The 65,925-nt window shown below is 37.0% G+C and overlaps 3 protein-coding genes across 3 annotated transcripts; 1 reads left to right on the top strand and 2 right to left on the bottom strand.

Annotated features, from left to right (window-relative positions):
- Positions 1-7,568: 7,568 nt before the first annotated feature.
- Positions 7,569-38,368, bottom strand: CAPS2 (calcyphosine 2). The gene is made up of 17 exons (XM_080633150.1): positions 37,952-38,368; positions 35,570-35,616; positions 34,234-34,279; positions 33,991-34,107; positions 30,763-30,936; positions 28,223-28,345; positions 24,596-24,663; positions 22,112-22,231; positions 20,922-20,996; positions 19,292-19,387; positions 19,085-19,178; positions 17,029-17,144; positions 13,619-13,692; positions 11,845-11,999; positions 11,477-11,596; positions 10,325-10,421; positions 7,569-8,997 (listed from the first exon to the last, which is right to left on the bottom strand). Exons 1-17 carry the CDS (start codon positions 38,027-38,029, stop codon positions 8,822-8,824), a joined length of 1,776 nt encoding a protein of 591 aa, XP_080489276.1. The 5' UTR covers positions 38,030-38,368; the 3' UTR covers positions 7,569-8,821.
- A 2,139-nt stretch (positions 38,369-40,507) lies between these two features.
- Positions 40,508-49,069, bottom strand: CCDC107 (coiled-coil domain containing 107). Its single transcript, XM_080629284.1, has 6 exons — positions 48,842-49,069; positions 45,808-46,013; positions 44,484-44,550; positions 43,034-43,124; positions 41,798-41,907; positions 40,508-41,179 (listed from the first exon to the last, which is right to left on the bottom strand). The coding sequence occupies exons 1-6, from the start codon at positions 49,008-49,010 to the stop codon at positions 40,914-40,916; spliced, it is 909 nt and encodes a 302-aa protein (XP_080485410.1). The 5' UTR covers positions 49,011-49,069; the 3' UTR covers positions 40,508-40,913.
- A 144-nt stretch (positions 49,070-49,213) lies between these two features.
- On the top strand, positions 49,214-60,098 carry LOC308217206 (glioma pathogenesis-related protein 1-like; the record flags this gene model as incomplete). Its single annotated transcript, XM_080610140.1, has 4 exons — positions 49,214-49,384; positions 51,220-51,465; positions 53,907-54,010; positions 60,092-60,098. The coding sequence occupies 4 exons, from the start codon at positions 49,214-49,216 to the stop codon at positions 60,096-60,098; spliced, it is 528 nt and encodes a 175-aa protein (XP_080466266.1).
- Between the last annotated feature and the right edge of the window lie 5,827 nt (positions 60,099-65,925).

Here is a 65,925-nt window from a genome sequence, read left to right as displayed (position 1 = left end):
TTAATAAGCAAGAGGCAACCTGAGATGTTTGTGGTTACATTAAATCTTAGCTGCTTGCATCATTACCATAATATTCCATCTCCCATCCTCATCTCTGTCTTGCACCTTTTCCAACTCAGACTTTACATTTTCTGAGGCAAGGATTATATCCCAGTGTAACAGCTTGCACAGGGCCCAGCTCAGCCCATGATTTAGTTTTTAGGCACTTCAAAGCTAGGAAGCACATTAATAAAACAGTAACTGACATATGTCCCAGCTCAAAAAGTTTCAGCATCAAAAGGAGAGGTAAGTGGAAGACAAAATGCAAAAAGAGATGCTCTGAGAGCAGAGCTACCATCTTAAGCCTACCTTTAAGTTTCCCCCCACTACTGTGACTGAAAGATTGCTACTCCTCCTCCAGAAAAGGAAGCTCTAGTTTAAAATCTAGCAGTATCATAAGTAATGTGAATATTACACTAATCTTGGGGGGGGGGGGGGGGGGGGGGGGAGGGGAAGGGGGAAAGACCACTACTCATCAGGTTTATTTACATTTTTTAATAAGTCCTTGGCTTAGGCTTTTAATATTCAGTTTGAAAATTGCTCAGGAGATTCCAGGCGTCAGCTCACATCTTACAGCCACCCAGCCCTTCCCCTAGGCAACACCCGTTCAAGAACAGGGATGGGCAAGAAGGCCTGTGGTCAATTGCCTCTCCTAAAGGAAAAGTGTTGCCATGTCCTGTTGTGGCAATAGGACATTCAGCTTCACAATACGGAATTGTCTTAAGGCACTTCCAGTACCACGAAGATATGTCACCAGCCTCCACCTATGTTTTATTAGATCACTAAATTGACGTCTACCATGCCAATTTTGTTTGATGCTCCTGAACATTTTCCATTAGAATACATATTGGGAATTGTCAATTAAAATGCCAGTTAACAACATAGCAAAGCTCAGTCTAAACTGAGCATTGCTATGTTGTTATTCTCGGTTGTTTTCTTAAGTGTTAGAACCATATTTTTCCACCTTTAAACTGCTCATAGATATGAGTAGATATAAACTGCTCATAGATATGCTCATATATGAGTTATGAATGGACAGTCTACATTAATTGCTGCCATCAAATACTCTCTACAGCCCAAGAGCACGTCAGTCTAACAACTTATCAAAAAGACTGTCTTTGAAGTAAAAGGGCAACGGAACAGTTTGAAGTCGATGATTATTTGGAACTAATATGACTACTGTTTTTACAAGTCCTTTCATTTTAGAGAGAGAAAAATGCAAGTAAGCCAAAATTAATACTAATAAGTAATCTTGATGTATTTCTGCCTAATGTCTAAAGCAACCTTGTGGACTGCTCTTTCAGGGTGAAAGGCAGTTCATAATTGTATGTATTATTCATGGTAGTTAATTCACTGGGGAGGAAGGGGAAGGCACTGCAGAAATTAATACAGTAGGAAGTTAACAAGGGGCTAAAGAAAAATCTCACCTGGTAACAGCACTCTTTCACTACCGTTACTGAACAAAACCTTTCAGTTCACCAGGTTAGAGACAGCCTTATTTAAGTAAAAGAAGGAAAAACAGAGCAGCAGGAAGTAGTTGGAGTCCTGTATCTTGAACATTGTTGAAGAAAAGTAATATTTGGCTTGGGAATCACCTTAAAGTAACTGTAGAATGCAGGTGGTCTACCTGCACTTCTGTACATCAGATGGCACCAGGGATTAGTACACATGTAAAAATTTCATAAAGATATTAATAATAAAAATATTTTCCCTATGACATCAAAAATAAGGAATGATAAAACCTAATAAATTCTTGCATACATTATATTACATTTATATTTATTAATTGTGTAAGAGACCATTTACAAAGACTGAAAAGAGCTGCTGTTAAACACCTTATATTTTGGCTCAGCTTCCATTTACTGTCCCCCCAACTCTTAAAAAGAAATATTAAAAAACATAGCATTGTTTGGGTTTTCTATGCTTTTTATTATATGATTCTTTCCTGATGCTGTGGATTTCACTGATATATATCTTACAAAGCACAACTGGGAAGGAGTAATAATACTTCTACTCTCAGGTAAGGCTGATGAAAGCATATTGGCAATCTGAAAAAAAGTGTAAGCACAGAGCTCCCATGAAACTGACACTCAAGGACACATTTTCCAGCAGGAACATCTCCCCATATCTCATAGCGTGGCAGAACTTCACCATTCCTCAAGTGAAAGAATGCAAGAAAAAACGGTTTTTGAGAAGAAAATTTGTGGATTGAAACTTATTGCAACCTCAGCAATACTTGGTAACATTCAGGTTGCTGCCAGCAAAGAAAAGCAGAAACACACAGACAAATAAAATCTGTAAGACAATTACCTCCCTGGCAAAACCTTAAACAGTGCATTGTGCCTAGTGTAGGGCACTGCATTCAGTCCAAGAAATGCACCAGCTGGAACTTAAGGGAGAATAGTGAGAATGGACTGAACATGTCAAGTTAATGTAATTTTCCTGAACAGTCATATTTAGCAGACTTCAGATCAAAGGAGATGTAGCAATAGTTTCCTTAGGCAGTTGCATAAGGAAAGGATATGATAGCAGAAACAGTAATCCGCTTAAACTGTAACAAGAAAGATTCAGGTTAATCTGTAGGGAACTACTTCTCAAATGAAATGCAGTGAAGCAGTAGAACAGATTATCTGGGAATATGGTGGAGTCTCCATCACAGATGAGAAGATAGCACACACATGATTTTTTACAGGTAATACAGGATAATGGACTGAAAACGTCACAAGATCTCTCCCAGACTGATTTCTTCTGATTGTATGTTAAGGAAGAGTATTTACATTGACCTGTACTACAGGGTAGGCTTTTCTTCATGGCTGGCGCTCCAGAAGAAAGAGTGAAAAACTATATCAGTGAACAAAAAGCATTGAAGAGTAGTGATGTCATCACAGGTACTGTTTGCTTTCAGCTGTTCCATCTCCTATGCTCTCCCCTAGGGAATTTTGTCACTGGGTGTTACTTCATATTTTGATTTATTTCCAAAAAAGCCTTCAGTGTTATGGCTGTTACTGAAGAAGCTCATTTCCAAGAATGATGCTCCCAAGAGAGTTTGGAGGCATATCAAGGTAAAAGTGCAGGGAGAACTTAGTAATCACATAGTCTGAAAGAATGGTAAGATATCAGTAAAGAAACGCAACAACATAAAAAGTTACTATTGGCACTGACAACCGATCCCCTTCTCACTGTCCTGGTTTAAACAAATAAACAAACTTTTCTGAGCGCTTATTTCCTTATGGTTACTTGGATCTATGCAACAATACTGTCTAGAACAGATATTTCTCAAAAGCATATAAAACCCATAAAACTCAGTACAACTTGATTTAAACGGTGTTACTATATCACGCATTTCCAAAATGCTGGTTTTAAAGAGTGGGGGGGGAAGTTAAATTGTAGCATTGGTTTCACCTCTGCTGCTGTTCCCTTTGGTCATGAAACACTGAGAAAGGAGAACTCAGGAGTGTCTAGTGGATTAAACAACTGTAGTATTCACAAATGAAACCTGTGGTTAATCACTAGCACTTGCAAGGCAAATACTACTGTCAAAAGAAATTACTTCAGGGGAATAATTTTACCAGCGTCAGTGCAGGAATTAATTCATGCCAAGACAAATCATAGGATCTCAGGATTAGTGATAGGAGTCATTAAGAGTTCACTTACTTGAGAGAGGTTGTAAGAAGAGGGAATATTGCTTTCAGATACATAACCAAAGCTGCTATTTTGCTTCCTCTGATTTTAACCTGTGCTCCCCTATAACAGCCTAGGGTTTTCCCCACATGGAGTGTAAAGCTGTGGGAAGCAGGTATCACCCATGGCATATTTCTCCCAGACCGAGTTTTGTGATGGTCTTGGCCAAAACTCTAAAAATAACATGAGTAGAAGTACCAACAACCACCCTGGAAATAGGACAGATAAAAAGAGGACACCTGGACACCAGGAGTTATTCTTGGAACAGAGCCCTTTTAAACCTGAATTAATCAGCTCCTGCCGAGTTTCAGTCCCAACTTACAATTAAATCAGAGATGCAGCATAACATAGAAATATGAGAAAAGGATGGGGATGGTACTAAGTGGCTGACATTTTGACAAGTTGCTATAAAGAGCAGCTTTTCCATGAGAGGGACAGTCCTTGTGTTCTAGCTTGGGACATCGGTAGGTAGCTAAATGACTGCAAGAAGCCTCCTTCCCATAAGCCTCTCCCAACAAAGGTTACAAAAAGGAGCCCACCACTGCAGCAGCTATCAGAGAGTCCTGCAGCACCAGGACCAAAGCAGGTACCTTCACTTCTCCCAGCTGTATAAGACCTCTCAAGTTTTGTCTACTTGGAAGGAGTCCACCAAAGAGGTTCTTCAAGATTACTCAAAAGGGCAGTTTGAAAGCAGTGACAGGTTTCTGCAAGAAGAACCCTCATTAGTTAGATAGCTAGACAGCATACCTTCGAAATACCATTTTTCCTACCTTTTCTACAGTCTCTCAGATTTCTATTTTCTCCTAAAACTGAGGGGGGAAATGACAGCAAAAGGTCAAAAACCACAAGCTAGAAAATACACAAGCCAGCAAAAGATCCTGAAATATTAAATGCCTTTTATGAGAATGCAGCAACAAAATCAATCCACAAAGAAACTGCCATTTATTTTATTTTAAAGCTGCTTCTCTGGGGATGCTGAACACACAAAATTCTGCCAGTAGCAACAAACACAGGAGTTTCCATGCACAAATCCAATTAATTCCATTTAAAATGTAACAATTGACTGAGGAGAAAAGAGGCCAGAAGACAGGTACCCACACACTATAAATTCCACGTAAACACAACAGATGATATAATAAACATAAGAAACAATAAACAGATTATTTTTATTTTTCCTGAAGGTGACTTGCTCACCTTAAAGCCTCTGCCTCCCCACAATCAAAAAGGAGTGCAACAAAAGTACAGAAGCTACAAAACGAAGTATTTCATAGGGTCATTATGTAGTCACCTTCTTACCACATTTCTTTCCTAAGAACCTTCTGGTTCAGTTAACATTTTGAAATGTTCTCTGTGGGAAAATTAGCCTAAATAAGTCTGGAAGGAAATTCTACTTGCCTCTTTCGTCACTCGAGATGCCTCATGATTACCAGAGTCCTTCCAACTCAGCTTCCCAAAGACCACATGGTTAACAAGCACATGGAAAAGCAAGCACAGAATTATCCCAGTCTCTAAGTTGCCAAGTATAAAGCAGAGGAAGGAGAGTAGAGGAAGGATAAATTATTAGAGTAATATCCAGAATGCAAAGCATGTGATTTTCTACCCTCCCTTTTTCTGCCACAGAAAAACTTGCTTTGTTTTACTATGGACTTAACAGACCAACATGTAAGAAATCAGTTCTAGGCTTTCTTTTTTCTTACCTAGTGATATCATGCTCAAAAAAATAGAAAAAAAGAAAAAAAAAAACAAACCACCAACAAACCAAACAACCAAACCCAAAAAAAACCTCCACAAGACCAAAAGACCCCAAACCCCAAAACTAAACAGCACCTCCATTACAAATACACAGTAGGAGACAGGTTTGAATCTTTTTGTTTCTCTGGCCTCAAAGACCCATAACATTTGATCATCTGGCAGAGACTCATGGAAACAGAGAATTTGTGGGTGTGAATCCTTAATACCTTCTCTCAGCAACAAATCTCTCCCAGATGAGGGTGCCATATTTCTATTAGCTGACAAAGTGAAGCTACTGAAGGTTTGTACATATGTCTGTGCTTTGCTTCTTACAAATGCTTTTAAATATTCTGGATAACACTACCAGTATATATTCATTTAATGAAGTAGTCATAGACCTGGAGAATAAGGAGTTACATCACTTCATTAATTTCCACTTGTCTTCTGGGAGCACATGCATCTAATAGTACAAAATATGTTGGCAGCATAATGCACTTCTGATATTATGAATTACAGTGGGTTGCTCAGACTTTTTAGCAGAAGTGTAAATCAGGGTGGCATGAAGACAATTAGCTTTATTAAGCGGTGAATTTCAGGAGAAAAGCCAGTCAGCTTCTCCAAAAACACCCCTTCTAACTAAGAACATATCCTAATTCAGAAAATAGAAGCAATTCTATGAAAGGTAACATATGCAGAAAAAGTTTTGTTTGAAACACATTTAAAAGGTAGAAAACCCCAGTAGGAACTCCCAGGCAGTTTTACAGCTACAAAGCATTGATCAAAGAAAAAGATTCAGGTTTACAAAGTTTCAAATGTTTACAGGTAAATAAGAACAAATCAGAATGCAATTCATCAGCATATTGAGACCACTATCAATGAAAAGAAGCCAGACACTGCAGACCCTGGTTGGAACACAGTTTCTGTGTTTTCCCACTAACTGCAAGCATGGTGGGCCAGCCTTGGGTGGAAGCTGGTTGGAATTCTTTGTCACCATCTTAAGTTTAGACAATGAGAATAGTGGCTAGATGGAAAGAGACGTGTGAACTTCATTAAAAATTCACAATAGACATCACATTAGATGATGTCTATTCAATAGATGATATCTAGATCACAACTGACATTCACAATAAACCTGATGGTTTGAGGCAGCCACTGATGCATAACTGACCTTGTAGTTAATAGAAATCACATAACTAGAAGGTTTTACATAATTACCAGAGTACCTACTTGTATTTTCAGGCAACATCTGACCTTTAGAATTTATCACAGATTACCCTGTTAAGAATCTGCCTTCAGATTAAGAATAAAATAGCATGGCTACTAAAGCTATGGAACTAATATTCTTGTAACAGTACATAATTTTAGTGATAAGAACAAAATAAAACCCACTTAATTTGGAGCAGATGTGACCTGTAGAGCCTCCGCTGATAAGCAGACCCACTAAGATAAATCCACTAGTCATCAAATTTTCCATTCCAAAAGATAGCATGGAATAATCTACGCAAAAGCACCACGATAAAATTAAGCACTGCAAAAAGAAATGTGTCCATACCTCATTTCACAATCACTTTCACATTTATTAAATTGAGATACAGCTTTATATGTTGGTACAACTTTCCTAAGTGAACAAGTCTAAACAGAGCAGGTGATTCTTCAAAAAACTAATAAAAATGGCACTTAGTATTTTTCAGTTATTTGGACAGACACATTAACAAGCAGCTCCCTGTAAACCCAGCTGAAATTACTCTTCTCAGAATCACCAATTCCAAGAACACTAATTAACAAAATCCTTTCAGCAAGAGAAATTCCAGCAGGAATGGGGAGCAAGAAAATCCTAATGAGTCACATCAGAATTCTTGCTTAAAATAAGCATTGACAAAGTTTGCCTTTCTCTGCAAACCAATACATACAGACTTTTGGAACCCCAAAAGAGCCCCCAAAATCTGTCATTTGAGGATTTAGAGCAGAAACTGCAATTCTACTTACAACTCAGGACAGAGTAAAAACAATCAAAACAACACACAAGCTATTAAAACAAGAGCTCTATCTAGAATAAACCAGTCACCCACAGAGGGACTACAGTCCCTCATTTCAGCATTCACTTCAGCACTGCCCTTAAATTCCTATGAAACACAAATACTGTCTCAGAGGAAGGTTCTGTTAACCACAGCCTATAAATTCAAAACCAGGCAGACAAGCACAGAGGATACTAATACATTTTAATTGCATAGGCTTAAGAAATGCAGTTCAATTTACAGTTAATTTTGGTGACAGTTATATTGAAACCAAAGATCTCTCTACATAATTAATAGTGCAGTTTTTATTTCTTAACATAAAGAATTTTACAGAATTAACGAGATGTATTATATTGAAAAAGCGCATCTGGCTGAATATTTGAAGTAGCAAGGAATATTTAATTCATTATTTTATTTTTCTTGTGACAGAGGTGGTGGTTTTGGTTTGGTTAGGTTTGGGGTTTTGTTTTTACACTTTTGAGTTTTATACTTTCAGAGTAGATAGGAAATGCTATATATCAGTTTGACAACAGATATCATTGCTAAGTTTTAGTTAAAATTAAAATCACAGCAACACAAAATAAAGAAACCAGATATTTAAATATAAATTGTTTGTTTTGAAAACTATTAGCAAAATATAGTAAAGGAATAAGTGCAGTACAAAATATATATGTGCTCACTGAAACCTTTGGGATTCAATGCTGAGCCTCAGCTGCCTGATAAAGATGAAAAAATAAGGTCAAGATGGTCTACAGGCCAAAGGGCCAAATGGTGTCAACATTTCTGCCCTTTGAGTACTGCAGACATCCTCGAAATTGGAAAAGGATGACCTGCTCTCTTTCAAGCTAAGTACTAGCATAAGAAACAAGAAATGAGACAAAGTATGCTATAAGAGTAAACATATTACTTTTATAAGAAGAAAACTGAAGAAAAACCACCATTTGTATTTATACAGTTAAATCTAAAGCTTTTCACAGTGCATCACTGTGAACTAATTTTTTTTCCTACATATACCCCTTCCTGAATTTTAGTATTCTAATTCCTCCTTATTTTAAAATAGGCCACTTCATTCTAGTATCAAGTAAATTATGCTTTTTGGTATGGGAAGGAGTCTTCATTATTTCCAATGAAAAGGAATCAACAGCATTTATAAATTTCAAAAGTGGTTAGCATGACTCAACGGACACTTTAAGAAACTTGCCATCTATTATTCTGAAAGCAGCTAAAATTTTCAGTGCCTGAAATCAGTTTAAGACACTAATTATGAAGAAATGCGCATCAAGACTAAATCCTCCCTTATTTAGCTCACTCCTTATTTAGAAAATGCCTCTTCTTCATTTTTGTCATCTTCCACTCTAAATTCCCCAAGGGTTCCTTAAGATATTAACAAAATCATCATCATCCACGATTCCAATGCTTAATCCTTCATAGTAATCTTCAAACTCAGAATAGGACACTTCATTGGGGTTGCTGCAGGACTCCCCTAATGTTTCTAGAAATGATGATTTAATTTCTTCTTCTGTAGCTTTGCCTGTGAAAGTATAGTTTTCCGTTAAATGCATTTTCGAGAACAGTGAATACATAGAATATAATATACTTCAGGCAAGAAACTTTCAAATTTTAGCTTGCAAACTTATTTTTTTTTTAACTAATACTCTGATTTCAGAATTAAGTCATTGGCTCACTTAATACCAGCTGCAGAAATCCTCTTACTTTGATAGCACATCATAGCATTAACTATCAGCAGAAACATGAGGCTAATTTCAACTAATTACGAGATCGTGAAGATTTTTTCTTCCAAATGACTGAAAAAACTGAATAATGCATTTGTTAACTAGAATTTTAATTCTGAAATAATTCAAAATTTCTCTTGTAATAAAGCATATGTTTTATATGCTTTCTGAAACATGCATACGTTTCACATGTAATACAAGTTCAAAGCACTAGGAAAAACTTAAGATGCAAGTTTATATTCAAAAAAGTTCTGAAATCTACATGTGTTCTAGTGGCTTAAAGATTATACTGAACATGATTTAATAGCATTGAGAAAAAGGAAAAAAGGGGAAAAAAAGTAGCTTTATAATATTGGGAAAAATTTCATGCAGAACATCCCTAGACCACTGTGTGTCTTCATTTGTTACCATTAAAATCACTGCCAATAGAAACCCCATCCATTCTTCTACAGATAAAACATAAAGGGTCAGGACACTAGTGAGACTTTTACAATGACAAGTTAGGTACACAGAGATGTTATTTTAGAAACTAACATACAAATTTTTAAATTCCTAGTTTTTCAGTTGCAGAGTTTAAACATTTTTGAAAATCCTGAAAAAATAATGACGAAATCAACATTTCCTCTGTAAAGGATGACAATCCTGTCCCAGAAATAAGTGAATTTATTCAGAAGAAACTGTAAGTGCTGAGTATATTCAGTGTCAGTTGGAAACCTTGCATATTTTGATGGAACACAGTAATATGAAAATGAAAGTATCCTCCTAAGTGAAAATTACTAGTATCATATGTGTCACTGATAACTTGCACATCCAAGCTGAGAAATAGCTGCTTAAATGTAATTCTACACATGTTGGGAAAGGAATTACTCTGCATATATGCAGTATTTTCAGCTTGATAAAAAGCAAGTGTTAAAATTGTATATATGTACTCCATTACTATTTATAGTTGTGTTCTAGACAGATACATTATAGGTCATTGGAGGAAAAAGGTTTTCCCTAACACCTCAAGTCTCAGCCAATATGAAAACAATTTGTATTTGCAACCAGTTTCTGGATCTGGTATCTCTGCTAACAAGATGACTTCAGTAGTCACAGATTGTAGTTGTTGTTGTTAATGTGAATTACCTGCCAACACTAGAGGATGCTTCTTTGCACAGTAACATTTTCTGATATCTACCATAGGCACACTCCCAGTTTTGTTGAAATCTAGTTTCATATAAGCCTATAAAGGAAGAAAAAAAAAAAGTGGAAAGATGTAAAGATCAAATATACTTACTACCTAGCACATATTTTTAGATCTTGTGCAATGGATTATGTCAACTTACCGATTTTATGTAAGAAACCAGATACCAGAAAATTACTCAAGAATATGTAGCTTCATGATTATTTTATTTCAAAGGCTTTCACATTAAATGCCCCCTCACCAACTCAAAAAAAACCTTTGTCTTCTCTCCAAAATTTCTAGCTCATCCATAAAATCAGAAGTTAAGCTTCTTCCCTTCTGTCTTCTCCAATTCCTAAGATTCTTGCATCCTTCTGACAGAGGCCTCAACACAGCCTTTTCAGCACTGCTAACAGCAGCTTCATTTCAGGTTACTCAAATACACATTGCTCAGTAGAGAAGGCTAGGAGAGCCAGATCCTTCACTATTAAAAGTATGAAAGTATATAGCATTTTTCTTGATTTTGATATCCAGTCATTACTCTATTGCCTGGTTTGTAATCAGTGTTTCATACTGCAAATGGCTCCACATTACACTATAGATGTATAACAAGGGGCATTTCAAATACAAGAAGTCTCAGAAATATAATGACTATATTTGTAGATCTCAAAGGAGGGAAGTATTATTGCCTCCTATTTCAGACACTGAGGGGAAAAAAAAAAATCTGCGTACAGATACAGTGATCTGCCAAAATAAGGAAACAGACTTCTGGAAGAGATATTTTCATGGTGCCAGATGCTTTATACACTGCACCAAAATGTAAGAATACCACACATACGCATAAACTCAAAATAATACAGGAATCAATTCTAGAGTTTAGAATTAACTAGTTCAATAATGAATGTAATAAAGCATGCAGTACCTTAATCTACATTTATTTTAATAAACTCATTGAGGCTTTAAATGGTCAATTACTAGACACGCATAATGCACAGTAATGCACAATGAATAATGCACAACAACAACAAAAAACCCAAACAACAAGAACATGAGTAACTAACTACAAAGTTAAACTGCAAAGTATCTACAATTAGAATAACTGCAACAAAACTTACTTTTCTTACAAATGCTTTTCTGTATTCATTCATTTCTCCAAATACAGCACGAGTAAATTCTCCATAGTCAACCTTACCACTCTTGCTGTCATCAAGAATAAGCCATAGGGATTCAAAGTCCTGCAATTTAAAAATATTTTGCCAAAGTTCTTCACTAAGTCCTAGAATAAAACAATTGCTATAATATAAAATTACAGTATTATCACAAGAAAAGAACTGAATGTAGAAATGCCATTATACCACAAGGGAGGAAGGGGGGCAAACTTGGGAAAAACAGCTATTAAACCATAGATTTAAGCAAAGAAAAGAAGTGATTCCATCAATTTAAGTAAGATAATACCAGAGATCACAGTTTCTGCTAGACTTACCCCTTCAGGAATTTCCAAATGGAAGAGTTTTAGAGCTTCTTTAAAGGCTGCCTGAGAGAGAAAACCATTTCTGTTCTTGTCTACTTGTCGGAAATACTTTCCTATGCCTGTTATAACCCGAACTCCTCTTTTACTTAGTGTCTCTCTGAGTATACCTGAAGATTTTGAGAAATAGAGGACACAATGTTTACCTGAAGTTAGCCACTTGCTATGGAGCTGATACAGAAGTAAAGAAAACCACAACTACTTATGATACTGCTGGCTAAAATGACATATCTATGCATCCAGGCTCCTTCATTTTGATGAAAGAATGTCAGTTCAAAATTAAGCTATCAGTTATTTAACATTTGAGTAGTAATCATATGAAGCAGCAGCAACATCTAACAAAACTTTTGAGATCACAGAAGGAATGGCTATCACCTTCTATATGCTCAGATTATAGAACTGCTCACTTCTGCTAGAACTCATTATATACCATGATTCAAAATACAATTTAGGAACACTACTTGGGTAATACAAACATGCCATTATGGGACACAGTTGCTCCTTCATTGTACAAATATGTTAAATACACATGGGAACAATAACAAACATAAGTAATTGTTCCAAAATTATAAGCAGAGAACTATTTCTATGACAGCCTTGTCAAAATCTTTAGATATCAGGTTTTCTTTAAGGATATCAAAGTTTCTCAGCATACTCTATTAACATAAGTCATATGCTATTATCATATTTATCTTCAAATTACTTGTATCTAGAATTATAAAGCAAAATAGGTGGGAGAGTGAAAGAAGGAAGATTTTTCCAGTGAGGTTCAAACTCAGATATATGTTAAAAGATGTCTTGAAGTATATACATGTAACTTTCTTCTAGACCATACCTGCAAACTTTTAATGTAGTCAGATAATTGAGAAATACATTTGTGTATTATGTGAGAGGAAAAAAAGCAGTAATTAAAAGATCAAACAATATCCCTGATTATAAGTCTAACAATTTTTCTAAAAGTAAGTGTCCAAGCAGATTTTAGTGATCAAAGAGTGTTTGCTTAAAACAGATTTAGCTAGTGACAGTAAATAGTGGAGATTCTACAAGCTGGAAGCTGTTCAGTTTCACAGGTTTTGTTGCCCACAGGTTACAAAGGTAATACGCAGCACTGCATGAGCATCTTTCCATAATTTTAAACACAAAGCTATGTCTTTGTCCTAAAGACTGTAGGTAGAATCCTGGTAACATTCATTTACATATTCCAAGGTATCCTACTCAATTATACGCACATATTTTAATAAGCATAATCAAACACTATTAAAAAAAATAAACAAAAAAAAACCCCAAAACAAACAAAAACCGCCAAACACCAAAGAACAATACTTACCAATGTGTAGAAATAATGGCCAAAAGAAATATCTGGCACAAAATTAACTGAAGAAATTAGAGTGTTTTTTAACTTAATGACACTTTAACACAGGATCAGAGTGATGTTTCAGCATTATTTCTTTTTTAGAGATTATTTCAATGCAGATATTAACATTTTATTGATTACATTCACAATTATTCTGTAGTGAATCCACTACTGTTAGCCAGAGAGAGGAGAAAGTATTCTTATGATTGATTTATGCTGGTATCTGATTCTAACAACATTCTGTTAAATATCTATATTTTCTCCAATTTCATTTATGCTAGTAAAACCTTTATAACATCAGTATTGTTCTTTGCATTGAGCTGTAAAGACAGAGATACAGAAATTAAGATTAAATGGGTTCTGGTAGACACAAACCTTGAATCTTCTTGAAAACTTTGCTGTCATCAACCACTTGCTGAAAACACTCTTGCTTGAATTCCATAGAAGCTCTAAAATAATAAAAATTAACATAGATTGGCAAAATTAAATGTAATATTACTGAATTCAAAACAATTGTAGCAAAAAACATACTGAATATTATACAGGTAGTTTAAGAATTAAATATAAGAATAGGATCAAATTCCTTGAGCTTCAGATGGCACACACAGAAGTCCTTTCTGAATAGCTGCAGATACGCAGATATTCCTTTCTGACAATATTGCATTCACAGCTCCCCTACTAATTCATTAATCATGGATAATTCCTTCTGTGTCTAAAATCTCCAGAAATTTACTTCAACATAGTCATAATCTTCAACTCAGACCACTGGAAGAGTTTGTTAAAGCAACTATATTTTCCTGTTGGTAACTAAATGACATCAAGTAGCTATAATCTCTCTTCGGAATATACATAGCAAGGGTGTTGACCAAAAGCTGGATTAGTGTATTTTAGGTGTGATCTAGGAATTATGGTTAAATTTTGTGTTTTGTCTGGCAAGTTCCCTACCGAAAAGGGCTTCCCAAAAGCCTCAATTAGAAATTATTGTAAAGGTTGATGAAAAAATATTGTGGAAGAACAAAAAGAAAAAAGTCTTACAATTATTTTATAGGAATAGGAAATCAAATGGAAATGAACTACTATTAGCTTTGAGCAGCGTGCTTATCAGTGCTTTGCCATGGACTACTACTCCTCCTGCTTTCTGAGACCAAAGACTTACCTCCCTGTTGTCTATTAAGACTCTTCATCTCCCCTTTGAGTACCTCCCATTATGAAGTCCCTAAAAGTTTGTCTGTATCAAGCCACCTAAACTGGAAAGTCAGCAACCACCTTCAGCAGACAGCTCTCTCTAAAACACATGTGAACCAGAAGATTCATGGCTTATGACAGCATAGCATAGGTGTTCCTGAAAGCCTAAAACTGATCTTCTGGACTGTACCTGGGCAGGATTCTCAGTGAGTACAGTAATGGAGATAACAGGACTTGAAAGTTATACACTAGAGAGTACAAAGTTCAATAACGGCCCCATTCAGAAGAAAAAGACAGGCTTCACAGTCTGAAATTTAGTCACTAATGGAAAGGACACAAACTATAAAAGAAAAAAAAGAAACAATCTGTTCCACCACAGGTAGCAGAAAAATCCAAAAAGACCAGTGAGCAGGTGGTCTTCCTGGAGCCTTCAGAGATTACGCTGGATCAATTTCAAATTTCACAGGTATAAGACTAGCAATAAATGAAAGAAAAAGCTGTTTACCAGAACAACAGACTTCTGAGATGTAAAATGTCTTACATAAACCATCCGAACTTAAATTATATTGTGTTTTACTTCGCGGAAACCTTGCATAGAGGGAACAATTAGCACTGAGCATCATACAACTAGGTATTTCTATAACCAATTAAATTTGAATTTCCTGCTTTATGTACTGCTAGCTGACTGTGGTTCCTTTTCAAAACTTTCAATGTAAAGGGACCTTAAAGTGAATATTGTCATAATTGAGAACAAATTTCATGTGTAAGAACACTTGCAGAAACAAAAGTAACAGTTAAGTTGTGCTAACTAAAATAGTCTATCTACAAAAGATACTGAATGTATTTAACTGAGATTCTGTTACTGTTGTTCCTAGTCAAGAAGGGATTGAAGCATTCGATATATGAGGAAAGGCTGGGAAAGCCAGAATTGTTTAGCCTGGAGAAGAGAAGGACTGAGGGATCTTATCAGTGTATATAAATACCTGACCGGACAGAGTAAACACAACTGAGAGGGGTTCTCCTCAGTGGAGCTCAGTGACAGGACCAGAGGTAATGGACACAAACTGAAACACAAGTGGTTCCCTCTGAACATCAGGAAATACTTCTGGGCTGCAAGGGTGATTGAACACTGGAATACATTTGCCCACACAGAGGTTACAGTGTCTCCATCCTTGGAGATAATTAAAAACAAAACTGAACGCAGCCCTGAGCAACCTGGCGTAGTAAACCCTGCTTTGAGCTGGGAGGTTGGATTTGATGCCCTCTTGGGGTCCGTTTGTATGATTCCATGATTTTATGAAAATTTGTACCTCGTAACATCTGCTATTTGCTAACACTCCTCACCAAAATTTGATTAATCAAGCTCTGACTATATTTCCAGCACTGTTAAGTAACTGCCATGTTCAAGCAACACAGCAGTCTGACAAATTTTACACTGAAATTTTATTTGTGCTATGAACCAGTACACTCACAGCAAAAGCCAGAAACCCCAGAGAAAGATACTTTATTCCCTAGACAGTTTACTTCAGTATATGTATTGAAATGAGAATAATACCTTCAAAACTAACACATACTCAAAAGATTAACCATTCACCTAATCATGGGAAAATTATTTAAGAGACCCCCATCTTTCAAACTATGGAACAATATCATTTACTAAAACCTATTTTGAAAGAGTAAGTGCAGAAATCCTGTCCCAGTGCCTGAAGTCTTCAACATGTGGCAAATGTGGTTCTGGGAAAATGAAAGGATAGTAAGAAAGAGGAAAAAGAAAAAATAAAAAGCAAAACCTCCAATCTTTCCCCTGCCTGTGTTCAAACATTTGCATTATCATAAAATGGCTGGTGCACCTCTCCTATGAAGAGAGGCTGAGATAGTTGGGCTTTTTCAGCCTGGAGAAGGCTCAGGAGAGGCTTTTGAGTATCTAAAGGGGTCCTACAAGAAGTCTGGAGAAGGACTTTTTACAGGGTCATGCAGTGACAGGACAACGGGGAATGGCTTTAAACTGAAAGATGGGAGATTTAGGTTAGATGCAAGGAAGAAATTCTTTACTGCGAGGGTGGTGAGACACTGGGACAAGTTGACCTGAGAATGTGTAGCGGCCCCATCCCTGGAAGTATTAAAGGCCAGGTTGGATGGGGCTCTGAGCAACCTGGTCTAGTGGGAAGTGTCCCTCCCCACCAGGGGGGTTGGAACTAGATGATCTTTAAGGACCCTTCCAACCAAAACCATTCTAAGATTCTATGAGTGATATAAGCTTTTAACATAAGCTTCACAAAAGATTCAATAATAATATTGTTGATGACAAAAAAAGCATTTTCTCTGAAACACAGAATTTTAGGTCATCACATATGTTTCAGTATTTGTATATAAAAACATCTGACTTCAAAGCAAAATGGTTTCAAAATTCTTATTTTAAAATTAATCATTATCATTCTAGAAAATTACTGAATTACATTCATATATTACTAATGTCTCTAACAACAACCTAAATATATTTTTCTTTAGCAATATGAGTAGTAAGATATTAGAAGCTTGTATTATAAAAAATGTTTTTTGCTGAAGGAAGGAAAGGTAATTTGAAAACCAGCTGCACTTACTTTAGAGAATCCATAGCTGCTTCATCAATACTTATCACACGAAGGGTGAAAACTGAGTTCTGTTTAACACTTTCTGGAAGGTTATGATCAGCACTTCGGAAAGTTAGGTTAGCTCCCTGTTGGTAAAGCATACAATGATTTATAGAAAGATTGTGTATTTTATAAAATATATTCAGCAAGACTTCCAAGCGATTGTTAAAAGCCTTGGTATGAAATGATGAAAAGGTGTAGCTAAGGTCAGTTAACATTTTTAAAAGAGCTTTTCTAATATTAAATAAAACCAGTTGCAGGCTCCAAGATGACACATTATTCTCTAGGTACCAATTTGTTTAGCAAGAGGGCCTACTGTTGCCTAATCTACAGATGAGAAACACGAGACTACAGATACCTCAGCCAGGCTCTACTTTTCAATTTTTACTTTTCCTTTCATCCTTATGAGATCTTGCTGGACCACAGAAGAGAGTCACAGAAGGTGCCACATTGATTCCATGACAGCGAAATTCTCTCAGACTAGAAGAAACCCTCTACAGTTACTTTCAATAGCTTAAAATCATACTTGAGATAAACAACTGAAAAGTAGCCTTCCCAAAATTCAAACAATTGCTGCAATGCTTAACTATAAAGTTATTCTTTAAAATTGCTGCATTTCACTAATAGGTATTGAACAAAAATACGTTATTAGTAGAGTTCTATTACCCACTCAAGTCTGAGTATTAAAAATTCGTCTTCTCTCTTGAGGACAGAGGACACACCTCACACATTCTGTGAAGTTAAAGATGCATTTTGGTTTGGAAGAAGGAAGGAGAGATAAAGAAAAGCAACAAACTAAATGCAAAAAATGCCAAGAAGATTAAAAAAAAAAAAACAAAACCCCAACCCAAAACAATAGCTGTAACTAATATCCATGCAGGATCGCACTGTGAAGCCCCCAAAACTTATAAACTGGGAAGGAAACAGAGACACTGCTATTGTGCAAATGTCTCAACCATTTCTGCTTTGCGAGACATTTGTATATCTAACGTCAGCCTAGAAACCCAATTTGCAGATATGGAGATTCAGAGGTATAACATCATCACAAAGAGCTATCAAACTCAGTCACAATAATTTTCTTGATGCCTTTAAGACACAGCTTTATTCAGAACCTGCACATTTCCATCTGCAGGTTGCAAAGATACACATGACAATAAATAAATTTAAAAAACCCCAGAACCTTAAAACTTTAAAAAATAACTTCAACCTCCATACCATAAAGAAAGTAATCTATTACATCTTGGAAACACTTATGTCATAGCCACATGTAAATAGGATTAGGCAGCTCATAAGTCAAAACACTCTAAAAAGTAACGTTTTCTTCTTTTACTTTCAATACTTTTACTTTCAATACTTCATTCAAAAATGATTTTTGCACTAAACTGAAGATTTGGAGGAGAATGTGAAGAACTCAGTGGAAACACTCTGTACTTGAGAAATTGCCCAAATACTTATAAATCAGGAGCACTTAACCCACTACAGAAGTACATCAGTACAGAAGATGCAGTATGATTTGTACTCAGTCATTAAACTAGCAGGTAGATGAAGTTTACCACTGTTGCAAAAGTTTTCTCTAAACAGCTGGTGCTAAACACTTTCAAAGTTTAGGTTAAAAACAGCCTTCAATTTCATCGTGATTAAAAAATATTTAATCATTGCCTCATGTCAAAAATGCCAGCAGACCTTGCAAAGATTCCTAATTTTTAACAAGTACTTTGGTCTACTTCATCTTCAAAACTCTCATTCCCAAGTTGTTCATTTTTCACCCCCCACAAAAGGTCTCCACTGTGTGCAGTCTTGCATCCTCTAGTGGGAAAATTGCAAACTACAGCTTAATATAAAACCAAAAATGTCTAAAACGTGGGACAGCAAAACAATCCAGAACCCTGAAAATCCCCAATTTGAAAATGTAACTGAGGGGAAAAACTTTCAGTCTTCCCTGAAACCTAAATCACAATTTTCAACTTGAATATCTAAATATTACTCCCAAATCACTAAGTTGCCTTACATGCAGCAGAACACTTACAATATAGAAGTCACTAAGATCATAAGCTTTTTCCTTCTTTTGTCCACGCTGATGTTGATAAACTCCCTTCTGAATGAAAGGCAAGGCATTTGTTCTGTGAAATAATTCAAAACTGCTATTAAAACAATTAAATTTATTTAAGTTCCTTAGATACAGAGGAAAAGGTTTTCTAAAGCCTTTAAAAAAAACCAAAGTAATTTATCGTACCTATTTTTTCCAAACTGCCGAAATTCATACACAGTAAGGGATCTGTCACATGCAAAAAAAAATCCAATCAACTCTCTACAAGCATCGCGACCATTTCTAGAAGGAAAATTGAAAAGCACGTTTATGTTTTTGCATCTATATAAATACAATTTAACCCAAATAAAAACAACATTTGTTTTGAAATATTAATTTAATTCCCAATGTTGCATATTGCAAAATTTTTTTCTTTGACTGAAGTATCTGGTTATTTTCCCTAACCCACCATGGACTTCAACTTCTGGATTTGGAGACATGTTTTAATGCAATATTCCACTCTCCATAATGTTAAAAACACTTTTTAAGGCTTCATGTTTTAACATACCAATGTAATTTTCACTTGTCAACTAAAGAATTACTTACACCAGGACTACTGCATTTACTGTGGCATACGAAGCTATGTGGCTGAATCCCCAGCTATGTCTAACAGCTATACAGCTCACTTCAGAAAAATGCCACTTTCAGAGATGGAAGAATTTTTATGCCACTGCTACTCAATTCAGAGCACTTTCAAAGGTGTCCTAAACCTGAAAGTTTAATACATAAGGAGCTACAAACAAGACACAAAGCCCTCCTTTCCATTCACATCAGTTGCCACATACTAAGACAAGGCTATGCCCTGGTTTTGGCTGCAATCGAGTTAATTTTCTCCCTAGTAGCTCGTACTGCTAATTTAATTTTCTTCCTAGTGCTGCGGTTTGGCTTTGGTCTGAGAACAACACTGATAACATACCGCTGTTTCAGTTGTTGCTAAGTAGTCCTTACCCTGATCAAGGACTTTTCAGTGTCTCATGCTCTGCCAGTGAGGAGGGACACAAGAAGCCAGGAGGGAGCAGAAACAGAACACCTGACCCAAACTAGTCAAAGGGGTATTCCATACCACAGCACATCATGCCTAGTATATAAACTGGGGGGGAGTTACCCAGAAAGGCAGATAGCTGCTTGGGTTGGGCTAGCCATCAGTCGGTAGGTGGTAAGCAATTGTACTGTGCATCACTTGTGTTTGTTGGTTTTCGCTTTGCCCTTTTAGTTTTATATTCTCTCCCCTTGTTACTTCCCTTACCACTGGTAGTAGTAGTAGTAGTAGTTTTGTATTATGCTTTAGTTACTGGACTGTTTTATCTCAACCCATGGGATTTACATTCTTTCAATTCTCCTCCCTATCTCTGCCCGGGGCAGGGAAAGGGGGGTGAGCGAGCAGCTGCGTGGTGCTGATTTACCAGCTGGGCTTAAACCATGACAGGCTAAAATAATTTTTCATCAACTAAGGCACAACAGCTAAGAGCACTATTTTAAACAGCCCCTGTGCTAACTATCCTACATGGAGCTACGGATATGATGGTAATGTAACATTATTTATGTATGTCAATATTCTACAGCAGGACTGTAAAGCCACTATGTACCACCCATGTCAAAATTTGTATTATACACTTATGCATATATATATATATATACACACACACACCCACACAGCACATACTTTTTCCTAAACATAGAGAACAGAAACATTTGGTGCAATTGATCGGTTCAGGAGAGTAAAGATCATAATTCATAAAATCATAGAATTTAAAAGCTTCACAGAATTCGTGATTACCTCGATATAATCCTACTATCAAAGCGTAACTTCTTAGAGAGCATGTATTCAGTTAAGCCTGATTTGGTCCGTATTCTGTCAAAATAACGCAGCATGTTAATGATACCTATGTGCTCACAGAGAAACCTTACATAAAAAGCAACTGTTTCAAAACAGCAAAAAATGTGAAATGCAGTATCCTTGGCAACTGGCTGAGATGATCTTGCATAGTTGAATTAGAAAGCAATTCAGACTTGTAACGTGGAAGGTGTTCTGTAATTATGTATTATGAGAGTACATTCACAGAAGGCATAGATATGAATGGGCTATTTTGTTTACACACATTTATATAAAGAATTAAACCTTTGCCACTCAGCATACTTCCACGAATCGATGGTGTTTTGCACAAATACCCAGGTTGGGCTACTTTACCCACCTAGACATTTTATACTGGACATATGACTAGTTCAAGCCATGGAGATTTGTCCATGTGATGGATGTTAAGAGACTGAGACTGGTTTTGTTATTCTTTTTTTTTTTTTTTTTTTTTTGAGAATACAAGGATGATGTTTATTGAGAAAGATTTTAAGAGCAGGTTGTTAAAATGTACCAAGCAGAGGTGTTTGCCTGCATGTTGAGAAGGATGAACGCAATAAAACTCACACCTGCAGATTCCCTTTATCTTAACAATCACAGCATTTTCTCAGTTTTCTTAAGCCCTTGGAATTACTGTTTCAATGCTCACAGGCCAGGAATGACATTTAAACGTCAATACAGCTAATTACTGCAGCAAAAATCAGAACATGAAAGAAAAGCATGATTATATTGCGAAGATCTACATTAGCGTTTAAGGATGCATATTTATGCAATTTTATGCACCTTAGAAAAGGAATCTCTAAAAGGATATGATGATCGCAAACATTCAACAGCTCAGAAAAGGCTGGCAAAACCCTGTGATGAACAATATCAACATAAGCTTAAGAATGTTCTCCCATGTTTTATAAATCCTGTGAATCAATCATTATACACAGAGAATCCACATAAAAAGGTCCCACTAGGCAATTATAAGCATGGAGAGGCTACAAAAAAGGCCTCACATGGAGCTGGTGATCCAAGCCAGAAATAAAACACCTGGAAAAGCAAACAGACTTTTCAGAGCCGAAACCAGTGAAAAATACCGCAGGAAATGTATTTTGCTAGAGAAAACTTACTTTGTTTCATGCAGTGTTCTCTTTCTAAGACGCATTGGTGCTGTCCCAGGTCGAAGAAGTCCTTGAGCTTCCTTGTAAACATCAGCAGGCATGGACTGTTCTGGATCACTTATAACAGCTCTGACCAGAAAGAGCAGGGAGAAGACTCTGACTATTAGTAAGTCTGAATTTCAGATCTTTTATATTCTTACTCAAGAAAGCAAAAAAAAAAAAAAAACAAAAAAAAAACCCAAAACAAAACACAAGAATAACACAGCAATAAAATCTTGGGAGTTGTCCATTAAGCTTGCATAAATGTGTGGGCTTATTTTTTTGTTTTTACCAATTCTGATGTCTATTGCTCTAAATCAATTACATGCAATAATATTCTACATAGTAACTTCACATATATGTGTTATTTAAAGTACATTTTAGATATGTATATAGAAAACCAAATCTTGGGGTTACAGAAGGTGGTTTTTTCCTCACTTCCACTATTTCTGTAAATATTCCACCAGTGACATTCTTTATCCATGCCTCCCTCCAAGATCAGTGACAGCAGATTTTGTCTGGCAGCAGATTACTAGTACTGGCAAGTGACATCATCCAACAAAAACACTGGCACTTCCTCTCACAAAGTACTACCCACAGGATCTCAAACTCCCACTAAGCAGAAAATAAATAGATTAACTGGTTTCTGAGTATTTTGATATTCTCTGTATCAGTTTAAGAAGTTAACAAAAGAAGACATCTTTTAAAAAGAAATTAGATTCTTATATTTCTTTATTGAAATATTTCATAGTCAGAAGAAAACAGTAATTTTACACTGCTAATACAGCTTTAGAAACTTGCTGTCCGATCTATGGAGATCCATCTCTGTACACATCAGTTATTTAACTGATTTAACTGTGACATTGGTTGTCCTAAAAAAAATAATGGAAAAAGAAAATCTAAACACCTTTGTGTTTCCTTTAATAGATTTTTTTTCATGCAACAGTTTTGAACTAATCTTCTCCGATTAACATCCTGCTCTCTGATACCAATTTGTTTGGCAGTACTGGCACAGTTATATTTGGAACACAGAGAGGTTTCTTAAATTAAAAGATCATCCTGATGCAGCTGCAGCACTCCTGAATATTGTTTTGACATTGACAGCAGAAGGGTTCCAAATAGGAGAAGGAATGCATGGGAAAAAGCAAGGCAAAGCAGCTGAAGGAGGTTAAGCAGAGAATGAACATCCGTGATCCAAGATGCACAAACTGGTATGTTTAATCCAACATTAGAAGAACTGAAACACTTCAACACAACCAGCACATTTTTAAGATAATCCTGGTAATCATCTAATTCAAATCAACTGTTTTACCTATACCTTTGTAGAAATACGGGACAAACATTTCTTTGAAAGTTGGGGACTTCTGCACTGAATATTTCCATATTGTAAATCCAGCTACATTGTCACTTGGAATTTAACATTGTGTTTCATAACAATCGTGTTTCTTTAGGCAGTTTTCTTCATATCTCAGCTTTTAAATAGTGTAAAAAAACATAACAGACTTTCAAACAGTATAGGTCATTTAAACTGCAGTTGAAATGATAATGAAAAAATAAAATGGTGAAATGCAACAATATTTCAACCTTGAAGTCTTAAGATCTGATGGGCTATAACATCAGGACAGATGACTACAAGAGACTGTAAACTAAGCACAGGATGCAACATACTGTAGACCTAACCACAGATAATTTTTACCAACGGTAAGGTAACATGAAACCATAATAAACTAGCTTGCACCATCCTATATTGCTGTAACCAGACAACTTGGATAAAGCCCTGAATTGCTAAAGCATGCTTAAAAATGTAAACAAGTTTATGGGAATAATCATAAAGATAATAATAAAGATGTTATTACTATACTCATCTAAGTTACTTTTTTTTCTCCTTAACATATAAAGGGATCTTTATGCATGGAAGCAATGTTTTATGGGAGCTAGAGGGATAGCAATGAAGAGCACCTTCCTACACAACCCTGATGAACTTGATTCATCATTGTGCCTTTTTTCCCCACCTGCTTAACATTGCTGTAATACTCTTTTATGCTTCAGTGATGTTGTGTCGATATTAATAAAGGAATATTAATAAAGGTAAGATTTTTAGAGAAGGCAATAAATACTGAAGAAGTGTAATTTTTAATGGCAGGCATCTATATATTTTGCAGAGATGCAAGAGGGTTATTTCTGAGAACTAGCGCTATTGTAAAGCCCTTAAATTAGATTCAGGTATGAAATTAAAAACTATTCTCAGAAAAAAAATGAACTTACACATAGCACTTTAAACTGATATTTTAAGTTAAAAAGACCTTTCACTTAAAGAATTTTTGCAGATAACACTACATAGAGTGCGTAAGACTTTGAACAAGATGATCAAAACAGCTCTTAAGCAAGAAAATCCACACAGATGCAAATTCTTCTGTAGGGAAAACTGAAATATTACATTACAAATTCACTTACCTAGATAACTGATCCACCATCACTTGTTCTACCACAGCCTGCTTTCTCCTCTCTGCAGCAACATCCTCCTGCAATGAAAAACTGACTGACAGCAAATGAAATATATAACACCAGACAATTCAAATAGTGAATTACCCTTTAAGATGGAATTCAGAGGTCACAATTTTACCCAGTGTCATAACTAATCTTTTTCCCCATATTTTTAAGTTTTATTTGCATAACAAGTAGACAAATAATATCATCTGCTACATGCTCAAATTGTCATATTTAGTTTTCACTAAATACAAGGATTCTAGTATTTCTGATGACAAACAGCTTCCTTATCTCTGCATTCTTCTCAATGAACTCTGTAAGTACAACAGAGCATGAAGAAACTCACACTATTCCAGATTTCATGTTTGATACAGTTTCCAACTCAGAGAATAAAACTTTACCTCCAGCAATACTTAGTCAAAAAATTCTTTTAAAACTTAGTCTCAAGGCACAGTTTTTATTTGCTGCATGCCACAATAATTTTCTGCTGAGACAGGCCAATCCTGAGGGGAAAGGGATTTAACATGATATTATTGTTTTTGTTAGAGTAACACTGAACCATAACTTTTTGTCATTCACTGTAAAGTGCTCAGGTGCTGATCATAATTTTTTTCACAGAAAGAGAAACCAAAGCGCAGCTCCAGGACTGCATGGAGACCGCTGGCAACCAGCAGGCCCCAGCATCTCTCTCCATTTTATCTTCCAGATTTCTGAACTTTTCACTGTACTTAAATTTGCCCCTTTAAAAAAAAAAAAAAAAAAAAAAAAAAGATTATATGAGAATACAGAGATATTGTTACTGTGGGGGTTTATGCAACCTTTTTGACAACTCTGTAGGTATTCTGAATATGAAGAATTAAGATAGTTTTCTGACTGGTTATTTTTTCCACACAATTCTTAAGTGCCAACCAAATTCTAGATAGATCAAGCCTTCTCATGGCTGAAGAAGACTGAAAGTTGGTTCCGAGATACCAAGTAACTCTAAGGGATAATCCCTAATTCTACAGAGATGTCTTGGGCATAATTCATAACCTTCAAATAAATATTGATTGGCACTACTCAAAGAAACAAACAAAAAACCAAACAAAACCCCTCAAATAAATAATGTAACACCAGACCAGCTGGTGTTTATTCCAAACTGATTTTAAGCCTTAAAAGATTTCTGAATTGTAAAAGATAGGAGGCTTTTTAGTTTGCTTTCATGTTTAACTTTTGTACCTACGAGAACTACAGGGTTCTTTATCCTGAGTTACTGAATCTTTGCCCATTAACTGTCATAACAGATCTTTTAAAAAGCATTATGTAAAGGAGGACACAGTGATAATACAGAGCAAGGTTTGTCAAAACATAACATATTCCATGGACTCTGGCTTATACAGCCAAACATGCGAGCATGCTGAAAAGAACCTGCATATAAAAAAAGAAACCTTACACCTTGATTTTCAGTTGAATTCTAGGTCACTAGATGTACTCGTCCATGGAACATCTTCCATTCAGCTGTTAGACAAAAGCTCTACTGTCAATTTACAATACTGCTGAGGTAAGCATTGAACTTGCAGCAGCTCTTACCGGTTAAAAAGTAGTAACTCTTGCTCACAAAATACAATTATTCAAAGAAAAACCATCTTCTTTCCCCCAAACCTACTTTTATTATATATAGCATCTATTTGCATTTATACATTTACTATAATCTGTCTTGAATAAAGGGAACTTTCATCCCAAACTACAGAAAACTTAAGAGATCTTTTACTTCAACATTAAAGTTCTCTGCAATGATTACAGTAAAAGGAAATTTTAACATTGTATATTCTTAGGCAAATTTTTAAAGCACCTTAAAATCAAATGCCAATGACTGAGGCAACATACACCCAATGTAATTAATGCATATGCAGTTACTACTTCAAATTTTCTCCATTACTCCTATCACTATCAGAAGCTTGAACCTGAGAAAACCTAAGAGATGCTCCTAGAAAGAGTCAGACAGCCTGTGCAACAATGAATGTTAATCAATAACAAAAGGGCTTCTAAAGGTCCCAGTGACACCTTGCTCAGATACCTGCTGGCTTCCTTTTAAAGCACCTGTTGTGGTCCTGCACTGCTCCCTTTCCCAGTGTTTTCAGCTTATTTGATTTAACATTAAGTAGTTACCTTAATGATACTTCAGAAATTTTTTCGATTATCTTCACCTTATAGTCTCAATTTTTAAATTTATTCTAAAAGTAACAAACATGAGGTTCCTCAAGTTCTTCATGAAAGTGCTTTCTGAAAAGATTTTTTGTTTATCAGGAAAATGAATAGTGACCTCAGTAATGCAATATGCCAAATAAATGCTTGCAATGATGCAAAATGTGGTGCATACTGATGAGCAAACAAAATAAATAAAAATGTTTATTCACTTTTACAATCTCATATAATTTCTCATGGCTTAGTATTCCATGAGAAAGTTAGAATGCTGTGTTCAACTATACCTTCAAAAACCAGTTATAAAAGCCATCACTGCACATTCAAATACTGAACCATGCAATATCAAATCTCAAGGTTCTTCATTATTCTAAATTATCCAAAATACAAAGCTTAGCTTTAAATAAGCAAGACTCCTGTTGTCCAGTTCTAAAAAAAGTGAAAAACATGTCTATGTGAGAAATTAAAGAAATACATTGGGTATGCCCATTTAAGTTTTAAATCCCTTCTACACAGGCAAGTGAGGCCATACTTGGTTCCAGTTTTCAGGGCCCCCTCCTTCCCAAGATCAATAGGAATGAGAAGAACCTGGAAATGATCTGACAGAGGATCAGAGCCAGAGCAACTGAAAAGACAGACTAAGGGAGCTTGGGTTTGTTCAGTGTGCAGAAGCAGCAGCTATGAGGCATTGTGAAAAACCATCTACAACCAAAGGGAAGCTACAAAGAACACAGAACCAAATTATTTTTGACACTGGCAGTTGTAACAGAAGGCAAAGGTTACACACTGAGCCTTGGGAGGCTTATATGGGTAATAAAAAGGAAGAACTTCTTCATAAGCAAAGTAGTGCATCACAGGAAGATGTTGCCTAGAGATATTGCAGAAACTCCATGCTTGGAGTTTCCATCCAAAGCCATGGCTGACACAGTCTAACATCATCAACAGAGCCCATACAGCATTCAAAGCCAGTTCTCATTGCATACTCTATTTCAGGAGTTAATGAGGGAAAACATCCCATTTACTCTAGAAACAAGTCAGAGCTGATGGAATCCACAGATCATGAAATACAGGCTCAGGTACAAGCTACAGACCAGAGGAAATGTAACACTACTTAGGTTCACTCAACTCACAGTTAATCTTAGTTGTATGTATATATTTTTTAGTCATAATTTGCATTCTTATTTATATACATTACTGCATAAAATACAAGCATTGCAGATAAGATTAAAAAAAATTGCTCACTGGATTCCTCAGTTCAGCTCCCATTGTAGCAAATGTTTAAACTCCCATGATTTCAATGGGTGAAATTATATACTGGGATCAAATCACCAAAGGCCTAACATCAGTTGAACATCTGGGAAGTCATTCTACAAATCTAGACAGTACCAGCATAATACAAGCCAAAACACTTACAGCTTCGGATTTCTTTATGCTGTGCAGCATCTTATAGGGCTTGCTTGTATAGCACTGTTGCAGGAGAGCTTTCTCATCAAGAGCTGTAAGATCATCATTATGTCCGTCTTTAAGCTGTGTACCCTACACAAAAATACAAGCTTCTCATAAATCAAATTTAGTTAACTGTAAGAAAAACCCACACACATTTTCCTCAACAACTTATTTAAAAGGTTTATTTAAAAGTTGATTTTCTTTTTTCCCTTAAAGTGTCTACTTCTTCTACTTTTTGCCAATTAGAAAAAGATTTTTTTTAAGTCTAGCTTTCTACAGAAACTGAACTCATAAATCTTGCTTTCTAGTCTTTCCTTATATCTTTTGAATACTTACCAACTATCAACCATACTAAACTAATAAAGATCTCAATAATACTGTGTTTGTACAAACCATGTGAAAAATCAGCCTCAAGTCAGAGAAGGTAGACTGTTAGCAACTCCCTGAAGAAGGCAAGAGCTCATCCGTTCTGTTCTGCTCAAGAGCAAAAAGAAACTGACTGGTTCTATGATTTGCCATCATGCATATAGATCAAAGTTCACCACTGCAAAGATGCTGCTTTTTGACCAGCAAAAAAATTAAAAACAGTCTAGACAGGCAAAAGCCAAAGCTGAACTGGGTCTAACAGACTTGTAAATCAGTCTGAGGGGATTATGAAAATCTCTCTTACATGGAGGATGTTAAGAAAACTGGCACATGAGACTGTTTACTGAAGTCAGGAAGAAAGGAACACAGGAAAGAAATCACACCAGTAGGTTTTGTTAGCTATTCTCCTCTACGAGCAACTTTTCTTCTCTGAAAAGAAGCTATTACAAGTTCCACTAATCAGATAAAATAGTAATTATCTTGAAATGTAAAGAGATTTTGATTTATTAATTTAATCAGGTAGTGCTAATATCTAGCCCAGAAAATCATTGTGATAGACATTACAATAAAGTCTGTCATAAAAAAATGACAGTAATGGTTTCTAGTGCTTAGCAAGTATTTTTCTGGAACCCATATCACCAGAATAAGCAGTCCTGCTTTTTCTCTCGCATTAAAGACTTGCCACCTATTTCTTCAGTTTCAGATTAATTTGGCCACTCCTGTACATACCCTTTTGATGGGTTTGTAGTACAGAACATAAAGCAGTCACTCCTTGAAAATAGACAATGGGACAGTGTCAGACTGGTACAGAGGAATTGAATTATTAATAAAAAAGGTAATACTACAACAAATCCCCAGAACTGTCAATTTTAACTGCCACCAAACACAAAAAAGAAAAGAAAAAGCAAAACTTTTTTTTTCCATTTGACTCTTACTCAACAGAATGTTTACTTATAAGTACTTGCAGGTTCTTCAAGTTTTATTTGAACACTAGAAGCATGACTATTAAGAGCAGAAAGCCCCTTTAAAACTATCAATCAACAATACACGTAAAACATTAATGATACATGAAAACAATCTTTGTCTTATACAAGATCTTTCCTTTTCATTCTATTGAACATTAAGCAAATAAAAATCAGTAAACTCATTATTCATCACAAACCTTTTCTCTGAAAAGCAACAAGCACAATACATTCCTTCAACAGTTTCGTATTTAACTTTTCATTAAGATTCTTAAAATGGTCATCTACCCTTAGCGCTGACCAGCATTCAGTCAGTGCTCACAACTGCTTCTTGCCTTTCCTCTTTCCTTATACCTAAAACATCTTGCTCTCTGCAACCACCCTTCCCCGTTCTCTCTTCCAAATCAAGAAGAAAGTTGGGGGTTTTTTTCATCCTTTTGTTTTCCAGTTTCTCACCACTGATATTCCCTTGTTTGCATCTTAGTTTTAATTTAAAAACACAAAAGAAACCTAGCAGAATTAATACAGCTTGCAGTCCAACTGTGCTGGATCTTATACAATGTCAAAGCAAAAAGTACAGATAATATCTTTATTTTAACCCCATATTCCTTTCCATTTTCAGTTAGTAGTTCTCTAAGTTACAGTCTACATCTTTCAGTTCTTTTTTAAGTTCCATATTCAGTCATAATTGAATAGAATAATAATTAATATACTTCTACATTTAAAAAAATAAAAAAGCTTAAATGCATTTCTATATTTGGAAATAACATTTTGTCAAGATCTTTCTGCTGTCTTTCATCTTCTTAGATGGCAGACTCTTTCCTATCAATCATGCTAATCTTCATGATCAGGCTAGAGATGCACCAAGGGCAAATGTTACATTTCTTAACAGAAAATACACGCACACTTAGATTATTAGAGCGCCTCAGTTTCTCACTCTGGAACGACTGAAACATATTCAAACAATATTCAAACATATTCAAACAATTCAACTGAAACAAAACTTCCTATATTTTATTTCCTACTCAACATTAGATGCTGAAATGACATTTTTTATTTCTTTACAATAAAAACATGGAAGAAATTAATCGTACACACATGTAAACCTCTCCAAACACTTTAATGAAATACCAATGTATATTTGCTATTTAAAAATTAAATTGCTTCTTTGCCAGCTACCTTTACTGAAGCTTCTGGACACTGGAGGACGTAATTTTTCTTTTCTGCAATTTTCTGAGAATACTGCTTATAGTCTTCTTTCATATCTGCTTCATACTGCCGATACTTCAGTTTGTATCTGTCTGTTGGGGATAGCAGATTTTCTGGGTTTGTCTTCTGCTCCAAAACAGAATGCTAAAGTGGAAAAAAATGATCAATATAAAAGCCTGTGGTTTATCTATTGAATAAGTACAGCACTATAATGATTCCCATCCAGTATAACTTCTGAAACTTCTTGACACTATGCTTCACATAAAGAAAAAAATGCAAATGCGACTCCATATTCAGGCTTAATTTTCATAGAGTTCTTCTTATCCTGCCATTTTAATCTACAAAGGACACACCTAAATGGGTTTATATCACATTTAAAGAGAAAAGCAAAGATTCAGTGGTCCTGTCCTATAATATAATGTCACAGACTACAAAAATGGGAATTCTGACATTTGATTTTGGAAGGCTGAAAATGGGCTGATGGATTTTTTCAATCTGAAGTTCTAATTCTTGGATGGCAGATGAGTATTAGTACTCGGAATTCCTCCCCTAGGACACCATCAGCTGACAAGGCTAAGTACTTTCCTAACTTTATGTCCACTTCAGTGCTCTACACAATGGAGACTGGATCAGTAGGTCCAGCAGCAATGACAGAAGGACAAGACTCCATGATTCTTTCTCTCCTTAAATAACTAACACCTTCAATGCCTGCAATATTCCTCAACACTAACAAAACTAAGATGGCCTTACCTAGCACCTCATCTTGCAACAACAGCATAACAGTCCTGTTCTAGAAAACCATTTCTCAAAAACCCAGACTTGTGTTCTTGAAAGGGCAGGTTTCTCTTTCAAAAGAGGATCCACATCCCTTCACTGGTTAATTCCTGAATGGTAAGATTATGCCTAAATTATACTTCAAAAAGGGACCTATTTTGGGAAGATTTACTTACATAGTCTGTTACTGAAGAAGCTGGAATATATCTTGCTAAAGGAATACTCGTCAGGGCCCCAGAAGTAAGCAATGCAGAAAGGCAGGCCACTGAGAGGAATGCGTTAAAATATCTTAGAACTACTTGAAAATCTTCTCCACAAAAAATACAGGGGGGAAGTCAGGCAAAATGAGAGCGAAGAAGAGCAAAAGAGGATAAGTGAACAGAAGACACATTCCTGCATATTCAGCATTTCACTATTTAAGGCATAATGAAGAAGAAAGGAAGCAAGAAGAGATAAAGCAGAGAAGAAAGGGAGAAAGAGCCTAAGAAACAGACAAAGCCATACCAAACCTTCCATTACCCTTCTTGAAGGCAGACAGAATTATATGTATGAACTTTATATTAAAAAAAAAAAAAAAAAAAAAAAAGGTAAAGCAAGCAGTGAAATTACAGGCATACAGACCTAAAAAGAGGATAGCAACTCAAGTATGTCTCCACTGCACATCTGCAATGCAGTACAGAGGAAATTAACCTATCCCTAATTACATGTTTTCAGAAACACCTTATGACATATATAAATACCTATGTTGAGCACAAAGATATTCCGAGATATTCTGAGGATACCTTTGTCCATTATTTAAAAAGAAAACAAAAAGAAAAAAAAACCCACAAAAATCAAAATAAACAAAACCCCCATACTTAACCAATTTAGTATTTATTTAAATGCCATTTTTATTTTTTTATGTTGAAAAACCACTTGGCTATACAGGGAAACATATAAAATTATGATCTTGGCAGATTCACCTTGAGCTCGAGCCAGTTTGGAATACTGCCTTGTTGCTATATTGTTTCAAGGGGCACAGGTTATGTACAAATTAATTAATATTTGTTTTTCCTTCAAGCTACAATTCTGTTTTAAATACACTCATTACAGGATTTCTTTGGCTTATGTACGTTAAATATTTTTGAAATAACAGATTTTTTAACAGTGTTTTCCAATTCTTTCAAAAGGAGATAACATTGTTAAGTTCAGGTATATCCTGCATGCTAACCAAAATAAAAACATACAGCTAGTAGTAAGATTTTTACCATGATTATGTAAGGTATTTATATGTATAGAATCATAGAATAGTTAGGGTTGTAAAGGACCTTTAGATCATCTAGTTCCAACACCCCTGCCATGGGCAGGGATGCCTCACCTTAGACCCATGTCACCCAAGGGTCTGTCCAACCTGCCTTGAACACTACCACGGATGGAGCATTTACCATTTCTTTGGGCAACCTGTGCCAGTGCCTCACCACCCTCACAGTACAGATCTTCCTCCTTATATCTAACCTGAACTTTCCCTGTTTAAGTTTAAACCCATTACCCCTTGTCCTATAGCTATAGTCTCTGATGAAGAATCCCTCTCAGTGCTGTACTGAACTATAAACCAGAGTGTTAGCATATGAACTACTGATTTTCCTCATAAAGCACCTAAGATTAGTGGTGATTAAGTTTCTTAGTCATCCAGGGGAAAAATATGCTGATATGTGATCAAGAAATTTTAACAATAAAAGTGATCCAACAGATTGGCCATAATCCCAAAGTTAACATCATAGTTCTGTTTTAAAGACAAGAGACTTCAGAAAAAGCCATTAAGAAATGGCTGTCCGTAACTCCAAAAGTTTCATTTCACCAAAAGTAACTATTCTTCCATAGGAATAATACTTACTGTTTGTAAACTTGGGTTTTGTCTTCAATCATACACTTACTGACTACTATCCATCTTAACTTTATTATTTTCATAAGTTTCATTTTGTTTAGAAAGACAAACCAAAGTTACATGCTACCTCAAAAGTATTACATTTTTCAGTTGCTTTAACTGTTCATAAAGGTGGCTATTAATATATCTCTTCAAATATGAACACAATGAAAACGATGAGCATATCAACCAACAAAGAAGAGCTAAGACACATAATAAAATGGAATTTTTTAAATATTCTAGAAGCTTCTCAGTAAAAAGTACTTTTCCAAAAATATTTTGGACCAATAGCACTTGGAGATACAAGTTTAACCAAAAGAAAAAAAAAAAACAAAAAACAACTTATGTAAGAAAGCTAAGCATATTTTTCTAAATTACTGTTATAGGGGCTCTGAGCAGCCTGGTCTAGCGGCAAGAGACCCTGCCCATGGCAGGTGGGTTAGAACTAAGTGATCTTTAAGGTCCCTTCCAACCCAAACCATGCTATGATATTTTAAAGATATTTGTAGTGACAGACTGACTTGTTGAGCCTGATAATGCTGTGTATATGGCTTTTGTAATAGTCTCCAATCTGAAGATGAATCCGGAGGGCATGCATAAGGATAACTTCCACTGTATGGTATGTAAGAGTCCCCATCCTAAAATTACAGAAAACAAAAAAGACAAGCAATCATAATTGGTTTATATTCAGAGTGATATTTTTATAAACTCCCATGACACACAAATTCTAAAAACTATTTAAGACAGAATTAATTCATAATTACCTCTTCATCAGAATCTCTCAGCCTCCCTAGATCTAGGCATGGCACCCTGCAGGAAGTTAAAACCATTTTAATAGCAATACATTCTCTTATTTTTCAATTACAGTAAAAGCAAACTACCTGTTAGTTACTATTAGTAGTTCCTTCCAAAAAAAATTCACAGCTATGAACAGTTTCACTACAACTAGAGATGGCCTACTCAGCAGATTCCTGTTAGCCCCACTTGCTTCAGCTCCAGAACTCGACACTGAGCTTTTCCTCTTTCCCAGTTTCAGAGTATCCTGGCAGCCAAAAAGGGCCCCTACAAAGCCTTTCTTCACTCCCAGCATGGCGACTTTGGCTTCTCTTCATTCCCCAACAGGAGCTGCTGCAACAAGATCATAAATCAGGGATTCCTTATTGATTCAACAAGACCATAAATCTTGTCTTTCAGAGCAGGCCTGTGTCAACATCCCTCTATAATCAGTCAACAGAGGCAGCGGAGGAGCAATAGATCCTTGGGATGAAAACCTCATGAACTTTTTGAAAGAGATTAACACAATGGAAGCCAACTATACTTCAGTATTGTATTCTGCTTAAAGAAATTAAAATATCTCCAACTCACCAAAGCATCTCTGTGCCTTCTGCCTTTACTCCAGGTATACCCTGAAGTACCATGCCTACTTTTGTTTTATTTTTTTAATTTTACCACCAGTATTTCCAAACAACCCTATTGTAACAAGATCACTTCTTGGAATAAAAGAGCTCTTTAATTTCCAGTCTTTTCTGTTTATAGAATGACTGACAGTACACAGAAATTGATGTTCAATATGAACAATCCAAGGTCGTGGTCACACATACTTGTAAAATAATGTAGAAAGTTACTTTGGCCGTAAGGCATTCTAGTAAATGGAAAAACTAAACTGTCAAACATAGTCCTTGGAATAGCAGATGTTGCTTGTCTAAAGAAGTCACTTAAATTTTACAAGCACTGTACAAAATTTTCCACTGCTTGTAAAACCATTCATAACAGTTGCTCTGTAATTTATACTGTAATACCTGCAAAAAAGGTCAAGGTTTTTCTCCTTTTGCAGACTACTATATCAGAATATTCAAGAAAGACTAAGTATAAATGTGAAAGCTCTGAGTACAACTCAACTGTAAAGATCAAAGAAATGTAAATCAATTTAATTCCAATGTAAATAATGCATCAAATATTCTACTCTAAATATAAATCATAGAAAAAACCCTATGATGACAAATTTCATGGAACACTGAGTTGCATATCAATACAAATGCAAATGTATTGTGTTAATAATGCAGAACTAAACAAACTGATCAGAAATAGAGGCAGACTTACTCTGGTGGGCGAGGACCACGAGTAGCCCGTGTATCTGGTCTCCAGCCCTAAAAGAAAGGCACATTAACTACATACCTGTGGGGTTCAGGATTAAAATATATAGCTCTCCCTTTCAACTTCCCCTGGAATATTTAAAACCAATGCTTCAAAGTATCTGACATATTTAACTGAGGTGCTACTAACAAAAGGACAAAACAAAAACTTTCCATTGAAAGGTGATTCTTATGCACCACGAGACTGAAAGATTGAATATTCATCATGACAGAAAGATTTCCAGCCATTAAGAATCCAGATATCATCCACATCAGCTATTAATAATGCATTTAAAATAACCCATGCTCCTGAGGCTTTGTACAATCATCACTCACGAGGTTTTACGTCACTTTGTCCTTGCTGGCTGGGAACCAACCCCTCAGCCAACCCTTACACCAAAACCACGAAACCAATAGCCAGCTGGCTCACAAGGAGCTAGCTCAGATCCCAAAGAAGCCCTCATGTCTGGTGTTAACTGTATCACCCCAGTTTTAGTACAGCAGCACACGATGGTGACTAGGCAGCTTCTGTATTCACACTGTTTATTTTGCATGGCTGTGTACCACATCACCCTCCAAACTGCAAGAACATGGCAAGAGAAAAGACAAGCCAAAGCTTCATCTACTCCACTACAGCTTTCTACAGAAAAGACAACAGCAAATCCCTAAGGAAGACTGTTTGACTTGGGCAAGCACACAGTAACAATTCCCCTAGCTGCCCTCTCAGTCTGAAAAAAAAAAAAAAAAAAAAACGTGATTCAGACATATTCTGAACCAGGGCCATTATCTTTATTTTCACACTCTTCAGCTCAGAGATCTCAGCATCATAGTCTGAAATGAGCAGACGTCCTATTTCCAGCGGTTCCCTAAGTCCTTTCACAACTTGAGAGCAGTTACAAAACTGTAACTCCTTTCTTGCCACACACCCTTGTAAGGCCGCTCCTGAAAAAGAAGTTCACAGTTCAGCAACAGAACCCTCTAGTGCCTTTAAAAAAAGGGGACTTAAAACCAACAGTTTCTCCCCAGTAAGGTCGCGCATAATAAATATCCCCACCTTGTGGTCAAGTATATAAAAAGCCCTTAAGAGATCTAATGCGAGACTAAAAGCAATGCATTAAATCACAAGTAGATTTTTTTTTTTTTTGGTACCATTTCAACTGTGATAAGATAAATAACATACCGCATTCTAGATGTTAAAGTCTCAAATACCTTTTCCAGAAGTCATCAAATCAGGAAGAAAGCAAACAAAAATCATCTAGGACTGTCCAAATTTACAGGGTCAAGCACACAGTTTCTACCTAATTTTTATCTATGATTTATTTTTGCAAGCTACCAAGAATCACATGGACTAGGGAGTCTAAATTTGGAAACTGAGAGGGGCAAGAAAGAGAAGACAAAAGGGATGAGAGATTAGAGAAAAACAGACATTTCTTTTACAACCTACACTAAATGCCTCAAAATGTTCTTGTCATTCACAGGTATTTCATTCTTAAAAAACTGGTTAAGAGGTAACATTATAACATTGATGTGATATCATGAACAAACATAAAAGGAAAAGGGCAACTTGGCAGTCAAACTCCAAGAATTCCTAATGGGGTCACCCAGCAAACAAGGAAGTTAAATGGGTGCTTGGGGGCCGAAGGAAGATTATCAATTAACTTTACTTCATGGACATAAGGTACACACTATCTGTAAGAAAAAATCAACTGTTACTAACAATATTAATGTTTACCTTGGCTAAAATAAAAACAGTGGCCCTCAGAATCCAAGATCACATTCAGGCTTTCAAGTTAGCCTGAAAGCTTCTGCTATAGAGACCTTGTGAGGTTAAAATATACTTCGAAACGTAGACTATTAGAAATACCTGGAAAACAAAATTCCCCTTCAGACTGAATGCAGGGCACTGGCATTCATTTTACACATCAATGTGAAATCATGCCTTTTTTAATTATGTTTTGGGGGTTGCTTTACTTTATTGCTGTCTTGTAAAATAAAAACAGATGAACCTGTTGCCAATTTCACCAACAGCCTGAGATAGCTCACAGTACAGGATCAAGCCTCTGTTACTCTAAATCGGACGCATTAGTTTGTTCCCAAGTTCTCCATATCCCAGTCAAGTACCCAGAATATCAGTTTTTGTAGGGCAGATGTTTTAATTGGCAATTCTCACCTTCATTTGAGAAGCTGTCATGATAAACTATTTCTTGACAAAAGTAATTTCTTTAAAAGCTTCCTTCTCCACAGGATGCATTATAGCATCAAACTAAGAACCTGCTGAAGTATGATTAAAATATTTGTTAAGATGTCAAAGAAAAGAAGGAAAACAACCACAAGCCTTCTGTTAACACACCTGATACTTCTTCCCCCTCGTTGACAGCTGAGCCTGCCCTCGAGGGGATGCAGCAACTCCTTTAACTTCCAAATCCATCCAAAGTCAATGAACACCTTCAGAATAAACTGAAAACCAGAAAAGGCTATTGAGAAAATAATGTACTTATTATATAAGTACTTCTGCAAAAAAAAAAAACGTTATTGCATTAGAAAGAACGGGTCTATCACCAATGATATGGGTGATGTCTTTGTCAAGCTGTGAAACGTTGCTGGCTTTCCTTCTTCACCGCCTCTTAATTTCAGTCTTTCCTTACTAATGCTTAACCAGATTCCTGTTCAAATTTACATCTTTGCATTGTTTAACTCCCTCTTTCCCTCACCCTTCTCGATAACTTCCCATACCAGGAGTCCTAACTTGTTACCCCTTGACAACAAAAAAAACCTCTTTCACTCTTTGCTGGCAGCTGCTGCCTGACTCTCAGCTGCTCCGTGTATTTTCAGGTATTTTCAGGAAGAGGTAAGGGCCCTCCTGGGGCACAGCTGGCCTCCAAGAGCTCCAAGCAACATTTTATCAGTACGCCATCTCCCGATTTTATAGTTTCTCCTTCCACCCAGCCAGTTTTGAACCAAGAAAGTTTTGAAACCAGACACTCCGTTTTCAAATCACCATCCACAAACCACATTTTGTGGCCACATTTCTACTTACTGAGCAGGTTTAACTCCCAAGAATCCTTTCCTTTTGCAAGCCGAAGGGCCTGCTTGGATCGGAGATAGCCAACCAGCCAGCCTTCCACCCAAACCCCCTTTCTCAGGGCACTTAAAACCAGAAGCCGACGACTTCTCACGATCTCACAGCAAGAGGCAGTATCCTCCCAGCTGAAGGCACAGGGGGCAGGGAGCGTTGCTGCGCTAAACGCTTAAGGCGCTGAAGTAACTTTACCACAAACAAACTGTACGAGCCAGCTATACGGAAGCCATGTACTCTCCCGGGAGCGCAGCGGGGCTGGACGAAGAGGAGGCCAGCAGCACTGGCGGGGCAGGGCCAGGCCCCGGAGGGGTCTCACGGCTGGGCCACGCATGGCGAATAGGAAGTGCCCGCCCCACGCCCGTGGGTCTCCATGGTAACCGCGCCCCGCCACGCACCCTCGCCGCGACCGGTTGTCACGTTGCAGCAGCCCCGCCCGTGGGGCACTGCCAGGTACCTCGGCGCGGAGGCGCCAGCCCCGGCCGGGCTTAGCACCCAAGCGTCGCAAGATACCGCCCTAGCTGAGCGGCGAGGCGGACTGCCAGGACCCCTCCCGAGAAAATGCCCGGCCCCAGCATCCCTCCAGCGCACACCCGCCGTGCCCCGGCGGGCAGCGCCCCGCAGCCCCTGCCAGGGAGGCTGAGCCCTTGCGCGCTGCACAGGTCCTTGTACTCCGCAAATCCAAGCAGCTGAAAGCAGGGATTTCAAAATAGCAGCAAAAGGGCTCACGGTGAACGGCTACAGCTCTGAGTCAGAAATCCAGCCATTACCGCAAAGTGGCTTGAGACCTCAGAGGCAAGGGCTTCCAGTAGCAGCAACATAATTCTGTCCAATTTCATCCGTTCTGTCTTGGGGGAAAACTATCACCTCTGGAGAAACCCTAGCTTTCTGCTCAATCAGTTTTCCAAAGTTAGTTTTCCAGTAAGTGAGATGTTGCCTAATACACTGATGCTAATGATGTACTTCTGGATACTGTTACTTCCAAGCCCATGTGATCCATTTGTAGAACCAGCAATGTATGATGTTTCTACGCCTGACTGAGCAATTCATTCCATCCCAGTGAGTGGCACAGTAACAGGTTTGGTCCATTTCCTACATAAGAACAAATCCATGTTATTTTCCTTTAAGAACAAAGATGACAAGAGTTCAGGCATTGCAACTGGCCTACTTACAAGCTATGCAATTATAAACCAGAAAATGTAACAGTATTGTGCTGTCAGGCCTACGTCTAATGTACTTCCTGTCACTAAAGGGTGGCAGTTCCATAGGCATATGTGTCAAGTGAACAAAAAATAAGTAGAAAATAAAGATATGGACAAAAATTATTCTGGCAAAGGAAATAAATATTTTTTCTTAACACTGGCCTAAAAAAGCCTCTATTAAGCTGGCATCATGAACTGAAAAATCAACCTCCAAAGCCCCACAGCTACAGAATGATACTAGCAATGCATCTGTTTCTCAGAATCCTATTCTAAGAAAAAGTGTATTGCAACGAATCAAAAGGCCAGGTTCTATTGTGTTAAAATAAATATGAAATAGGGATATAGTACTAATGGTCATCAATCAATTATGAGGCAGCTGCAGAGTTTAATCAGTGACAGGTGGGGAGCAGATTAAGTGATCCAGTGTAATTATTAAAGTTCAAACTCATATACAAAAATATACATAATTTGTAAGGAGATGGCAAACTCAGACATAATTATTTCTAAATAGTGTCTGTGGCTAGGTTTCTCTGTCCAAATAAAAACTTGACTAGGAATGCATTTCTAAGTCTTACTGTTAACTGATTTTTATACCTGCTTTGGAGAAAGTTTTCCACAAAGAGCTGAATTCATCAGTCCATGCTCTTTAATGAACTCAAGAAAGTCACATGGCAACATGCTTGTTAGCTACAAAACATTTATGAAACATCTATTCTTTCTAGTTTAACTACAAGACATTCTAATATTTTAGTGAAGCATCAAATATAGTTACAGTGTATTATATACAGAGTGCAGAAATATTTTTTATAGGAAAAAAATAAATAGAAAAAAATATGTAAACATCCTGAGTAAAATTCTGCTGCCACTGAAGTCAGTTACAGAACTGTCACAGACAGGAGCACAGGCAGTATTTCACACCCCTTTTTAAAGCATACAGCAGCACACATAACTCCATTCAAAACGGTTTAAAGTGCATCCAACATTATAGGAAAAAAGTAATTCATAAGCTTTTGAAAATTTTATATGTGCAGATTTCATTCATATCTATTACGCCTCCTCAATCCCATCTCTTCTGATGCAATGCTCATTATTTCTTCGTCTTCCACCACATCTTGCTCAAACTGATGCTCTTCGTACTCATTGTGTAATTCATGCTCTTCTATTCTGTCATCATTATCAATATACTCAAGCAAATTTTCATTACTGTCATCTTCTCTGTCATCCATTTCTTTATCTTGAGAATGTTCAGCAAATGACTGAATGAGATCTTCAAGTTTCTCATTACAAATGTGGCCAAGACCTTAAAATTCACACATTAAAAAAAAAAAAGTTTAAATTACCAAAAAGGCACCAAATTTCAGCTTCAGTTTAGAAGTAGCATTTTTGTTTTTCCTCTCTCTCTTGTATTAAGACTCAACTAATGCAAACATTCCCCAAATTTCTAGTGAGCCATTCTTAATATTTAAGACTTCTTTTGGACTACTATGAACCTCTTGAAAGTCTCCAGTTGAAACTAATATAAAATTTGTTGTTTTGTATATTGTGCAGCCTCAGAAGTCCCCACGTGGGAATCCTCAAACTAAAGTTACTCCAGTACTAACAGACTGCTTAGGCACTCCTGTTCAAAAAGCCCATTTTAACAAAGCAGAACATGACTGTGTGGTCTATCTTAGTGCGATGCCTTTTAGCACCTGTTCTTAAAAAAAAGTCATGATATATCCAAACACACCTCAAACAGGAAAAACGACACTCCTCCAGAATAAAATTAATTTCACACACATCACTTAAGATGCAAGAGCTGAACATTACTATAGTAAGATTCTATACTTAAAGGAATCCTATATTTAAAGGAATAAACTATAGTTTATTCCTTTAAAATATAAACTAAAGCTGCTTATCCTGCTGGAAATCAAAGTACCTTTCATTGTGTTCTCTGATTTATCCAATCCACTTTCTTTCATCAGCCGTCTAATTGATTGGAGCTGTGTCATTATTTCATCCTTCTGCTCACAAGCTAAAGCATTAACACTAGGAAAAAAAAAAAAAGGGCAGACGTCAGCAGCTGAAAGATTACCTTGGAAGTGAGCACTTGATAATAATGCACAAGACTGAAATAGTTCTATTTGTGGATAAGTACCATAGTTGAGTTAGCAACACGTTTAGGTTAACATTTTCTTTGAGAACTGCCTCTTGAGAAGTAGGGAGCTCACCACATAGGTCTACAAAATAATCTAGCCACTGAATTCTAACATTGGAGCCTCAGTGGCTAAGGCTGACTAATGACTACTGAAAGAACCAATTCCCCAAAGTAATTTTATTTTTAGTACAACAATGCATAATGCAGACATTTACAGTTTAGAAACATATCTCATTTATTTCAGATTTTATTTACTCTCTCTTCTCCCTATCACTACCTTAAATCTGTAATGCAAATTTGTCAGTGTATTTGCTGCTTAATAGTTTCAGCACATATTAAGTTCAGAAACATACTAAAAGAATAATCATGAAATTTTGCATGTTTTTAACTAGGCTTCGTGAAGGATGTCAGTCGAATGCATGGATATCTTCATTTCTAGTACTTAGGTAAAGCCCTAGCTTCTTAAGAAAGAAACTTTTGTAAAACTACAAGAAGGTTATATTACTTACTCCCTTAATATACTACAACAGGGAAGCTTTATTTCCCTGAAACACACAAGAACTTTATAGATCCATTTCAAAACAAAAATAAGCAGCTACTCCTTGATAACTAGTTTTGTTTTCTAATTAAAGCAGAAGGAAAAAACTCTTTCTGCTACCAGAAATCTAATTTCTGCAAGGGCTTTCAAATGCTACTGAGCTTAAGTTTTTTTTTCAGTATTAATCTCTCTGATCAATATTAAAATCTAACTTGTTAAGGCAAAGTAACATGGTAAGTCTCAGTTTTTGCACTTGTGTTTGGTAAACATGAGACAGGACGTGACTGTGGAAAATATCACAAATTGCAGAAGAGCTATTACCTGCAAAAGGCCACAGAGACAATAAGTAATTAAAGAAGCTTCCTAAACACTATTCCTTACCTATATATAAGGAACATTTTAAGAACTCTGTTAACATTTTAGAGAATTTCAGTTTACATAAAACAATACTAAATGAGGTGTTTATTAGAAACACTCACCAGTTTGACAGTGGATCCAACTGAGTCAATAAAGAATTTAGCATTTTCTCTGTCTGTGCTAGATGCTGCTCCAGCTCTAAAAGCTGATGCTCTAACAAAACACAGAATTAAAAAAAAAAGGGGAGGAGAGTAGGGGGAGCAGGAAAGAGAACACTGTAAGAAATTTATTTACCATACCAAAAGGATATTTATTTGTATTTTCAGTTGAGCAGGTTAAAAAACAGGATTTTTTTCCTCTATAAAATTCTAGAACATGAAAAGGGAATACTTGGGATAAGAACAGTAGCTTTACTATGTCCCTCTTATCCAATAACCTGCCTTCAATAGTGCCCAAACAGAGAACACATTGGTAGAAACTGAGCAAGAATGCAGCTGTCACCTTCCCAGCCTCAAATATATGCAATTTCAAGACTTCATGAGGTGTAAGTAGTGTATTTATACTATATATATTTTTTATATATATAATAAATATATATAATATAATAAATATATATAATATAATAAATATATATAAATATATATAATATAATAAATATATATAAAAATATATATAATAAATATATATAAATAAATAAATATAATATATATTTATATATTTATATATATATAGTATCATGAATTTGCCCACTCACACATCACAAATATATTCAACACAATGCACTAGAATCAACAGGATTAACTTATCCTACGATATTACTAAACTTTGAAGAAAGAAGAATGCAACACACAGGGATGGTTGCTGAACCCGGTTACAGATCTGGTATACAGAGACACCAAAAGAGGTTGACAGTTGTTTAATTGACTAAGTATATGTCTATATAAGGAGCAAAAAATGTATGAAGTATGAAAACTGCTCAACTTTGACGGGCCATAATTTTTTCTCCAAAGGAAAGCCCACTTTTTGGCATATGCAGAATGGACTGAATCAGACAGTCAAAAGTACTCTCTCTATAATGAAGAAAAAGATAGTATAATTTATTCTGTCTCTTCTATAAACATTTGATTTGACAGGTCTCTAATTTGGCCCAGAAGTTCAACAGTCTCTGTACCTGTTTACCCATACTGTTCAATTAGTTCAACTGAAATTCTAAAGCAGATCATTATATCCCTTTTAAATACACTATTAATCTAAAGATTATTATATCATATTTAGACATCCTATTCTACTGAAGAAAACCAAACAAGTCTTAAATCAGAAAAACATCAGACATTAAAAAGCAGAGAATCATATTATATCACTGTATTGTTTCAAAGCATATTATCACCTGGAGTTTTCAAATACACCTCTACCAAGCGTTTCAAATACAAAGACTAACAAAGTCTTCTTTTATAGGTTCCTAGCTGCACTTAAGTAACTTAAAAGATTGCTCTCATTTAGCCAGACTGCCATCAATGAAAACATGTATCTTTGTTCCAGCAGGAAATATGCATTCTGAATGTGTTATCTTACCCGTTTCCTTTGCCTTGTCTTCTGTACTTTTTTCCTTTTTGGTGAGACTTTCTTCATGTGACTTCATCTTTAATAAATAAAATCATGTTAAAAACACTTCATCACTATTGGTGTATTAAAACAAAAAAATGCATTTAGAAATTTACTCAAGCTAAACAGCAACCATAAAAATCTGCTCCATTAATGAAACTTTTCAGCTGTGCCTTCTTTAGATCTTAAAACTAACACTTCTGATTTTAAGCAATGGCAACCTGACTGACAAAAGTTGTAAAAGAAAGCAGTTGCTGTATCAAATCCAGTTTTCAAAAATGAACAGCAGGAATCTTCTAGGTTACTGGATCCAGTTTCCTACCATTAACTAGGAGGTAAAACTTCCTTCTTCAAGTAATGAAGATGCAATTATAAAAATATTTACATTTCAATCTCATATGCTCAAGTGTAAAGAGCTGTAACACCCGAATTACTGTTTTTATTACGTTTAAATCTTATTTACAACCTAATTAAATTTACTTTTAAAACCAAACTGGTCAGCCCCCATGTTCATTTTGCTAAGTTGAGATATTTTTCTCATATAGGAGATTATATGAAATGACTATGGAAATGAAGATGCTGTTTCCAACTCTGTTCAGGCTGGGTTTTTTGTCTCCTGAAGGCAAACAACAATATTCCAGGTGTCCTCTCAGCATTCCAAGCGCTGTAATATCTCTTACTATAAATAATACATATCAAGACATTTAAAAAAAAAAAAAAACCAACTGATCACGTTTTCTCCTTTTTTGATTTACAAATGGTAAGAAAAGATATCACATTTCATGGATAAAAGTCTATGTTGCATCTGCATGACCAAATGAGAGATTCAAATTAAATATTAAGTCAAATAAAAGGTCAAGTCTACTCACTATTTATCTAATTGCTAATCTAAGACTATTACTCTGCAGGAATCATCCTTCTGTCCACCTCATTCTCATACTTAATCTCATTCTGAGGACTGAAAAGGAAGTGAAACACTGATGAGGCTTAAATTACAGCCTCAGGTAACAGCACTGTTTAGATTCTCAGATTCTTATCTGGGTGGGAGGAGGGTAAGATTCTCACCTTGGTTTAGATACTTGTAGAAGTCAGTCAGAAGCCTTTATAAGGAACAATCACAAATTATGAAATTTTAACTCTGGAGCTCATATTCAAAGTCAAACTGAGCAAGAAAAGGCTTCCTGACAACAATATACATGGGCTCAGAACTGGAGGTGGGGGGTAGAGAGAGGCACAAAACAAACCCAGCAAGTTACATTTCCTTCCAATTTCAATAATTTAATGCTTTTCTTACCTTAAGAAATTTGTATGCTGCAAACACTCCCACTCCAAGAGCATACAATGGCATGAGGGTGAATGCTAACTCTCTACCATTTCCTCTTGTTCTCTCACTCTTTATCTCTTTTTCCATTGCATTTCTCATCTGCTGAATGCTCTGGTAAGTATTACTGTCAGAATTTCCTGGATTCTGGTGAAGCTGGTAAACTGTCTGAGGACTACCTTAAAAGTTAAATTGAGAGAAAGAAGACAAAGTAAGAATGGAAATTAAGACTGCAATTAGTTTCACAATTGGAATTAAACTGTCTTCTTCTTATGTGACTTTGCTCATCACTCCACTAAGATGGTATGGGCAGCCCTGCATCCAAATAAAAATTACTAAAACCACAAAATTAAAAATCACTCTTTCATGAACTGGATGCAAAGTTACATCTAGACAGCAGACTGTCAAACTGGTTTCTATGTTTCTTTAAGATACAAGTTTTAAGCTTCTTCACAGCAATACCAGCAAACCTACAGCAACCGGCAGAAAAGTAGATGTTACAAGAAACAACTTAAATCTTAAAACTATACTCACAAAAACCGTTGACGCTAAGCACAGTTACAAATTAGTATTTTTCCTCTGCAGCAAAGGAGTTAAGTACAAATTGAGTTACTATTTTGTTGAAATACACATGCTGTGTGATTATTTTGCTATTTTGACAGTAAATTCAGTGTTAGCTGGATATTCCCACAGGCTCAGAAGTGCTGTACCTCTGCAAATCAAATATTTAGCAGGAGATTACACAATAGCAAAGAGATGCAGCCTTGAAGTCCGAAGTATTTTTGCACGTGATTTGCCTGCCAGAACAGGAAGCAGATAAAAGAACAGCCAGTGTCATGGTTCGATTTAGGAATTAGGTTATTTGGTAGTAAAATCTGGGGTTCATGGGCCATGCACATGAGAAACAGTGCTATCAGCTACAGAATGCAGATGCTTGCAGAGACAGAGAGCAGATGACTGGAGGGGTGGTAAAGTTTAACACTGGTGTCTCAACTGAGTGCCTAGACTTATACTTTCAAATCCCTTTGAACATTTAGTTCATCATAATTTAATATATCAGAACTGGGTATGACTAAAACAAGATTCACATTCTGTAAGAACTCCCAAACAAAAGACCATTATGCAAATCAGTCCTTGTCACTGAATACTGAACAGTGGCATCTCAAGAATTTACAGCTACATAACTCAAAGGTGCAAGAGACAGCCACAATCACATAAGATAAAAAAACTAACATAAGTTACAGCTCTCAGTGAAATAACTTTTTCTTCTTTTTAGTAACATCATCTTCCAAATACAAGAGAAAAAGGATTCTGATTCTGCTAACCTAAGCTGGTACTTTGTGATAAGAGAGCTCAAACACTGTTTTAGAATTGCCTAACATAAATTAGCCGGAAAAGTTTTTCAGAGTTACAGGAAAGACCCTGACTGTAGCGACGCTTACTTGATAGCAAATTGATGGTAAACTGATGCTCTGCAGTCAAGCCATGCCAAGTATCACTGCAAGTTCTTCTACATGTAACTGATCAGTCTGCAACATGCCCATTTGGAGATCTTTTATTTGCATGTTTGCTCAGTGGAACTGGAGACAGAACTAGACAGTTACACAAGAAAATTAAAGGCTCTACCTGACACAAGCAGAACTCCAGCTACCTTAGTCATTTAATGCAAGTTCAGGTAGACATTCTCCTTTCAACACAACCAGGTTTAGACTTACTACAAATGCACTAATCTGGAAATCTCATTTTAACAGTTTTCCTCCTCAGAATGTTTCCTATTGATTACTAGTTTTAAGTTTGCACTCACTATTTTTTTCTTACTTTCAGTTCTACTTTTTTTTATGTAAATGAAATTTACTGGAATACTTAATATGGTAAAAAAATTTCCACAGGTCATACAATAAGAATGTAGATACAGGAAACACCTTCCTGGCACTGAAGAAACAGCAAAGTGAGTTACTGATCAAACAGGAGAAAAGAATGACCCAGACAGGTGACGACGGATCTGCCTGAACCCTATTTTATGCAGTGCTGGGCCAATACATTGGCAAAACTAGCAGCATGTGAAGTGCTGCCTTTTTGTGACGTTTGGGTTTAAAACAGTTTGATTTATAGGAAATTACAGCTACCATAAATTAAACATAATGAAGCAAAACAGGCCAGACTAGAGCTTAGGAAGCACACAGTTTGACATGAGCTGGGATGAACATGGTAGCAGCTCAGGCTTCACTTTTTCTGCCTCCCGGGAAAACACACAGACACATAATTTGGAGGATTACAGCACCTATTTATCCCTTACAATGCCTTGGAAGGTATTATCAAGGAATCGCAGAGCCACTTTAAGAAAGCAGGCATTTTGTTATTTTCCAGAGTGAAAGCAGTCCTTCGGACCTTAGGCTAAATCCTCAGCTGACATACAGTGACATAGTTTAACATATATTTATACTGCTCAGGCTTTAACAAGAAGCTCTCTAGCCCGTTCAGTGACACCTTTTCTAAACAAGCATCTTCAGCTCGTTCCAACACATTACCGGTCAAATCTCACACGATGTATGCTAGTGTTTACTGACAGTAACGCCTGGCTTCCCTACTGCACTTCTAACATGCGCAGTGGATTTCCTCCTCTGACACCTCACGGCTACTCCGCTGCCGGAGGAACTAAGTGCCGCCCTGCAGGCACTATTCCTTACACAGCCATGCTGAGATACGCTTCCCGTAACAGGGTGTTACCTGTATTTTTAAGTCATTTGCTTAGGACTACACAGGCAAAAATCAGAACTGTCATGAACTAGAGAAGCAGAACACAAGGTGGGTGGCGAGGAGGGGGAGGGACGCAGGCCAGCTCGGAGCCGGCTGACAAGGCCTGTGCCTTCACAGCCAGGGTAAATGACCAAGCGGCTCCCGTCGGGCAAGGGCGTAACTCTCTCCGCTCCCGGGGGCTACGCTCCCGAGCTAGGGGCCGCCTCCGAGCAGGCGGCAATGCGGCCCCGACTACCCTTCTGTCTCCTACCTCTGCGGTGCTGACGGAGATCGTAATGTCCGGGGCCGGCCCTGCCGCCCCGCAGAGACCGCCCGGCCCGCCCGCCGCCGCCCGCCCCGAACATCCTGGGCATGACGACGAAGACACAGAGCACCAGCACCACCGAGACCACCACCTGCTGCGCCGCCGACAGCACCATGGCCGCCGCCTGCCCGACAGCAAGCCACCGCCCAGCGCGCGAGCCGCGCCCCGCCCACCACCGCAGCGCCCCCCGGCGGGTTCCTCACGTCACGTCGCCACAGCGGCCGGCGGGCCGCTCTCGGAGGCAGAAGCTTCTGGAAGAGGATAGGACGTGCGGAGGTGGAGCCGGGATCCCTCTGAAGGACCGGAGCAGTTGGGGCTATGAGGCTATGGGAAGTAGTGTTGGCCTTGTGGGTGGTGCTGAGGCCTGCGGCAGGGGAGCAACCCCTCCTGCTGGCCATCACAGATAACGCCTTCATCGATGAGTGCGTGCGCGTCCACAATGACTTTCGCTCTAAAGTCCAGCCAGAGGCCAGCAACATGCAGTACATGGTAGGAGCGGGCCTGGGGTGCACGTGTGGCTCCAGACCCCCGTCGGCAGCAGTAGGACAGTGGGCCGGGGGGTCTTTTTTGGCCGTGGGTGAGGCAGCCAATTTGGAATCACTGGTTTGTGTTCAAATGCCATTACATTCATTTGATAGGAGATACAGTGAGTCAGTTGTAGACAGGTGAGTCTAGAAACATCAGGTATGCAGGATGAGGGTGCAGGCCAGCTGCAAATCATAGGATCATACAAGGTACCTTAAAGATCGTGCAGTTCCAACACCCTGCCATGGGTAGGGACACCTTCCACTAGACCAGGTTGCACAAAGCGCCATCCATCCTGGCCTCGAACACTGCCAGGGATAGGGCAGCCATAGTTTCTTTGGGCAAGCTGTGCCAGGGCTTCATCACCCTCCCAGTAAGAATTTCTTACTATGTTTACTCTAAATCTGCCATTTCTCCTGTCATGTCACTACATACCCTTGTAAAAAGTCCCTCTACAGATTTCTTGTAGGCCTTGCAAGAGTTTCTCCCTAGGAAGAAGCAATGGTCCAGCAGCAGGACCAATCCAGAAGAGCTAGGGTCTTCATCAAAAGCAAGGACGTGAGCTGCAGTATTGGGGCTGAAGGGAATTTCTGGTAGCAAGGAAGAATTTTTGCTTGCCATAACTGAAACAAATTGCACTTTTTTTTTTTCCTGTAAAGGGTTAAACAAAACTGAAGATGCAGAAAAAGTGGATATTTGATGTTGCCCAGAGAAGCTGTGGCTGCCCCATTCCTGGCAGTGTTCAAGGCCAAGCTGGATGGGGTTTGAGCAACCTGGAAGGTGTCCCTGCCCATAGCAGGGGAGTTGGAAACTAGATGATGATCCTTCAAGGCTCGTGCAACACAAACCATCCTATGATTCTGTGATATGATTCTATGTTTATTGTGTTTTCCTGAAAACTGGGAAAAACTATGAATAAAGGTATGAACATAGAAATGTGTTTAGAAAAAACTAAAGGCCTGAGGAACAAAACAGTTAGCCCGTGGAGTTACTGTAAGATCCATGTAGAGACTAAGAGTGAACTGAAATGTACCAACATCAATAAACCTATACAATAAACCAGGATCTTTAGAAGACATAAAACTAAGTATTTTAATGGTAGACGAACCTGGCTGAAAAACAATGGAGACTGGAAAACAAATAACAAAGATAGTTCATATTCAGAAATCAGAAGTTTTATTAATGGTGGCAGGCTACAAAGAACTAACAGGTAACAGAATAAATTATTAGCCGAACATTGGCATGTTTATCTCACAGACCTGTCTTTGTAAAATCCTCCAATGTGAATTTAAAGCTTTACTGTAGGAGGAATAAGTGTTCTGGAGCCTCTCTTAAAAAAAAAAACTTAGATGTAGATCAGAATTTACAGTAGATCAGAATCTACAGTAGCTGTGCTTGTTAGTTTGAGTTAGTTTTTATATACCAAATAGAAATCCTTAATGACCTATTCAACAAAAACAAACACAAAAAGAAGTTTCATGTTTAATTGATATGATGGTAATTTCTTATCTGAATATATAAGTGCAATTCAAACAACTTTTCAGTTACTAGCAAGTGTTCTTTGTTGATTTCCAACAGTGAAGGGGGACAAAAAATAGTCTAATGAAATGAGGCATATTTCCATGCTGCAATAGGAAATGTCAATGAAAATAAAACACTGGTACTTGCCTAAATAAGGGAAAGTATTTCTTTATGAAACTCCAGCATAGTATATCTGTACATTATTGCCTGACTGGCTTTAGCTGAGATCTGTGTGTAGCTTAACATTGCACAGCTATTTCACCTTTCATGTTTTGCAGACTTGGGATGCAGCTTTGGCAAGGACTGCAAGGGCGTGGGCAAGAAAATGTGTTTTTGAACATAATGTATACTTAAGAGAGAGGTATCAGTGCCATCCTAATTTCACATCTGTTGGAGAGAATATTTGGATTGGAAGTGTTCAAGCATTTAGTGTTACTGGTGCCATTAAAGCGTGGCATGATGAGGTCGCGTTCTATGTCTTTAATGTGAATACATGTTCTAAGATATGCGGTCATTACCTTCAGGTAAGAGTTATCTTTGGTAAAATGTCCTGTATAGTGCCTCCCACATGAATCAGTGGGGGCTGTAAATAATACGGAGTTCTGTACATGGTCCATAGTGACTGACAGTTCATTGATTTTTGTAATCTCAAGCAATTCTGTACTGTCGGTTGGTTCATCTGTTTTGTATGTAGTAACCTATTCTTGTTCAAAATACTGGCCCTACTGAAAGCCTCATTATATCAGTACTGCCTGAACTTCATAAAATAATCGTTTCAAGTTCTCCAGCTTCAAAGCCACACAGTTCTGTTTTCTGTAAGTTTGGAGATGCTGTTCAAAATAATCACAGTAGTTGCAGAATGTTTGTGGTACTCCATAGTAGAAATGTTAACAGAATGAGAAAATCCATCCAAAGTAAATTGTATTCTTTGAATATCTTGTAAAAAAAGAAGAGAAGAAAAAGAGCATCAACAACAAAAGAGGCAATTTGTGATATATATCTGATTTCTCAGTGGTAATTCTGACAATCTTAATTCTGCTGAGAAAGTAAATTTTTTCTTTGAACACTTAATATATTAAATGCATCTATTAATTACCATGATTAGAAAAATAAGCTTTGCAGTAGAATTAATTGTATCTATGAGCAAATATATAGTATTTCACTGACCTAAAACAGATGATAGTTTTAATGTCAAGTAGGTAGCTAATAAAAGTGACTAATTTCTCATCAGTATCAAAGGTGCTTAGACTGCTCTCTGTGCAAATTACAGATGAAAATACTGTGCAGTATACTTACTTACAGTGCAACTGTTACCAGATAACGAGAGTAGCTGCGAGGTTATTTTTGAGTAACTTCGGATTGTAAAACGAAAATACTTTTAAGTTACCAGAATCATTTACAGAGCATTTTCTGCTTGGGTCTTTTTTGCACCTCTTTTTATGTCTTTTCTCACTTACTTCCTCTCAAGTGTTAATTCTTGTTTCCTGTCCTTGATTCTGCCTGTAACAAACTCAAAAGCAAGGCTGGAGGATTTAAGTTTTGCTGTTTATGGGGCAGTAAATCTTTAGGAGATTAGAACTAGACAACATCTTGGGAAAGTATTTTTCACTTTTAGTCTGGCACAATAAATTATAAAATATTATATAGTAAGGTAGTTTCTAGCATTTTAAAATTCACTGTTCAGCCTTGGCTAGATAGAATTCTGGTGGATTTTGAACATTTCTCTGGGAATAATGTTCACTTCTGATCTTTCTCCTGATTAATATTGCTTTCCTGTTATATATAGTTAAGTCATCTCAAAACGTTCATGCATTTCAGGCAGTATTTCAGGCAGAATTACACAGGAAACTAATTGCTGGAAACAAAATCAAAAAGACTACATGGGTTAAACACCAATGAATCTGTTAAAAATACATATTTCATCAAAACTAATAAAGACCAGGCATGAACTAGCAGACATCTTAGTCTTGAAGGCTATGACAGAAAGTTGAACGTGGGTAAAATTTACAGATCATAGTGGATAGGCTGTGTAGACCTGCCAAGAGAACCACAACACACTAATGTCAAAATGGTGGAAACCCAAAAAGTATGTGGTGCTGTTACATAAAAACCCGTGAAGTGCTTAGTCCTTAATCCAGGAGTCAGGTAATACCATTTTAAACATTAAGATCCTTTTTTGAAGAAAGGTTGTATCTGTTGAACATAACTGCTTCTTACATTTGAAGAGGTGGAACTTGTGGGCATGTTCAAGTCGGTTTGTCAGTCTGAGGCCTGTACTGTTTATACTGGGGAGGTACTGAGAGTAATCCACTATATCTTTTAACTTTTCCTGAAGTGGAATGTATGATCATCCAGATGTGCTAGGTATATAGTTAAACTTTTTGCCTGAACTCAGTACGGTTTGGTTAGTCATATGCGTAAGGTATAGAAAAGAATCTTATAAGAAAAAGCAGAGACCCAAACTGTAAGAGATAATAAACCATTTTCTGTTAAGAATGGCAGATGACACTCCTTTAGTCTGAACATGTGCATTGCTAGAGCTTTCAGACTTAAATTTACAGTAGTAATCAGCCAGACCACTTCTAGCACAGAGAAGTGCTTCTTGCGGACCTGAGTTATCAATGTTGGAATTATAATTAAAGGAGCTGTTGGGTAGTTGCCACTAATTTCGCTTTTGTTCCAAGGAATCTACCCCTGAGTCACAAAGTCATTGACTCTTACTAAAATTGTTCTGTAGAAGATTCTGGAAACTTGCAATGTAGGTCATTTCATCTTGAAGGGTGAATATTTAGAAGTTCATCTCAAAAAATGTGCTTACCACCAGTATTTTTGAATGTATAAGAATAGGTGTTGCAAAATGAAAATAAGAAGTAGGATTTCTGAAAATAAGGTAAACTTTCTAAATATTGGACTAGGTTACTGTTACGTGTAGTTTTTAATTTATTTTAAAACCTTCATTGTTTAGGTCGTTTGGGACTATTCATATAAAATAGGCTGTGCTGTTGCTCCATGTAAGAAAATTGGAGGAATACGAAATGCAGCAATTTTTATTTGCAACTATGCACCAAGGTAGGTTGCAGGTTTAAATATTAAAAAAATAAAGCAATTGTAATGACATTTAGCTGTAAATAAATTGGGTTTTTTATTTATTGGAGAAAACAATGGTTGTCTAATTCAGTTATCACGAGAGCTATGAGCATGTACTTGCAAAGTTTTTTAATCTGTTAACTTTACTGATAAATCTTATTCTCTGCCAATCCTAAGCAAAGAAACGCCGAACTTACCCATACTCCACTTCAATGATTTCTTTTTCATATGACACAAAAGAAGTGGCAGCAGTTGCTGCAGGCAACTTCCAGTTTTATACATGGTTTTAATTGCACTTAGCTTTTTACAATGTATTTCTTTTTTTTTCCCCTTATAAATTACAGAAATAATAGCACAATTGTTAAATCAGTTGCTTTTTTCTCTGTAACAGTAAAATAAATTTCATTATAATTTCTTGACTAAAAGCTGTGATACACCGCATGTTATTTGAACATTAGAAAGCAGTAAATGATCAGTGCGAGAAGAAGCTAACAGCAGGATGTGATTTTACATTTAAGTTATACTGTGAAAAAATGTAGGCCCTAGCCAATGCTGTTCCTAAATTAGGAGGAGTTTGAAGACACAAAGGCAGTAGTTCTAAAATAATATATTTTGTCTCATAATAGTGCACAGTCCATAATCAAGCACATGCATATGCAATCTGTTTGTCATTTTTAAAACATCCATAGCTTGTGAGCTTGCATGACAGCTGTTTTTTTCTTCTAGCAAACCTGGGCCACTTTTGGGGAGTTCAGTTAGCCTGAAATAAAAAATTCATTGAGCCCTGCCCATCTCCCGGTACGACAAAACTGGACTTGTATTTGAATTGTTATTTTGAAAACTTGCTGGGGTATAGGACTTTGTTGTTGTTTTCTTTTTAAAATCCGAACTAAAATGTTTACAGTTGCCATTGCAGAATAATGGCTAATTGGCTTCAACAGTGGTCTGTAAGCCTTCTCACTTGAGATTTTCTGATCTATAACAGTATACCATGTTGTTTTGCTGTGGTGTTCTGCACGTCCTAGAGAGCTTATAGCTAAGCTGCATAGCTGTCTTAAGAGTGAGGTCTAACGTGTCATTGTTCTCTTGTTCACTGCTTGATACCAGGAACTCTGCTCTCTATGTCATCACAGAAACAAGTGTAGTTAGAGCAGACAGGCAATCGTCTAACAGCCTTTTCCCTTCCTAAACTGTCTGGAAAAATAGATAAACCTGAACCTTGCCACCAGTCTTCCCCAGATGATGATTCTAGCTCCAGATACTGGAACACCCCTTTCCAACTAGATCTTCATGACTTCTTCCTAAGGGTTGGACCCTTAGTGCTCAGTTGCCTTTGAAGACAGCTAGAAAACAGATTTTTTCAGAGTTAAGGATGCAGCAGTTTAAGGACCACCTTGCCAAAAAAATTACTTTATTCAGTGTAACGGTTTTACACTGTGGTCCTTTTATAGATTGTTTGTGATCTGCTGCTGGGACCATACATGTCTGAGATGCCCAGAGTATCCTCCCCACTGAAAGAGAAGCATACAGTATTTTGGACTGTGCCCTGTCGTTGCTGTCATATTCAAACTTCGCTGCCACATCTGTGCTGCCAGGCTCTGTTTGTCATGCTGTTCTCATCTCTTCTACCTAGCTTTCTCTTGGTAGGTGAATCCTCATCTGTTACGTCCAGGAAAACCTTAGCTCTAAGAGGAGCCTCAAGATGGTCCTTAGTATTCTGTTTGAAGGGTAGTAGAATCTTGGAAATACCCTTGAAAGGGTCTTTTAGGATGTCTCTTGGCTTACTGGGCATTCTTCTTAGCCATCCTGGAGAGCTTTTCCGACTGGTTATTTTCTCTTACCTTGTTATTTGTTATTTGCATTTACCTAGGTTTTTTAATTTTATTTTACCTCTGCACTTTCTGCACCATAGGCAAAAAGTCCAAACTAGAAAAACTGAACACTTTCTCACATCTCACTCTTTGCCCATGGCTAAAGGCAAGAAGTGTAAACAACCTGATGAATCCTGAAGGGAAGACTAGATAGATGCTGTGGTGATTTATCACTTTACAAGATACTCTATCAGTTGCAACTACCAGATTGCTAAGTTTTGTATGATGATGTGAATATAGGGTGCTCTGACATTTGCATGACGTCAGAAAAGTCCTGACATCTCACAGTTTCTGCAGTCTTCATTCCTGGGCAAGTGAAAATCACTGGAAGTAAATATGGAGTGATACACATGAGGGAAAAGGTGGTCACCTATAAAACCATGGAGAATGTTGGCTCAGTACTCACTAGCTATCAGAAAGAAATGAAACAGTAGCAATGATTAATCAAAAGAGCAAAATATAAGCCACAACAATGTCAGTTTTTATGAAGAGAGCCTTTTAGTTTCTGTAGCCTAAACCAGCAAGACAAGTGAAATTAAAGCCCATGTGATAGTCTCCCATATATTTTGTTTCAATTAGGTGACATAATCTTCAGAAGCCACCTGGTGCTCCATGTGAGAGTGACTTTTTTTCCTCTCTAAATAAGTTAATTTGTGCCTTTTTTTTCCATTCCTTATACCTTCCCAATGAGGCAACACTATGCAACCTAAGTGTTAAGTAATCTGTAGATTTACGTATTTTTAATGATGAGATAGGGCTTCTTGGAGAAAAAGGGAAGGCCTTTCATCTTTCTGGATCTGTGGCTGACTGTTCTCTCAAAGGGGGTTTCACAGTGATTATGAACTGTGTGAAGTGTAATTACCCCATGCAGTAAAAGCCTTTGATACCAAGAAAAACTTGTTGAATTGCAGCTCAGGCAATATCTGTAGCTTCTTTCCATTTGCATTCCTGCATTTCAAATGTGCACAGTCACCAGGTGGGTCTGCTTTCACACCCTTATGAAGGCATTATGGTGTTGCTAGAGGTTCTAGAAGCAATGCTTTGTCCTTCAGTCTCTTTTATTCTGGATTCTGAGACTCTTTTTAAGATACTATGTGGGCTGCTGTTGGGAATCACCCATGCTGTGAATGTATATATGGATGATCACCCAAAAGGTAAGTTACTTAACCTGCAACTTCTTATTTTTGAGATATTTATATATACATATATATATTAATAACTTTTTCCTGCTGTTCTCTGACAAGTTCAAAACCTATGTTCCATTCTTGGTATCAGAAGATCACCGTTCAGTTTTATTGCTGCCTGGACCGCATGTCAGAGCATGTGGTTGCAATATGCCACTCTAGATGCTGCTGGGGTAAAACTTAGGCCAACAGTGTACTTGTAGGCAATATATATAAAATACATTTCAAAGAATAATAGCAAGTAAGTCACAGGTAATGTTCTTCACCATCCATCTTGTACAACAGCATTACAGCAGCCTTTTCCTCTATATGTCTGGTGAGTAGCTCTCATTTATAAATATAGATGATATAGGGTGTAAATACAGGCTTAGGATCCAGAAGAAATGTATCATGAGTTTTGGTGAAAATGATCCCCTTTGAGGAGTACCCACTATGGAGGTGAGCAGAGTGGGAAAAAACTGTAATAGCACACAGTCCTTTGAGAGGACTAAATCTGCCCCAGAGTTCCCAGGATTAGGCTGCGAAATATAGCACTTCTTCATCTTTTTGAATGAATGCAGCATACACCATTTACTGTTTCCCATTACCTAATAGCATGGTATAGGCAGCCAGGACGATGATAACTGTATTATTCTTTTCAGGAGTTACAATGTATAAGGAGCTTTTCTGAGAATGTGCAGTGGTAAGTCCTGCAAGCTGATCTTTACACTTATGTAAACACTTTGTCTCTGCTTGTATGAGATCCATAAGCATGTAAAGATCCCGGTGTGTTCACTAAGACTGGTTAGTTATTCTTGGACGTTTGTGTTTTGTGGAATGAAGCTCACAATTTTTTTTTTATTTTTTTTTTTGTAAATGTGTTTAAGCTATTTGAAAGTGTTTCACCTTAAAGTTTCCACTCTAAAATCCTCGGTTTTCATCAGTTAAAACCAAGCTCCATCTGCAATATTCTGTTTCAGTATAAATCATAGAATAAAAAGCCTAAGTATTTTCCCATTAGAAAAATAACAGCTTTTTAAGATTCCTTTTTTTATCAGGGACAGAACAATTAAAAGAACGAAAATTATTCTGAGATTTTTTTAATGAATTGTCAGCAATTTGTTGTCTTTTCAGAGTGTTTACTTCAACAAATTATTTAAGATACTACTTACCAAATCATTTAAAATCATGTGTGAAACTCTGCTTTTTCCTTTGTAGTGGTAATTTGCCAAGAAGACCATATATAGAAGGAAGATCATGCAGTCATTGTGCAAATGGGGACATCTGTGAAAATAAACTGTGTAGTAAGTAAAAGTAAATGTAAAATGCAGTATGTAAGAGGAAAAAATACAATGGCCTATTTGATAAAGAATGTTGCAAGCTTTGGGTTTTTTTTACCCTTTGATGGTGTTGTCTTGTGTCCAATTCACAAGTAATTAAAAAGTATCCTTAAGGGTATTTACATTCAGGAAACAAATAGTGCATATTTTACTGAGTCTGGGCCTAAGTGATCATTATGAAGTCTCCATTTGATGATAGACAGGTGTAAGTCATGATTTCAGTTAAATGTATTACTCTTTCTATTGCACTCTGGTATTGTGCTGACTTTATTAATCATACCAAAGAAATCAGCATATAGCTATGTACTTTTCAGAGTAGCATTTAGCAGCAATTCTTGAGTAGTCTCAGGCCTTCAGAAACAGCAGAGCTACTAATCAGTTATATTTGGAATGAAATACTTAAATTGCAGTTACTGAGTCTGTTGTGACTGTTTCAGCCAGCCACAGATAAATTACATTCAAGCTTCAGTATAGCTGATGCTTATGTACTCTGGAAGCAGTCACAGTAACTGTGAGAAGGTCATTCTGGGTTTGTAATTTGTGCTGGAGTTGTAAGGCCCATTGTCTTTCCCTCTTGGTTATATCTGTGTGAAAAGGGACTGCATACTAATTTAATTCTCTAGCTATAAAGTGTTTTCCCTATGGTGAATAAAATCCTTTCCTTAAACTAGGTAATTCTTTTAACTCTGTTCTTGTCAAGAAAATGAATTAGAGTCATGAATTGCTAAGTATGCATCACATTTTGATGGAGTGAAACATGAAGAGACAGTAAGTCGACTGTCTCCAGAAAGCTCTAGACCTGGCAACTTCCACCTGCTGGGAAGTCACAAGGAAGCAGTTTCCTGTGGCTAAAGTTAGGATGTGTGTTTTTATGTTTCATTTAATAAACTGGAAGTAGGGTTTATGGTTTCTGTCTAACAGGTAGTTACTATACTTACTATAGTAGCTATATTATATATATAATAGTATATATACTATAATATATATAATATATATAATATATATATACTATATACTATATTATATAGTATATAATATATATATTAGTATATTAGTCTAGCTTTAAAAACATTCAGCAGTCCTGTAGGTCTTAATTTTTAGGTAGCAGACACATCTGAAAAACAGCTACATGGAATACCAGGTTGTAGTTGATTCCAGTAGCAGGCCCCACTTAGGAATCAGTCTGTCTCACTTTCTCATCCATAAAATTGTATTTGATAGACTTAACTAGCTTATGTGTACATTGTGAATATTAATTAGTGTGTATTATTTTGAGAAAGACAAAGGAGAGGGTTCAAACTGAAAAAAAAGGGGCTGTATAATGTGTCCCTTTCCCCATCCATGTCATTGTTATGAACAGTAACAGCTTTATGGAGACATTACCATTATGGAGTATCAGTTTTCATTTTTACCAGAACATTTTATCTTTTATTTTAATTGTACGGTTTATCACTGGGAATTGTGAAGAATTTTCCAAATTCTACTGATTGTAAATCTGATGAGTTTGTTTTAGCTATTATTTTAGATAATATTTTTATATTTAATAATTTATATTAAATAATTTATATTAAATAGATAATATTTTTAGCTAGTTAGATAAATTTTAGCTATTATTTTAGATAACAAATTTTTAAGGATAGAGAAATCATGACTAGCTTGTAAAACTGTTTATTTTATCCCTTTTTCCAGGAAATAGAGAACGCGATAAACTTATCTGTACGTATTACAGTTTTCAACTGCTACTTATGTTCCACAGTTACTTTAAACATCTACTCCAAGTAAATCTTACATCTATATGCTTATTTATAGATTATTCAGGATGGCAACCCCCTTGGGCGTCCAGCATCACGTGCGAAGAGGCTTGTGTCAGTCTGGTGGTTTTGAGAATAGTACTGTTAGTTCTTGCTTTTGCCTCTGTTTATTTTATCAGAAACTACTTTACAGACATGTCTATAAACACCTAATTGGATTTGAAACACATAATATTTTCTGAAGATACTTGCTAATGAAATAAGCAAAAAAGTCATACTGATGTGACATTAATGACAACTTTCTTTGACAGTAATTTTGTTCCTATTATTTTATGCTCCTTAGAGAAAGCTAACATACCAAAAAAAAAAAAAGTGAAATTATAAGTGGGTAAAACCCATATTGGGAAAATATTAAGCTAAAGATGATATCTGGTAAGGTTTGGAGCATTATTTTTAAATACAAGATTTCCCAAAACTGTGACATACTCTATTCCTGCAATTCAAGGACAAACTATGTGTCAGTTAAACAACTCTTACAATTCATACTAAGGCAGTCTTTGGAATCACAATTGCTTTATTTCGATGCTAAGAGAAAGCTAGCATCATATTATGTACCCATGCCTGTTTCATAGAGTGATAGAATGTTCTGGATAAAATGTATAAGTAAGATTTTATAGAAGGATAGTTCTTTAGAAGTCTTGTTGTTTGTGAAGTTAGCAGAAGCAGATACTTATAATGCATTTATTGTTCCTTATTCAAAGTGTGACACTTCAGATTTGTTATTATTTTATTCCTAACTCCCTCTAAACCTCGTGATTAATTTTATTTTTTTAATCCTCATTTTAATGTGTACTGTTACTTATGCATAGCGTATTTCATGTTTTGTAAGTGTTCTGAATTTTCAATAATAAATTTTCTTTATCTTGAAACTTGCTCAAGTCCATTTAATCATCAGATTTCACTCTTCTTTACTCTTCCAAGACATGAAGTCTTTCATTAATATGCTTTAATTTCACTTTTTCCAACAAAAGACAGATGAAATTTGTACAAGAATCTGACACTTGTGTTTCTTACCGGCATAGCAAACTAGATTTTGTCCTGCTTGTATCTTAGTCTTACCCAGTAAATGTCAATATGACTGTATGAAAGTTCATTATTATTAGGTAATGTTTCACCATTATTGTAAAACGAACAAATAAAAAACCCTCACAAAGTCAAATTCTGCTATTTTCTTACTGTTCAGAATTCAAATTGAGCTTTAAGGAGGCTTCCATGAGTTCACCTTTAGGAACAGTCACAAAGAAAATAAACTAGACTTTTATTGTACATTAATTTAAAATTAGGCATGTGCTAACTGTTTCTTCTGTAAGTTTTCTATTCTAACATTACTAAAACAACAGACATTTCAAATACAAGTTTTATTATTTAAAACTTGGATTACATTCTCAATCCAGAAGCCTAATACTATATACCTAAAACCATAAGTAGTTGGCTCCTACATAGAAAATGGTGCACTATTAAAGTTCCTGAGCAACAGCTATTTCCATTGCTTTACATCAAAGTTGCTGATACTCACCATCTCTGGAAAGAAAATCATTATTTAGATGCAGTATTAGGGTTGAAAAACTCACTTCAGAGCTGTATTTCAGACATCTGTAAGTAAAAAAAGTTTCCTTAGTACCTGAAATACAAAATTTGGTGCTACAATAAAGCTCTTTCAGGTTCTGAGGTGTTTAATATTGCACGGTTTCACGATGCTCCTTTTTTACAGTCTAAACCCGCTGTTCATATTCAGTTACTAAAACATAAGTTTTCCTTCTTGTAGCTGTGACAAACCCCAAAAGAAATTAATATCTAACACTGTCATTCCTATCCCTGGTAATAACTGTTCTTGTCATTTAGTAATTTTATCACAGGACTATAACAATCAGAGTGTGCCTTGAAGAGAAGGCGAAGTTGAAAGAGAGTTCTGCAGTCTCCCAAAGCCTTAAAAAAACCCCTTGTTTTTCTTTAAAACCTCAGCCATATTTATGCCAGGCTGATAGTAGTCCTTTCATCTGACACATGGTTATTGTTTGTCCTGAGCTCAGCAGTGTGGAATTTGCAACACAGAATGATGTGCAGATGGTGAGGCCATCAAATACTGTTCCAATAAATGAAGTAGTTTTCCATCCGTTAAAGTATTTTTTCATTCTGCCTATGTGATTCTCAGTTTCCTTCCTCAGTGTTGGTTCTTGTGGTGTCCACACAAAATACATACAGTTTGTCCCATTCTGCAATTTGGTGTTGTTGGGAGGGAATGTCAATGGCTGAGAAGATGGTTCCAAGATCCCTTTTGTAAAAACAGCATGGATGTGGACAGTTACGGCTTTCTGGATCTTCTCTCAGGAGATTCCTGAACAGTATTCTGTAATACTCCAATAGTATTGTAGTGGTTCTTGAACTTCCACACTTCTATACTGCTGCCATGCATCAACCATTTCTGATGTTATCATAGAATCCTAGAATGGTTTGGGTTGGAAGGGGCCTTAAAGTTCAGCTAGTTCCAAACCCTCTGCCATGGGCAGGGGCACCTTCCACTAGACCAGGTTGCAAAGCCCCATCCAACCTGGCCTGGAATACTTCGAGGGAAAAGGGGCTTACTCATATTCACTTATCCTGTGAAAAGAGACTTGGGATGCACATCAGAAAAGCTGCCTCATTTTTCAAATGCCTTAAATTTAAAAAGAAACAAATGGGATAAATGATAGTAATTTAGGAAATTTAAATCATATATGAAGGACAAGGAAGATAACCACAGGTCCTGTTCAGCTCGGCGTATACTTGTACTCTGTAACAAGCTTCCTGTATCTATGTTGCTGAGATCATGCTAAATTTTTTGTCCTGCACAAGTTGTGGAAGCTTTGGCTTTATCAAGAATCACAGAATCACAGAACGGTCGCTGTTGGAAGGGACCTCTGGAGGTCACTTGGTCTAACACTCCTGTTCAAACAGGACCACTTTATACCTGGACCTGTCCAGAACCATGTCTGGATGGTTTCTGAATATCTCCAAGGATGGAGACTGCCACCTCCCTGGGCAGCCTGTGCCAGTGCTTGATTACTCTCACAGTAAAAAAGTATTTCCTGATGCTCAGAAGAAACCTCATATGTTCTGGTTTGTGCCCATTGCCAGTGGTCCTGTCACTGGGCACCACTGAAAAGAGCCTAGCTCCATCTTTTGTACACCCTCCCCTCATGTATTTACATGGTTTAAGGGACTGCTGTGTTCCGTGGCATTATCACTGCCTATCCATCTTCCCTTCACACTCTGGCAGACCTGTTGCCAAAGGGAAGAGCCAGCCTTCAGTGAGTGCTTCCCACTTCCCTTATCCTTTGGCTGAGGGAAGAGAGTGACATGGGCTGCCCTTGAGCGGCATAGCCATCTTGACTGGCAGGAGGTGGGCACCACAGAAAGGGTCAACAACAACCTCTTGTGCTTCAGTCCATGTGACATCCCAGTACTTTGTTGAGAGAACACTGCAAGCAGTGCAGTGTGATTTTGTTCAGTTAGGCTGAGGGGCATAGTTGCACTGTGCAGCAGCACTATACATTCTCCTAACCAAAATATAAATAACCAAAATATAAATTCTCCTAACCAAAACTACAGTGAAACTACCTGCAGTCCAATTGCATGCCGATGGGCTCCCCTGTTAATTGTAAGGCTCTTCACAACCTCATTAAATACAGAATAATTGCAAGTATTTTTAGCTTTTAATAAACACAAAATAGTTTTTTACAAAATTATTCCAGTACCACCACCATCCTTTCATTCAGTCTATTTACTGCCCTGAGGTGACCCTGTGTAATAGAAGTAGGAATGCATGTCAGAATATTAGTTTATTCACAGATCTCACAGCTGCCTAATCCTGTGGACAGAACAAGAAAACCCAGCAGGTCCACGTGTGTCTGATCAGCTGAACCTTGTAAATCTCAAGACAAACAGATTCTCTCCCCGGCGCAAGTAACAATGTGGGGAGGTTGATGATTTGAGGACAAAATTAAACGTAATTTTACAGATTCCCAGGTGTCTTGGATACCTGTAATAGTCTGTAATCCACCAACTGTTGTTCCTCTGACTGAATCATAATTACGGAAATCTAAATCTGAGGCCTTACTTTTTCCAGCCATTTTAAACTGAAAGCAGGTGCAAAGTGAGGAGGGATGTAAACATGGGGATCTTTTCAAAGTTATTGGGCTGTATGGCTTCCTGCCCATACCCAGCTCATTGTGCTCAACTTCACATGAGATCTGTGCAGGGACAGGCAATGTCTGTATTGTCTGGACAAATATAATGTAATACCCAAATCTCAAAGCTTAAGTTTCATCTGGTTTACAAGATCCACTGACTAATGCTGGCAAAGGGTTGGAACTCTTTTTGTGAAAACATTGTTTATAAATGCTTGAGGGCAGGCTGGACTTCTGCTTTAATTATAGATAGAATCACTAGATGGAGCCACAGCCAGCTCTTCACGAAATTCTCGTGTAACCTGGACTATCCTGGGTATGTCAAAATTTACTGCTTCATAAAGATCTCGGTTCAGATTCCAAGCACAGAATTTCAACTGCACGCATATATAACTGCAAGATCACTGCATTGCTAAATTAATGGTGCGGTTTGAGTGCAAATTTCATGTGGTTGTAATATAATCATAGGTTTAAGTTACATCTAGCTGCCCAAAGGCTTTAGATTGTACAGCATTATTAGGAAAGAAAAAGAAAGAGAAAACATACTTCCTAGTTTCAAGGTAATACTCATCTGGAGAAAGAATAACTGGCAGTAAACTGAACTTGGTCCTGGTCTAGAAGAGGCAAGGTGACTTTCAAAGGAACAAAACTGCAGGCAGGCCGTCTATGTTCAGTGTGGAAGCAGGGCAGAGGGACGTTCACCCTAATGATGTAAACTGTCATAATTTGATCTAAGTATCTTTCCATTACCTAGAGAGTGGCACATCCAGTGGCACCTGGAAGGTACCTTGGGGGCTTCAGGACTGCACATGGTGGAATGGAGAGTCTTTGGTAACCCAGAAGCAAGCAGCTGATGGAATAACCTCTGTCCCCAGGTGGTACAGAAGGTATTGGCAGCCACAGGAAGAAGCCTCCCTCTCAAGATCCCCTTCACCATCCCAGTTTGACCAACAGTCATCAACACCACCAAGGGTCTGTCCTCCTGTACACTGAAAAAATGTCCCACCACAGCTGAGGGCTCTATCACCTCTGCCAGTGTCCACACAGTTTCTGGAATAAGCCATGACAGCAGAAGAGAACAGAAACTACATCTGGTAGTCAAGGGACCTTGGCACTGTCACTTGTACACCAGGAGGCAGAGGCAGAGTCAGCAGTTGGATCTAGTAAGTGTAGATGAGATCATGACCATCGCATACATGTTCTGGAGGCTGATGGAGCCACAGCCAGCCGCTGGTAGAGGAGCAGGTAAAGCAATTACAGCTAAAAGCCAATGGCTGGGCTGCAAGTGTAGCTACCGCCTGGGGCTGGGGTTGTGTCACGGTGAGTGCTTCACCCCCTACTTCTGTTTACTTGCCAAGGGAGGTGAGAGTTTGAGATGACTGGTAGTGCTGCAAGCATCTTTTTATCACATCATCAAGGATAGTACCTTGATGTACCAAAAGCTTCTTGCACCTTAGCTTGCTGTGGTCACAGAGAAAGTGGCCAGTCTCCTCCCACTGACTGCTTCAGCTTGGTCTTTTTTAAACAAATAATTTATTAGAGAAAA

Source organism: Psittacula echo (genome assembly GCF_963264785.1).
Source record: "Psittacula echo genome assembly, chromosome: 1".
Classification (NCBI taxonomy): domain Eukaryota; kingdom Metazoa; phylum Chordata; class Aves; order Psittaciformes; family Psittacidae; genus Psittacula; species Psittacula echo.
This window is presented reverse-complemented; position numbering and strand designations above follow the sequence as displayed.

Coding starts and splice junctions, on each gene's coding strand:
- CAPS2 (XM_080633150.1), bottom strand. CDS start 38,029: ATGGATTTGGAAGTTAAAGGAGTTGCTGCATCCCCTCGAGGGCAGGCT. Junction 34,108..34,233: donor TGAGAGATTCTGATGAAGAG/GTAATTATGAAT, acceptor CTGTAATTTTAG/GATGGGGACTCTTACATACC. Junction 30,937..33,990: donor AGCATTATCAGGCTCAACAA/GTCAGTCTGTCA, acceptor TTTCCACTTTAG/CATTCTGTTTTGGAGCAGAA.
- CCDC107 (XM_080629284.1), bottom strand. CDS start 49,010: ATGGTGCTGTCGGCGGCGCAGCAGGTGGTGGTCTCGGTGGTGCTGGTG. Junction 44,551..45,807: donor CAGCATACAAATTTCTTAAG/GTAAGAAAAGCA, acceptor TATTTATTAAAG/ATGAAGTCACATGAAGAAAG. Junction 41,180..41,797: donor ATCAGAGAACACAATGAAAG/GTACTTTGATTT, acceptor GTGAATTTTAAG/GTCTTGGCCACATTTGTAAT.